Below are 72089 nucleotides of genomic sequence, written 5' to 3' on the forward strand. Positions count from 1 at the left end.
CATAGCTGAAAATCTTGAGAATATGTACATCTGGTTTCTCCAGCTGTCTTGACAAGAAGATATCATTTCTTAAGAGGATAGTAGTAGATTGATTCCCCCCCCCCCATTGCAACTTGAAAGACATTTTTTCCCCACTAAATGTTAGACCTGGTTTTGATTCTGTTAGCTAGAATTTAATGTATTTTTCTATTTTCCTTTAAAAATAACCACAGTTGCTTTTAAATATTTTTAATACTTTTTCTTACAGTAAAATGGAATTATAGGTATTGGATTTACACTTTACTCCCCAAACATTCAAGAATGGGGATATTACAAGAAAAACAGCTGTATTTATGATACTGGGCATTAGGCAATGAAAGAAAGTGATTTGGGGGAAACAGGGAACAAATGAAGTGAGATCCTATGATTGCCCTTTGTAAGAGTTTCCAGGTCTTTTTGGTACTTTCATTTTATTTATTTTTCTTTCATTATTTTCCTCTTTTTAAATTTATGGGGCTTAATTTGCTCCTCTTTTTGTTTCTTCTGGAGATTGAAGTTAAGGTAATGAATTTTCAGGGTTTTTTTTTCGATATATGCATTTAGGGCACAGCTTGTCTGTTTTGAGTATAAATTTTAGTGCATCTCACCAGTTTTATATGTCAGAAATTCAGTATGATTGGAGTGGCTGAGTGGCTCAGTTGGTTAGGCATCCAGCTTTGGCTCAGGTCATGATCTCACAGTTGGTGAGTTCGGGCCCCTCCTTGGGCTTTGTGCTGTCAGTTCAGAGCCTGGAGCCTGCTTAGGATTCTGTGTCTCCCCTCCCCCACTTGCACACTCTCTCTGTCTCTTATAACTAAATAAAAATGTTAAAAAAATTTTAAAAAAAGAAATTCTGTATGATTCAGTTCAAAATATTTCTAATTGTCATTGTGATTTCTTCTTTGTTCCGCTGGTCATTTGAAATGTGATGTTTTGATTGCCAAACATTTAGGTTTCTTGAGTTACTTTTAATGGTGATTTCTTTATTAATTTCACTGTGATCAAAGTATTTCTTTTGCATATTTTTAATCTTTTAAACTATTGAACACTATTTTACGGCCTAATATATGATCCATTTTGGTAACTGTTACTTGAAAATAATGTGCTCAGAAAGAATGGTCATCTGCAGTTGTTGGATAGGCTTTTCTATAAATGACAGGTTTAATTTTCTTGCATGCTTATTCTATTTTTTTTCCTATTTATGTAAGTTACTGAAAGAAATATATTAAAGTCTTCTATTATTTATTTGGATGTGTGAATTTAGCTTTTATTTCAGAAATTTTAATTTTGTTTTGTATTTTGAGGATATGTTTTTGCTGCATAAAAAATATAATGCTATTAGTTGATTCTTTATTGTTAAAAACTTCCCTTTTTGTGTTTTGTAATATTTTGTTCCTATAGTCTGCCCTGTCTGATTATAACTGTTTTAAGATATCTTTTAATATTCTCATGCTTTTATCCTTTCTGTATTTATTCACATATATGTGCAAATAAATATAATTAATATAATATAATATAAAATATAATATACTATAATATATTTATATGTGTTATATCTTTCTAAGCAGAAATAGCTGTATTTTTATTTATCCAGCATAACAATCTTTCTTTGTCTATGACTTAGAGTATTTAATATATATAACACTTACATGTTTGAATTTATATAATCTTATAATTAATCTGTATCCCATCTGTTCTTTGTTCCATATTTCATTATGTAGTTTTTAAAAAATAAATTCTTATTCTTTTAGTTCTTTAAATGCTTACCTATATATTACAATAGGCATCTTTTACTGATTATAATATATCTTTATTACTTTTACAGTTTCTTTTATTTAAAAAATTTGTTGTTAATGTTTATTTATTATTTTTGAGAGAGAGAGAGACAGAGTGCGAGTGGGGGAGGGGCAGAGAGGGAGAGACACAGAATCTGAAGCAGGCTCCAGGCTCTGAGCTGTCAGCACAAAGCCCGATGTGAGGCTGGAAACCAGGAACTGTGAGATTGTGACCTAAGCCGAAGTCAGATGCTTAACCTACTGAGCCACCCAGGCTCCCCTGTTACTTCTACATTTTCTGATTAAAGTGCTTAAAAAATGTCCCTCACAACTTTTGCACTATTCATTCTGCAAATATTAATTCTACATATATTTTGAAGTGCATGTATGTCATTATTATTGTTTTATTTTTTAATATTGTCTAACATTTCCCCTTTCTGGTGCTTTTTATTCTTCCTATATTATTATACTTTAATCAGGGATTCTTTTCTCTTTGTGTAAAGAATTATGTTTGATATTTCATTTAAGACAAGAGCTCTGGCTTTAATGTCTCTGAGTTTTTATTTGTCCAAAAGTCTTTATTTAGCCTTCATTTTTGAGGAATTTTTTTTTCTAAATATCAATTAAGTTGCTTCTTTCAGCATGTGAATGGTCTCTCTCTTCCATTGTTTTGTTTCAGAAGTCAGCTTTCAGGGCGCATGGGCAGCTCACTTGGTTGAGCATCCACTTCAGCTCAGGTCGGCTCAGGTCATGATCTCTCAGTCGTCCAAGTCCTGCTTAGGGCTGTGTGCTGACACCTCAAAGCCTGGAGCCTGTTTCAGATCCTGTGTCTCCCTCTATCTCTGCCCCTCCCCCTGCTTATGCTCTGTCTCTCTCAAAAATAAAATTAAACATAAGAAAAAATTTTAAGTCAGCTTTCAGTGTTATTATTAGTCCTTTGAAACTAATGTGTCTTTTTTTTAATTTAAATGTTTTAAAGTTTTTCCTTTTGTCTTACTTTTTAGTGGTTTTACATATGTATCTAGGTGTTATTTTGGATTTAGCCAGGCTGTGATTCATAGAGCTTTCTGAATATTACAGTGGCTTGATGTTTTTCATCAATTTGGGGAAATTGTTGGCCGGTATTTCTTCTTATGCTTCAATTTCCCTGTCTGTCTTTTCTCCTTGGATTCCAGTAACATATGTAATATATGTGAGGCTTATTTATCAAGGTTCCACATATCTTTTATTTTCTTTTCCATCTCTCTTACTTGATTTGTTCAACTATATACTTTGTATGTGTCTATGTATAGAATGCTGTAGGTATACATTTTCTTTCTTCTACTGTGATTAATCTGTTCAATTCCTCTATATCTAAACTTCAGTTTTTTTGTAAGGTCCATGATTTATACTTGATTTTATTTTTTAAAAAAATTTTTTTTAACGTTTATTTATTTTTGAAACAGAGAGAGACACAGCATGAACAGGGAAGGGGCAGAGAGAGAGAGGGAAACACAGAATCAGAAGCAGGATCCAGGCTCTGAGCCATCAGCCCAGAGCCCGACACGGGGCTCAAACTCGCGGACCGCGAGATCGTGACCTGAGCTGAAGTTGGACGCTTAACCAACTGAGCCACCCAGGCGCCCCTATACTTGATTTTAAAATTAAATTCTAATTCTCTGGTGAAAATAGTCCATCTTTACATTCATATTTGGAACATATTAAACATAGTTGTTTTAAAATCTACTCCTCATAACTTAAATATCTAAAGCTTCTGTTGGTTTACTTTTGCCTTTTTACTCTTAGACTTCTCAGTCATTTGGTCCTGTTTTCTAGCCTGTCTGGTAATTTTTGACTGAATGCCAGACGTTGTCAGTGAAAAAGTACTGGGACCTCCATCTTCTTGTAGGCCAGTAAAGTCTGTGCAGATGGCCTTGTTTCACTTGAGCATGTTCTATTTCTGGTTTGCTTCTAGTCCATAGGTGTCATCTCTTCAGGAGTCTCAAATGAAAGTCTGAAATTTTTATTATATTTTTGTAGTGATCCTCAACTCCAATTTTCATCTCCCCAGCACTACAAGACTGCCCAAATGTGTGCTTACATTTTTAATATCTCAACTTCTGCTTTCTGCTTGTTTTATTTTCATTTTGTTCTTTAAATTTTATCACTCAGCTAATGCCTCCAGGGAAATTTTTACACAATGCCGTGACCAGTCCTCTGAAGTTCTCTTAGTCTAGAAAGCTTGATCTGTCAAATTCTTACTGTTCGTATAGCTCTGAACTCCAGTTATGGTCTCCTTAGCTCACTGAGGCTACTACAAGTTCCAGAGACCTACTTTCCTTTCGTGGTCTATGTCTCATGCTTTTTGTCATCAAAATTCCTAAAGGAAAAGTGGGCTTACATTAGAAACATAAATGTTTGGGTTCTGCTTCTGTTTTCACAATGAGTGTTTCAAAGCAGCTGTTAGAAGCATATATTTAGGGCCAAAGGGTAATATCACTCACATCTGAATGGGGTGAGGGGAGGATAACTGAATGATGAAATGTGCTTTAGGAAACAATGGAAGCAAAAAAACAATGCCAGAATGGTGTCCACAGTGGAGAGGAAAAAGCCAAACTCTGAACAAAGGTTGCTAAACAAATCAGTCCCTATGCAATTAGATGGAAAAGCACTTAGCAACAGTATGAAAATGAGACTAGTTAGAAATCAGGCACAATGAAAGATGACTCAGATTCTCTAAAGTTTGCATACTTTATAGCATTAGTTTCAATTCCACATAGAGTTAGTTCACATGAGATGTGATGATACAAGTAATAGAGGAAGAAGAAATCATTTCTAGATTCCAGATATAAAATCAATACTAATCTGTCATTTAGTGAAGGAACTCAAACTCTCTGAGCTGTTATTAATTAATTCCTACTGGAATTTCCCTCAAAATCTTCAGGACTGATTAAGTTTGGCATTGTTATAGGTGTAAAACTGACATTAAAACTTCTGGTCTCGTTAAACATTTCTGGTCTCTTTGTTCTTTTTAAAACCTTGTATTCCAAATACCAAGCTTTACTGGGATCTGAAACATGATTAAATATGAATATGAATTCAGTCCCTCTCCATAAAAGTCTGTTCTGTATGATGCACACATTCCTCTTGGTGTAACATCATTGTTTCAGTTTTACAGGCTTAAACTTATGAGTATTTAGTCTGCCAAACCCTCCTTGAAAGTGTGTGTGTGTGTGCGCGCACACACATGTGTGTATGCACGTGCACGTGTGTGTGTATGCGCGTGCACGTGTGCGTGTGTGACAGAGACAGAGACAAACAACAGGGAGAGCAAAATGGGCTTCACAATTTGCAGAACCCAGTGCCAAATAAAAATGCAGGACCTCTTTTTCAAGAGTTATTAAGAATTTCAAGAAGATGACAGCAGAGCATTGAATCAAGTATGGGACCCTTCTGAGCACAAGCCTGTGTGACCGCACAAGTACATGCTGAGAGAATGGTCTCAAGGGAGAGAGAAAGAGAGAAGATAGAATAAGTGCATATTTTACATCACTCACTTCATACTCTCAAGAGAATGTGTCCTAACAATTTGAAGGCTTGCTTAATCTGATCACTTTGATGATTTGGTTGTACAAGTTTGAGATTAGATGTTAAAGTGGAGTAAATTACTCTGCATAAAATTGGAAGTTAATGGGATGGGGGGTGGAATTCAGTGACAGAGAATGAGACAAGCCTTTGAGACTGGATAATACACAGAAGAACCTGCAGTGTAGTTCAGAGTCTGGGAGAAATATGAGTTTAAATATATACATATAGATAAATACATTCATATATTTGGGAAACACACACACACACACAACATGATAGCAGAATGGTCAGGAGAGACTTTGGAGAAGGGAGAGATCTAACAGAGATTTTAAAAATATATTCTCTCTGTGGGCTATGTATATAACACCTCTCTTGTATTCTTGCCTTGAAATCTTTAATACAGTTTGCTTTAATATATTAATCACAGGCTAACATTTGAAAAAAAACAAGTAAGTTGTTTAAAAAACTCAACATTTCCTTTCCCATATGAGTGAATTATTTGTCACAAGTCTTCTTTTGATATATATGTGTATAGACCGATCGATCAATAGATCTTTTAGTACTTGTCTATCTATCTGTTTATCTATCTCCATGTATCTATATCTATGTATATCTTCATATTTCTTCCTGGCTTGGCTGGGTTGGAGTGCAAGCTCTCTTAATATTTCACTGACAAGAAATGAACCATCTTCAATGTATTTCCACCAGCAAAGAAGACTTTGTTAAGTTTTACTTTCTCTGGTTTGTTTTCTAAAAGCAGCAGTTTACTTCCATTTTCAGTATGAAAATGTAACCATAAATATTCTGTTAGCATATCTACCTACTCCTATCCAGAAATTTGGATACTATTCCTTTGTTTCCTAAATATTTATCAGTTGGAATTTACTAATTCAAAAAATTTTAGAAAAAATGTTTACTTTCTTGATACATGCTAAATTAAGACCCTTTGAAGGTCTTTATCCTTTTTAAAGGATAAAGAAAAAAATCTTTATCCTTTTTAAACCACAATGATGGAGAAATGTGTGTTAATATTTAGCATGCAGTAGTGTATGCAATAGTCAATTTCCATTCCATTAGTACTATTAACTGACCCCTTTCCATTTGGGAATTAATCTGAGTAGATATTTTGGAACTTTTGATGAATGATGCATAAATCTGTATTCAACTCTTCTCTAGTTATTTACTTAGTATCATATTTACTACTATTTTTTTCTAAAACTTTCTTATTAACAGAGATACCTGAGTAGCTCAGTCGGTTGAGCCTCTAGCCCTTGGTTGTGGCTCAGGTCATGATCTCACAGTTCATGAGTTCAAACCCTGTGTTGGGCTCCGTGCTGACAGTGCAGAGCCTGCTTGGGATTCTCTCTCTCCTTTTCTCTCTGTCCCTACTCTGCTTGGGCACTTTCTCTCTCTCAATATAAGTAAATTTATATATATATATATATATATATATATATATATATATATATATATATATGTAATAAAACATCCTTAGCAATTTTTTAATACTAATTTTTCCAATAAAGTTCAGAATCATTTTGTCCAGTTTGGAGAAAAAAAAAAAGGACTCTAATAGTAATTGCCTCAAGTTCACATACTCATAAAAGAAAGACACTTTGCAATTTTTACGTTGTATTACCTCGGAAAACAGTATCTCTCTCCAACTACTCAGGGTTTCTGTCAAGTCTCTAAATAAAAGTTTAGTTTTTTTCATCTTATAGGTATTGTAAATTTTCTATTAAAACTCATAATAATGTTAAAGCTTTTGTTGCTAATGTAAAAATTATATTACATATATAATTGCATAATATTTTATTATAGTTGATGTTATATATGATAAACCATACCAAATAAATTAATTATATGTGTTATATATATTTATAAATATATGTACATTCCATTTATTTATTTAATCAGCCAAGTAATGCTTGGTATTGAGGATACAGTAATGAAGATGACCTTTATGATTTCTGCTGTTAAGGAGTTTTCTAGTTGGGAAACAAAACATAGGTAAATGCAATAAAAATAATTATAGCTCACAACCAATTCACAAAAGATAGAAACAGAGTAATTTTTTTTAACGTTTATTTATTTTTGAGACAGAGAGAGACAGAGCTTGAATGGGGGAGGATCAGAGAGAGAGGGAGACACAGAATCTGAAAACAGGCTCAAGGCTCTGAGCTGTCAGCACAGAGCCGGATGCGGGCTTGAACTCACGGACCGCGAGATCATGACCTGAGCCTAAGTCAGACACTTAACCGACTCAGCCACCCAGGTGCCTCTAGAGTAGTGGTTTTTAAACATACATTATCAAATACACGTAGTAGCTAATAATTTTGTATACCCCTTGTAGAAACATATTTGTTTAAATGTATATATGTTTGCATATATACATGTGAGAGTATACAATTATTTTGTAGTATAAGTACTATAAAATATATACACCATAGATATTTGAAAGGTTGTAATAAAAATAAATACAAAGCAACAATGTAGTATTTTCTTCCTATATCCCATTGGAGCATCCATTTGTCCTTCCCATGATGTACACACATCCCACATTGGAGGCTAAAACAATACCTCAGTGTGTGGTAGGGAAGTCTTTTCTCACGCGGTGACATTTAAGCTTAGTTCTGAAGTACAAGAAGTGCCCCTGGGAGGCCATGGAAAGAGCATTCCAGGAATAGATAATTACAGGTATAAATTCCTGACGTGAGAGTATGATGTGTCTCAGGAAATGTCACAAGGCAGTGTTGTTGGATCATGGTGGCTGATGGTGTCGGGGAGGAATAGAGGAAGTAAGGATAGAGCGATAGGCAGGCTCAAAAGAATCTGTATTTTACAGATTTTGTGAGGCATTTGGATTTTATAATAAGTGTAATGGAATATTAAGGAAGAATTCTGGGTTTGAGAGTGACATGTCTAATTGTGGTTTCAATTCTGTCTGATGAGTGTGATCTCTGGGAAGGAGTGCTTATAGGGACAATTAGGGGAGTCAGGACTGAGTCCCAAGGTAGTCACCATTAAAAAGTTGAGTGGAGGAGAAACCTATAAAGGAGAATGAGGAGAAATGGTAAGGTATAGGAGAAAAGAAACGCCAGCATGTATCACAAGATCTCAAGGAGAAAAGTGTTCAAGAAAGCAGCAGTGGCTCATTGACAGATAAATCATTTATAGGTAGGGTAAGATAAAGACAGAAAAGGATCCATTGATTTTGGCCACATGAAAACCTTTGGTAACTGATAAGAGCAGTTTCAGTGGAGCTATGGGGCTAGAAGACAGATTGCAAAAGGTGAATAGGATAAATTGTGGATGCAGTTTTGCCTCAGAACATAAAAGACCGTCACTTTTTTAAATAGCTATAAATTATTCCACTCTATGGGTGTATAATAATTTATTTAATCAGTCGTATTATGTTGACATTTATGTTGTTTCCAGTCTTTTGCTAACACAAGCATTGCTTACAAGAATAGCTGTGTATTAAAAGTTCTGTTCACCATATGAACATACATGCAGAATACATTTTTAGAAATGGAAGAACTGAATGGCCAACTTTGAGAAATATCCTCATAAAACTATAGAACTTCAAGATTTATAAAATCCTCAAAGTTTTCAGACAAATTAGATCAAATAATATACAAGGGTAAGAGGATTAAATTGGCACGATTCTGGCAAAAGCAGCAGGCAAAGCCCGGAAAAACTCAAGAGAAGACATTGTGACACAAAAGGCTATAGCTAACTAAACCATCCTTCAAATTCCAAGGCTATGGACAATTATTTTAGTCATTTAAAAACTCAGAAAATGCTTTAACTTTGAACCCTTACTCAGCAATCTACTAGAGAACGAACTTTATCAAAGTATGACATGAGAAGGGAGACTTTGGCAAAATGAATATTGGTGACAGTACTTGTAGATTGAGGACTCACACAAAGCTGAATTTAAGAGAGAAAAACAACACAAAAACTATATTCTTTCCTATACTTTATAGGAAAGAATAAAATGTGTACATTTTATATTCTGAGAAAGTAGATACAATGAAAATAAAATGAGAGAAGACAAAGGGTATGGACAGAGCAATATAGAATAGGCAATAGGTGAAAGTCAAAGATAGAATTAACCACTGACAAAACAGGTAGTAAAAAAAATTAAGAACAGAGAGTTAAGGACATTTTTAAAAAGGTATAAAGGGGAAGGTGACCACTAGAACAAAAATGTGCACCTTCCAAATTTCAAAAGAAATTTACCTGTTAGAAAGCAAGGAAAATCATTCAACTGCAGAAAGCAAATATCATATAATATTCATAGTAATTTAACAAAAATAATAGATCAAACATCACACCCATATCAATAAATTGAATGGGCTTAATTTAACCTTATAAAATAAAACAATTTTCAATTGGGCTCAAAAAGAAAAACACAATGATAAGCTATATAAAGGAGACACCTGCAAATCAAATGATTCTAAAAATTAAAAAATACACAGTATAAAACAAACAAGAGTAAAAAGAACAGATTTTGATTTTGGATCAGCCAAAGTAAAATTCAATGGAAAATAATTAGCCCTAACCCTAATGAGGACTTTTTAAGTGCTAAAGCCATCATTTATAATAAAGATATAGCAGTTATGTCTATATAGAAGCTATGTATTTTGGTCACTTATCTATCTTTCTGTCTCTACCATCTATCTATTTATCATCATCATCATCATCAACATCATCTATCCATAACAACCACCTCTATGAAAGAGAAACCACAGAAGACAAAGTTCACATAAATATGAACAAAGAACTAAAAGGACATGCAATGATCGTTGCAAATCATTATTTCCTGAAATATAGTAGGATCTTTCAGTATGGAATTCAAGTCTTCTTTTATTTCTGTAATTTTTTTGTTCTGCTTAAAAGAAGCTTTTATACATCGCTTTGTGTCCAAGTCAGATCAAGTGGAAAGGAAAAGTTATAATAGAAAAAGAGCATCTCTCCAGCATTCTCTAAACCTCTAACATTCACTGTCTTTCCATGATACAGTAATTATTAACTTACTTCTTGCCTGTCTTCCCCTGCTGACAATGTATACTCTCTACCAAATCCTTATGACTTGGAAAGAGTGTCTGGTATGTGGTATGTGCTGAACAAGTAACTAGTGAAAGATTGAACTATTCAAGGAATGAATCTTGTCTGGTCATGAGTGATTCCTTTCAATATAAATGAAAACATGTTTTTCAATTGATTATTTCTTCAGTTATTGTTTTCCTCCACAAGTTTACTTTTAGCTTTCTGATAACTTCTTTAATCAATTATTTTTTTTAGTGTTTATTTATTTTTGAAGGAGAGAGAGACAGAGTGTGAGTGGGGGAGGGGCAGAGAGAGAGGGAGTCACAGAATCTGAAACAGGCTCCAGGCTCTGAGCTGTCAGCACAGAGCCCGACGTGGGGCTGGAATTCACAACCCTTGAGATCATGACCTGAGCCTAAGTCAGACACTCAACCGACTGAGCCACCCAGGTGCCCCTAATCAATTATTTTTATCTCCTGGGTGTGCTCCCAAATTCTTTTCCTTTTTATTCTTGAGTTAAAATTTGTTCTTACTCAATATTGTGAACTACTGCTTCTGGTTCATCTTCTAAAGTTCTAATTGCGTATTTTATTCTTGCATTTCACTTTAAACTCATAAGGCATAATTTATGTGCTTTAATATTATTTATTCTTGTTAGTTGCCATATGTGTGGTTTTTCTCCTACAGTCTCTGTATCTTTTTTTTTAATGTTTATTTTTTTTGAGAGAGAGAGACAGACCACAAGGGGGGGAGGGGCAGAGACAGACAGGGGGACACAGAATCTGAAACAGGCTCCACGCTCTGAGCTGTCAGCACAGAGCCTGACGTGGGGCTCAACGCAGGAAGCGAGATCATGACCTGAGCTGAAGTCAGATGCTTAACCGACTGAGCCACCCAGGTGCCCCTTTCTATGTCATTTTTATTAAAGGTCTTCTCTTGTTCCATTAGCTATGAATCTGTAGGAACACATATCCTGGTTATTCTGTTTAGTTTATCTTCTTTAAAACATAAAATACTATGCATTATACACTGATGGTTTGCTAAAAGAGAATGATTAAGATCAGTTTGAAAATTTTAGAAAGATTACTTGGGAAGACTAGAATTTTTGTTTATTACGACTTTATTTTTATTTAGTAATAGTTTATTGCAAAGTACTCTGCTACACACAGGGTGTGTAAAATCAAACCAAAAGTTTGACTCGTAGTAGAGGATACATATTATATTTTTCATGTTAATAAGTTCCCATTATGTATGGTCTGGAGGGAGGCTCAGCAAGAATTAGCAATTGCAGAACACTCAGCAATTACCGACTAAGGGGTATTACGTTTGAAAGCCAAACTGAAGCATTCAGCTTTAGTAAAATCTGTTTCCCAAATTAGGACACAGAAAGTCTGATCTTATGAGTTTGGACTGCTGAAGAAAGTTGTCCTACTTCTGAAACACTGATTTGTTCTCTTTATGTAGTGACTTACTGCCTTTACTTTATATTGCTTTCCTCATCACAACTACACAGAGAAAGTGGGATACATTCCATATTTGTCATTATCAGAACTTCTGTGTTTTAGTTGTGATTAATGGGGAAAAAAATGCTCGAAGTTACAACTAAGCATTGGATACTGTTTAGTGTGAAACCCGGGAGATTTTATAAACAGGTAAATGTAAATCATTTCAGCAGTTTTCCTTCTTGTTCATGCCAATTAATTCCCACATGAATATCTACGATCTTTGAAGCTGCTTTAAACTGATTCAGCATTTCCTTTCAAAACTGCAGATATAAAATATCTAGCATTTAAATTTGCTTTAGCCTGATACTGGCAATGAGTGTCAATGTAACTGCAAATACATTTTGAATGACTGGTTTTGATTTTATCTGCCTTTATAGTTTATTAGTCCTATAGCTGGATACAGACACAAAATACTTATTAAAATAGGGTTATTTTTTCTGTTCACCAAAATTTGCACAATTAGGCAAGGTTTTTGTTCTGGATTTACTAGCTGCACTTCGCTTTACTGGTAACTTTAAAAGGGCAGAGTACAAATACTTTTATACCTGTGTTACTGACACAGTCGCGTAAAGAGGAATAGTGGTCATGATGTTCCAAAATCGCTTTCTGGTCATTAGGTTACTGAGATTATATCCTTCAGAAAGAGGCTTTTCTTAACAAGGAGGAAGAACCATCACTAGAGTTTATGTCTTCTAGGCATGCACTAAGACAATTTTCAATGACTAATTATAGCTGGAGGAAGCTGAAAAAGACTACCAGAAAAAAAAAATCCATCAGAGGAGTTAATTTAGAGAAAGAAGGAGTGCAGTTTGAAAGCAATTTTGTAAATTCCAAGCATAACTACTTTGCATTCTTCAAAACAATCTCGATTTTACTGACTTCATGGTAGGGCATTGGTTATTGAGGAGAGCAAATGCTCATTTCATAACTGTAGTACCTATATTTGTACAAGGTGTTCTCCAGAAGAAGTCAACCTGATTCCTTTAGGAAAGTATTGGGGGAATATTTGAAATATTAAAACCTATGGTCTTTACAGCTAAACATCTCACAACTTGCAACTTAGTCCACATTTATAATCCTTTATTGTTAGTTCTGAAATTTTGAAGAAAGTAGATGTATCCACTCTAATGTTGAAGCATACAGTTTTAGTAGCCAAATACATTTTGCAAATTTCTTTAACTTACAATGTTGAAAATATAAGTGGGGTTGATCTTATCAAATGATGACTTACAAATTCTATGAAAACAAGTGTTTGCCTAAATCTGTTGGCTACATTTAAGTTACCTTTAGTAATGAAAATCAAGAAATATTTATAGAGTTCTAAAGCTCAGCAAAAATCTCATTCTAAAATTGGATGATTATCATCAGGAAAGTTAGCACAGTGACATCATCTACTAACTTATCTGATTTCTGTGCAAAGCCTGGCTAGCAGTGAAGAATCAGCCACCTGTCATGTAGAGTACTCCAAGCAGTACTCAAGTACTGCTTCAGTCTTGACAGCCAGAGTGGTGTTTTATGCTGTGTAAAATACTTCAAACATTAAGGAAAAATATAGAGAATAATCTGAATTCCTGTGGAGTTTTTTTTTTTAATTTTTTAAAGTTTTTATTTATTTTTGAGAGAGAGACAGAGAGAGCAGGGGAGGGGCAGAAAAAGAGGGACAGAGAGAGAGCCCCAAGCAGGTTCTATGTTGCCAGCACTAAACCATACATGGGGCTCAAAGTCATAAATGTGAGATCATGGCCTGAGCTGAGAGCAAGAGTCTGACGCTTAACTGACTGAGCCACCCAGGAACCTGCTGTGGAATTTTAATAGAATAATATCACAACAAAATAAATAGAGGCACAGATTTGGGATAGTGGAAAATTAAAATTTTCCCAGGTCAAGGAAGCCTGAGCTGAAGAACTAACATTGCATTAGTAAAATGAAGTTCAAAAACAAAAGGACTCAAAAATATGGTGACAGACTTGAGGAACTATCATCAAGCATTTTTAAGAGTAAAATGATAAAATCAATACGTGAAAAGAATTTATGTGATAATTGGCTGGAAAGGTGAATTAAGCCTGAGCCCTTACATTAACTGAGCATTGGAAAAGCCAAAGTAAGTAGTGATAAGGCTTCTGTCTAGGGTGATGGCATAACTAGTTGAAAATAAAAGAAAAGTCTAAGAATATATAAAAGAAAAAGGTGTGTTAGATGTTTACCAGCACTTTGGCATAAAGAACAGGAAAAAGTTAGAAGTGACTCATATTCATAGGTTTGAAGCTTGGGAGAATTATGTTACCATTGATAACCACAGGAAAATGTAGAAACTGAGGGGGAACGGGCTCAGGTTGCAATCATGTTAAGAAGGCTCAGTAGCAATGAGCAGGTGGAAGTCAGAAACGAGATTCATTTGCAGAGAACAAACAAAAAACAAAGATAAAAGTGGATATTCTAAATATTTTTAATGTTTATTTATTTTTGAGAGAGACAAAGACAGAGCATGAGTGAAGGAGGGGCAGGGAGAGAAGGAGACACAGGATCTGAGGCAGGCTCTAGGCTCTGAGCTGTCAGCATAGAGCCTGATGTGGGGTTTGAACCCTTGAGCAATGAGATCACGACCTGAACCTAAGTCAGACACTTAACCGATTGAGCCACCCAGGTGCCCCAAAAGATGAATATTTTATATTAAATTGTTTCTTGACTTTTGACCTATTAGTCAGGCATAGTCAGAAGTATTTTTTTTTTCCAAAACACATGTTGTGAAGGTTAGATTTCTTGTTCTATGAACAACTGTTGATTATTTTTTCTGGTGAATAATCAAACATTTATGTAGTCAATATAGATAAAAATAAAAGGCAAGCATTTAAATTGTATCAATTTGACTTAGCTATTTTTAATTCATATGTTAGGATTTCATAAATGTCTAAGTTAAAATTTAACAATGACATAATTTGTATACAAATTGAAAAACTGCTTTATGGTTATTGTTCTACCTATAACTCAATCAAAGTGTTAAATAAATTTGGACTATGGTTAAGAATTCGAGTGAATGGTGGGCCGTATGAGAAAGGATGCTAATTTGCTTTTAAGCCACTTAGATTAACATCAATATTGCTTGGCTAGCATAGGCCTAAACATAGGAGAATTCATGTAGGAATTAAGCCATTGCAAAGAGGTGTAATTTGCTCAAAATTTCTATTTACTCTTGAATTCTAATAAGACCCATTATCATAACTGATTATTTCCTAAGGAACAGCAAAGTTAAAAAAAAAACAACAAAACAACAAAAATAAAACTCCAAATCTTTCTGATTAGATAGCGCTTTTACAGAAAAGAAGTATTAGAATGATTATGGGTCAGTGTAGTGGTGGTCCCTTTAAGGGAGTGCTGTAATCATTAATGTTTATATATGACAAGAAGTTCCTCACTTGCAGAACAGAATGATAGTGTTTTGGAATATCCACTTTCAGTAATTACTATTATTATTATTTTATTTTATTTCCATTGCCCTTTATTAAACCAAAAGCATATCTGGAAGTCCAATACTTAAAGCAGACAGCATTCTTGCATCTGTAAAGTGAGGCTGGGAGTACAGAGCCTGGTTCTACTGATGCCTCCACTCATTTGACCCTAGGTTCCCCTGTTAGGGCTCATACACTCATAGCCTTCCTAACATAAGGGCCATTTACAAGTAAAAACATTTTAGGGCTGCCCACATTGCAATAGTAATAATTTTAGTATCTATTGATGAATGGATCAATGGATGTTTATATTGAATAGGTTCCAGGGATTTTTTAGTCCCTGGTTGGAAGCTTGTCACCACCCTAGGGCAATGTACTGCAGGCAAATGCTCCCATAAACAGTAACTAGCTGCATTCACCTGATTCCCTATCCTTGAAGATACTTAGCTACCATGATCATCTTTTAATAATTGGAGTAGGCTGAATAATGGCCCCAAATGCATCCACATCCTATTCCCTAGAACCTGTGAATGTAACCTTAGAGGAAAGGTACTTTTCATATTTGACTAAGTTAAGACTCTTGAGATGAGGAAATTATTCTAGATTATCATGGTGGACACAAAATATAACCAGAAGGGTCCCTAGAAGAGGAAGGCAGAAGAAGATTTAATGAGAGAAAAAGAGATGCAACTTGATGACAGACTAAAGAGGTGGGACTCATGCAAGGAAAGTGTCATTGGCTTAGAACACAGTTGACGTCCAGAAGCAGAAAAGGCAAGGAAAAGGGAACTTCTCCTAAAGCCTCTAGAAGGAACCAACCCAGTGAAGCTAGCTTCAGCGCTTAGAACTAGTAGAGAATCAGTTGGTGGTGTTTTAAGCTTCCAAGTTTGTGGTAGTTTGTTATAGTAGCCATAAGAAGCTAATGTAATAATCATCAATATTTTCATAATCATGTAATAATAAAACTAATAACCATGCATTATTTATAAATAAAAGTCTGCCCTTTAAGAATGATTATATATTTCACTACCATAGCCTTTATAGTTTTTAGTGCTTTTACTTTATTATCGCATTTGATTCTCAAAATGATTCTATAAAGTAAGCAATTAAGATATTATACCTGTTTTATTTATGAGGACACTGGAACTTGGGAAGCTTACACAACTTGCAGTAAAAAGAGGTTCTTTGACTCGTTGCCTATTGTTTCCTGCCTATACAGTCCTGCCTCTTTAGAAAGAACTTAGAAAAGTATGCGTAACAATTTATATAGACCGCATTTATTTAAGGGCAGACAATGGCCTCCCCTAAACTAGGAAAATAGAAAATTCATCACAAAGAGGAAACCTTCTATCTTAAATTTATGTTGAATAGCAGCTTATTGACTGGTAAATGCCAAGTTCTTTCCACACAAGAAAGAATTGGTCAGAATATTCATCTGAATTTGTATTATTTAACATGGAGTGTACAGTTTAACATGGAACACAAATAGAGATTTATGGAATGAGACCATAAATAAATATTTTCAGAAGTAATTAAATATCTTTTTTTAATGTATGGAGAGCTAAATAGAAAGAATGAAAAACTAAATGAAAGTGTATGCCATAAGAATTCATTTTTAGTGATTTTTTATATTTCTAAATATCATTTAAGGAGAGATACGAGTCTAGAAATTAGAATGAAAGTACATTTTTAGAAGGTATTAAAGAGATAACTATGTCCAGCTTTATTTTCATGCTGTGTCTGCAATCTCCTGTAGGGAAGCTGATAATATGCCTATCACCAAGGCTTACTTTCTCATTTTCCATGGTCAACATGATAATTACTCTAAAGGCAAATATCACTGAGTACAGGTATATTCAACAGGTAAAGCATACAGTATAAAGTCTATACTGTAACTATGCAAATGCCCTCATTCTCAAAACCTCAAGCAAATATTGATTAAGAATTTTAAGCTCTTCAAAGGGTTGTTGGAGCAAAGTGAATAAGTTTAGGAGATTTTAGAAGTTGTTTTTGCCTCAGGTGGGCTTCTGGAACTGAGTGATTCCATACTTCTCAAAGAAGGCAGTGCATTAAACAGCTGTAAATGGTACAAGGCAACAACTCAGGGAAAATTTTAAATGAGATAAAAATTATTTCATTTTTTCTGAAAAAAAAACCTCAGCAGAAATCCATTTTAACTCTAACCTTTTCATTATTAACTAGAAGTCATTTTATTTTAGTTCCTTTCATGTAAGTAAGATTGACCTTGAGGTATTGCTTAAGAGAGACTCAGGAAAGATGATTTGATGAGACACTATTGGTAAGTTGATTTTATTGAGTCCTTATTGAATTGGTTAAGTCCATAATGTAATGTTAGACCTGGAGACAACTTAGAAATCAACCCCTTCACTTTACACCAGAAGAAACAGAGGCCTAGAATGATGTGTGGATGACATCACCATCCATGCTGTTAATCAAATTAAAAATGCAAACAACAAACAAAATTAAAGAGTTCTTTATATACTTAAAGGAAGTTTGTTTAGTAATTTGCCACTTAAAAAACAGTTCTAAAGTCTGTCTACTATCTTCTCTCAAAGCTTGATTGCTCCAGCTACCATTTTCTCTCATTTGGAATACTCCAATAGCCTATTACCTTTGCTTCCATCATTCTCTCTCCTTTCCCTCTAATTTATTCTCTTCATAAAGCCAGAGTGACTTCTTTGAAGTTCATATATGACCAGATCACTTCCTACTGAAATGATTTCAGTGGCTTCCCACTGTTCTTGAGATGAAGAATGAGCTCCCTAACTTGAACCCTGGCTTCTTCTCATTTCGACTTTTGCCACCCATTCCACCACATCGGTCACAGCTTTGCAGGCACACATTCCTTCTTCACATGCTCTTCATTCTACAAGGCTTTCCCTGCCCTAGTCCAGTTACTCCCTCAGACCTTCCTTGGGACAAAGCTTCCTTGAAGCTTTCCTTGACTTTCTGACTTATTTTAAAAATCCCTGTCAGACTCTCATACAACATGTGCCTTTCTTTTATAGCACTTATGATAGTTGTAATTTCACACTGATGTGTGGTATTGTCTCCCCTGTGAGACTGTAAGTTCCAGAAATGACAGTGTCCATATTGTAATTTTTTCCCACCACTACTGCTCAAAGCCAATTACAATATCTAAAGAATAAAATTCTAAAAGTGAGCTGACAAACCAAAAAAATGTACAGTGTTTTCAAACTATTTTAGCAATAGAAATATTTCATTAAAATCTCACATAAATCCCTAGAAAATAAAGAAAATAGAAGTAACATATTAATAGTATACATTAAGTACAGTTTTATAGGATTTAGGTAAAATGAAGTTATCAAAAATGTGGCTATTTGAAATAACAAAATATCTTAGGAAATAACCAAAAAATTGAATTAGGAGATGTTGCATTTAAAAAAAAATCAAGCACAAATAAGTCTTAGCATCCATTTTATCTTGCAATATTGTTTTGGTTAATTGAACAAAGAAATCCAAGTATGTCTAGTTAGACAACTGAAGCACTAACAGTTAGCATTCTATTCACAGGATGCTTTTCATTTAAAATGTAGCAGAATCCTGAATAGCAGATTTTTTTTTCACTGTTCAATCCATAGCAACCTCTAATAATTTCTTAGGTCTTCTGATAGGTGAAACATTTAGAATGAGTATAAGTCTGTTTAGCCAGGTTATAACATTATTTTTGCGTAATTTCTCAAATATATCTTAAATATTATAAATTGAGTGATCTTTTAAATTAAATATCAGGTGAGTGACATTTGTCTCAGATATTCTCTTACATCAGGGCACTCAATATTTATTCTGTTTGTCAAGTTGAATCCAGAATCCATTCACTAACACTTTACCTACAACATTGTACTTTAGGAATCCAATCCCCCACTGCCAAAATGAGCTTAGGAAAAAATAAATATATCTAACCTATTCTAAATGTATCGTACAGACATGTTTGGGAGAGATTGTATGTTTGAGATATTAATCAAATGGGTTGTTTTCATCAGCAAAAATAATGAGTTTGTCTTCTATGACATATTTAAACCTCCACCTAGACTGTTAGAACTATTTCTGAAAAAGTCTTCTATTTAATAAGATTGTTAATACATTTGACAATTCTGTGACATTTCCCAAAACTGTTTTTGAAAGATGCTGGCTTCTATAATTTCTTTGCAACATGTGGTGCTGACTTGAACACATTTGGGCAGTAGATTCATACTTGCCATCTCGGCAGTTGTTGACCTCAGTGCTTTCACACTGTCAGTACAGATGTCACTACATTTTTGCCAACATCCTTTATGGTGTGTTAAAACCTGATCCAAACACTAGCAAAAAAATTCCCCTGTTGTCCAAGTGTCAAGTGTTTATATTAATGCAACCTCCTCACATGCACCTGCATGTACAGTAAAAAACAAGCAAATGGAAATCAGAAATATGTGCATTCTCATTCAATTGAACTGTAAATGTGGCAGTTATGAATCTCAGCCCATAAATTCAAGTGCAGAGGAATATAAATATTTAATCTGAATCTTTGTACTCCAAGCCCCCATTTACTGGAGTGGAAGTAGCTTAACCAGTTCTCTGAGTGTGGCTTCTTATGCTCAGAAGTGTCTTAAGGTTTCAGTGAGTTTAGGTCTGCCACATCCTGTACTTGATCCGTGAGCTCCATTAGTGACTGCTGAAACCTTCACTTCCCTTTTCAGATCCTGTGAGTACTTCTGTTACCTCCATGCTTGCTAGGGTATAGAGGCCTAGGGCATAGGAATCTGCACATGGGAATCTATACCCTTCCATACCATGACACAGCTCTCAAGAGTCATTTCCTTTCAGGAATCTTTGTGCCTCTCTGGCACTCTCCATGCGTTTAAGGCCCAGGTCTCCTCTCTCCACTAACTCCCCACTCTCATCATTTCTTCTTTATTTTTCCTTCCTGCCTGGGGTCACCTTTTTTTTTTTTAACTCTAAGAACAGAATGTATTATTCTTTTCTCTCTGCTTCTTATGAAAGAAAAAAAAAATCCCACAAAACTCAAATCTTCCAAGTTTTATAAGGCTACGATTTCTGGAATATTTATTCATTTAGTTAGCAAGCACTTAAATACCTACTAAATGCCAACCACGCTTCTCTGGCTGTTTAGCAGTAAGAAAAATGACAAAGTCTCTGCCTTCATGGAACTAATATTCTTGAAAAAAAATAATAAGCAATGTAACATATATTTTAAGCATGTTCTCTGATAATGTGAATCTCTATGAAGATAATGCGATATATGAGGGTAGATGGAGACAAGTTCTTTGAAAAAGTGATATTTGAGCAGAATGTGTGAATGAAATAAATAATTTAGAAAGCAAAAATCAGTGTGCGAAATGGCCTTGGTGTAGGCTGGACTTGGGTAGTTTTAGGAATAGCAAGAAGGCCAGTGTAGTTGGAGCTGGGAATGGCAGATGAGGAATTGTCATAAGATAAAAACCAATGTGGAAACAATAGCCTTTTAAACTTTTTCTATCATTTTCCATTTCTATAGTCAGCACAGGGGTGAAAATGGGAAAAGAGAAAAATAACTATGAAGTAGAAACAGAAAGGAAAAGGAATATAAACTTAATATCCCAAATGTTATCTAGTTTCACATGATCCATATTTCAGACTTTGGAAAAATGCATCAGTCCTATTGCATGATCATTCTTGGAATCCTTTCTGCTCTGGGTTATCTGACAGTGGCACTAATTCTATTTCCCTCCCAACCAATCCATAGCACATGTTTGTTGCACTGTTAATAACCTAGGATTTAACTATTTTTTTCCCTAGTTTTATCTGTCTCTCTTTCAAATGTGATGAGTGTAACTCACCTTATCTGTTACTTAAACCTTTTTTTAGTAATAGTAAGCTTTTCACAATAAGCATAAAGGAAGCAGAAGCTCTAATTGTTTACATTCTTTATTTTATCTTTCAAAATTATATGTAACTTTGCAGGGACTACAACACTATTGTGTAACAGTGGACAACTTAAAATTCGTTAGAATTTGGACAGTGCCTGCATTTATGAAAACACAAAAGACAGTGTTCTGTCTTTGAGTGAACTCACATGAAAATTTTGAGGCTGTCCCTTTAGTTTATCACTATTGTTGATGTGGTTGATATTAGGATAAGAAATACTCATTGGGAGTTGAATAAAAATTGTCCTTTGATCTCAAGTCTGCTTAATCATGTCAGAGTCATTGGTCACCATGAAATCTTATTTTTAAATGTTTTGCTTTTAAAAGATGATAGAGTCTATTTTTAAGAGTAATTGTGTACCACACTTGAAAACAGATAACATTGTAAACATAAATTTAGTCAGGTTTATCAAAAACAAAAAATTTATATATTCTAAAGGTACAGTAAGGTCCCAAACCATTTTTAATACATAATGCAGCAGTATTAGGACATGGTAAATGATATTTTCATTGTTACTACATAATTCTCAAGAGTATGCATGAAGCTTTGCCTGGCATTTAATTAAGTCCATTTCATGTCTGCCATGAAAGAACACTGGCTTGCAGAAAGGAGTCATGCAGACCCAAGTTCAGAGAATGATATGTGCAAAGTTAGAAACTTCTTACTCAATGATACACAGAAAAAAATAAATATGTGCTAAGGATGGCAATACAATTTTATCTGGGTTATACAAAACTGAATTAAACTGCCAACAAAAGTTAATAATAGTCGATGTGTTACAGATGCTAAAGTCACATATGTGTGTGTAGCTTACTCATAACATTTACAATATTTAAATATGTTTTCAAAATGAAAATGAAATCCTACATTTGTAGAATATTTGAAGCTCAACCAAAAGTTGGAAACTTTTATTATACACACTCATCTGAATATAATAAAAAACAAAATGATACACGGATTGCTGGTCTGTACAGTCTGATCAACCTTGTAAACAGAAAATAACATAATATGAACTGAGTATAAAAAAAACAGCAACTCTACATTTCTCAGAGATCCAACAAGTTTCAACAGGCTCAATGTAGAGTCAGAGCCAAGGGCATCATAGAAAATGCTTAATAGCACAAGCAAGACCATGGGATCCAAATCAGAAAGCTTTAGTCTACCTTTTATGAAACCACAGTAAACCTGACTTGGATATCGTATATAACTGTGACCTGTCTTTAAGAAGGGTATGACAGAGTTGCAGAAGCCTAAGGAAGACTACTTTTAAATAATCCAGCAGCAAATCAGTTTCTACAAAATAAAAGATTGGCTTCTTCAGTCTCCAAAATAGATTAAGATGGACCGATTCGCTTTCATTTGTCTAACTCATTGTCTTTTTTTTTCTAATTCATCTTCTGATCTATCACTGGAATTCTATTTCCAAAACACAAATCTGATATCACTCACCTATTAAAAACTTTTTAGAGACTTACTACTCGCTGTGTGATAAAATCTACTTTCCCTATATGGCATGGAGAGTCCCTCACACTGTAGGTTTCAATTATATTTGCGGTCATTTTCTCTTTCCTCACATGTTGTTTAGTTTGTGTAGGAATACTCATCATTTCCCAAGAACTGCTTGAATCTTTGAATATGCCATTCACTCTAGCAGAAACAACTTTACTCCCAATTAGACTTTACCACCTCATTGAAATTATATTGTAAGGAAAAAGAATAGAAGGAAATTAAAGTTCCCCTCATCTCTATCTCCATTAACAACCTTACCCCCTCCTATAACAATATTTATTTTCTTTTTTTTTTCATTACTCATAGGGCCCCACTTTTTCTATAATAGCCATATGTATTTCTTAAGAAGAAAAAAAGACATTTCCAAGAATCCCTTACAATTAGGGGTGGCCCAAAATAGATAATAAGATACAAGTGGAAATCATTTGAGGATTTCCAGGACTTTGATTTATCCTTTGCCTTTCCCTCTGTGATTGTGAAACATGACCATCTACTAAGAACAATGGGATGAAAAAAACATAAGGAATCTGGGTCCTTGAGATGCTATACTTCCAGATTTCATGTTACATGTGAAAGATTATTCCTCTAAAATTTTAAGACATTGTTCAGTTATGGTCTGTGTACTCCAGCATTATAGTTACCTGTTTGCCTTTAGTCTCCTCCATTGAAGTGTAAATTAAGAAAAAAATATATTCCTCTTTGTTTGCACATAGTATAATATCTAGCACAAAGTAAGTGGTCATTTATTAGCAATGGTAACATAATTGCTACTATTATTAACTTAATTCCATTAAAAAGACAATGTGTCCAATCAGAAGTAGATGGGTAAAATTTTTGATAAATGTATGGATCATTGATTAATAGATGATTGATAGCAGAATTATAGCTACAGGGGAGTATATTTGACTTTTGTAATATCATAGGAAGGCCAACCTTCAAGTACCCTTTGAGCCATTATAAACCCTAGAATAGGGAAGAGGATGTAACTTGTACTTAACCCAACATGATGTGTTCTCCTACTAATGAAAAAGTCCATGAGAAGAAAATCATGATGCTGAAGTACTCTCAAAAGAAAATCTGTCACAGATATAATACAGAAAGTAATTTTGCAACAATGTTTTGTGCCAATAATCTCAAATTACTTTAAAAATCAGGAGTCTTGGGCTTCTGCTTCAGTGAAGATGGAGTAGCGATGCTGAGAAGTTTAACTACAACCCTGGACACGATATATAAAACAAACATAAGAAAATTCTGACATATGCAGAGGAAGGAAGACTGATTAAGAACTTCAGAATCAAAAGATTGGCACAGTGGGTTTCTTTTTACTTTATACATCCTTAGACATAGAGCTGAAAAAGCTAGCAACCTGGAAAAGCCAACTGGCATGGACCTCTGCCACTCCTTCCATCCTGTTTTCTTAAGCCAAAGGATAAGTAAAGTGAAGCCTAACAAAACAGTAAAATTTTAGGCAATAACCTTTCTATGTGAGTTACACCTCACATATAACACTGTGGCCTGACCCCAACCCACACCACCAAGTGTCCAGTGGGATGCCTGGGCTTTCTTTATCACCAGGTTGAAATGAGACATCCTCTCTTCCTCTACCCCTGACCAGAGTGGTGCCAGAGAAAGACAAGTAAGGAGCTGAAACATTCATCCCCCTTGAGTGCCAACACCTAGCCCCCCTGTAGTGTCATTGATGATGGGGGGAAACTGGACATCCACCTCCACCCACAGTGACATGGCAGCCTTCCTCCTCCCTGCTTGTGTGTTGCCAGAAGATGCCTAGGGGAGAGTAAGGACTTTAAACAGTGTCCAGAGATAATGAGCTTGGAACAGGCCTTATGAGAAACAGTGAAAAGGCACCCTTTTACTCGTACCTCACAGCCAGGGAGATATTAGTAGGTTTCTAGTGAGGATCTGAAACGCCTACTCCATCCAGCAGTAACAAGGAGCCACTCCTGGGTATCAATAGAAACTGAGTGGCGAATGTTGACTTCTACCTCCATCTGGCAGCAATGAGATGTAGCTTCCCTTCCCTTACTCTGCTGGAGCAACTACAAAAGAAATCAGCAAAATCAAAAGGTCTAACTAAGGTCTAGAGTTTTATAGCATGATATCCCAAAAGGCCAGTTTTTAAATAAAAAAGTTACTTATCATATCAGGAACCAGGAAAATCTTAAACTGAATGAAAAAGGACAATCGATAGATGCCAACACCAAAATGACAGTGATTTTGGAATCAGCCGACAATGATTTTAAAGCAGCTATCCTAAAAATGATTCAATAAGCAATTGAAAAAAATGAAAAAAAAAAGTGTCAGTAAAGAAATTGAAAGTCTAAGCAAAGAAATAGAAGCTATAATGAACCACATAGTATCTTACCTACCAGGGCAAAACAGTGTCAATGGCAACAGATTTCTCATCATCATCAATGGATGCTGGAGAGTAGTGTTATATTTTTCAAGAGCTAAAATCTAAGAACTGTCAACCCAGAATCCTATGTCCAGAAAAGCACCTTTAGGAACAAAGGAGAATTCAAGACGTTATCAGATGAAGGAATACTAAAGGAACTTTTCAGCAGTAGAACTACTCTAAAAGAACAGCTAAAGAATTCTGTAAACAGAAATGAAATGATAAAGTTATCTTGAAACATCACGAGGGAAGAAAGAACAATGTAAGAAAAAAATATGGGTAAATAGACTTTTCTTCTTTTAAGTTTTATAAATGATGTTTCATGGTGAAAGCCAAAATTATAACACTGATGTGATAAATATATGTAAAGGAAATATTTAACACAACAACCTGTTATGTTCATACAACCTTTATGTAAATGTTTATACCATCTGTATTCATAATAGCCCCAAACTAGACACAATACAGGCGTCTTTCAGCAGGTTAGTAGTGAAACAAACTGTGGTACATTCACATTATGGAATACTTACTTTCAATACAAAGGAGCAAACTATTGATACAAGCAACAACCTGGATACATCTTCAGGAAATTAAGCCAAATGAAAAAGGCCAATCTTCAAAATGTGACATACCAGTGTGATTCCATTTATGTAATATTCTTGAAATGACAAAACTCTAGAAATTGAGGACAGATTAATTGTTGCCTATAATTAAAGAAGGGGTGTGGGTTAAAAGGAAATGTGTATGTCTTTAAGAGAGCACCACGATAAGTGATTGATCACTAAATCCTATAACTGAATTGAATATTATTTTACTGTATGTTAACTAACTGGAATTGAAGTAAAAATTTGAAAAGATAATAAATAAATCAATGAATAAATAAATAAACAAAAGGCCACCAGGAGGGATCTTTGTTTTGATAGAAACATTCTGTACTGACTCCATTAATGTCAACATCCTTGACATGATATTGGATTATAGTTTTGTAAGATATTACCACGAGGGCAAATTAAGTAAAGAGTACAATGTATTATTATAATACTCTGTATTATTTCTTACAGCTGCAATATGAATTATAATAATCTCAAATAGAACATTTACTTCAAAAATTAAGGTGAAATAAAGGTGTTTATAAAATGACTGGTCTCACATAGTTTTAAACTTAAATTTCATTAAAATGACTTTGATGTCACCTGAGAGCCACACACAAAGAATAAAATATCATCAAGAGGTGATTTTTTCATTGTTCAGGAAAATTACAATGAGATAGATTATAATTTTTATTTCTCTAAGTTTTAGTTGCCAGAATTCAATTGCTGAGGTTCTAAAATTTTAGCAAATTATTTTTGCAAAAATTTGTCTATCAGTAAAAACTATTTGTTTATTTAGTATTTGATTGGCTAAAATAAGATTTTAACCTTAGAAATTTAAATGTCAGCACTTGGTTTGTGCAGAACTTAAAAAAGGCAATAGCTTTGTTTCCTAATGAAAGCTATCATCCATATTTAGTTTTATCTTAAATATTTTCTATGAATAAATAAAGCCAAATTATATGTGAACTAATCACAGGTCTGTGGGGTCAGAGGAGACTTACAAAGTCATTTAACTATATCCTTGTTCCTCACTTTCCAAATTACAGGAAAAAAAAATCAGTGGTTCCAATAATGAACAACGCAGGCTATTGTCACCTCTCAGTCACCAAAATGTTCTTTCTATGCAAAATGCATAAATCTGGAGAAATACAGCAATGGAGCTGACTTACAGAGAAAATAATGTCTGTAGGTATTTGTACACACATCTTATATCTTCTCTGTGTAGGTGTTCGTGTACATCTTGTATCTTCTCTCTCTGTCTCTTCATATATATTTAATTTTCACTTGTAGAAATTTCTCTGTGCTTTTCCAAACCTCAGTTGAGCTGCTGTGGCTATAAAGGTGAAGTAGAAGGCCTAGGGGCACTTTGTTTCATAGGTATGCTGTTTGCCTCATAACACAATAGGCTTTACTATAAAATAAGAAAATCCTTGAACAATAAAGCTATAATCTTCAAATCCTACGTAGCTTTGCAGGCTTTCTTTATAGCCAAATCCATCAGAGCACTAAAAGTGGGATCTGACTTCCAATGAAAATATGTGAAAACAGTAATCATAACATCTTAGTGAAAGCTCTCTTGCTTCTCTTAGGCATGTTGTTCTTTGCCTACCTTTAAAAAACATTTTTTTTTTCTTATTTACAACAACAAACAGAAAAGTGAAAAAGAAGTGCTTTTGTTTGCTTGGTTAAAGAGAGACAAGATTTTTTTTTCCTTAAATGCTCCCCTCATCTCAAAGTTTTATCTACATAGTGGCACTATAATCTATTTTTCTGCTGGTGTAGTTTCTAAAAATTGTTCTATGGGAAACCATAGTCATACACATAGTAATAGTGTACTTATGATTTCTTAATGTTGTTTTAATTTGTAATAGTATATAAAGTCTCCTCTTTGTGTGGGTGAATTTTTACTGGCAATAAGCAAAAATTATTGGAAAATTATATCATCTTTCTCATATCTAAATAATTTTGTATTTATAAAATGCTTTCTTTTCTGAAGTTGTTTTAAAGATAATTCATTACCTTTTTCATCACTATTTTGAAGAAAAAAATAACATTTCCTTTTGATTATCTAACCACTTATTGTTTTCCTATATTTCTTATTTACTAAAAGGTAGTATATTAAAAGCATTGTACTTTTCAGTTGGAGTTGGAAAAAAGTAAAAATCAGATAAATTAACTTTGCCCAAAAATATATGTTTAAGAAATAAGATTGTTAATAGAAACATTCCATGCATCCTAGCAACCAAGGCAAAAACAAAAATGCTATGAGTTTCATAAAGAATTATACTAGTTCATCAGGGTAAAAATAAAGCTGTAATACAGAAATATGTGTGATGCGAATGTGCTAGAAATTATTACTTTCAATAAATCTTTCATGAAATCTACAGAAACATGTTTTCCATGGATTAGAGATTTTTTTATTATATATTTCAGGGGATGTATGCAAAAGCTTTATTCAGAACTATCCTATTTTAGAAGCAGAGCTAAAATTGTGAACCTGATCTTTCAGTTCTGCTGTGTTACAGTCTAGACTACAACTTTCCATTTTGGAGAACCAATTCAACTCCATGAAGTTATAAACATAGGTATTATTTAGGATCATTGTATCGGCTGGGCCTCTGGACCCCAGGGTTGGACTTGTTTAACAAATTAGAAAATTGGCTGTAATGAGATGGTTTAAACAGTCATATTTGCCTACGTCTAAAATTCTTTTATAGGAAATTAGAAACATTTGTTTCACTATTAAAGTAATGCACATAAAAGTAATTTTTTTCTACAGAAATTAACAATTGCCTCGATATATCACTAAGTTTTGATAGAAGAGAAAACTGATAGCTTTATTATGCTGGACTGGGTTTTAAAAGTCTGTGTATTTAAAAAGCAAATTCTTGGGCTGTCAATGGACTTCATGCAAAGAGGCCATCAATGGAAGGGAGAATCAGCAGCAAAGGCCATTTTGACAGCAGGATCCACAGGTAAAAATGGGCTCCAAATACTCTATAGTGGCCAATCACAAAAAGAGTCTATCTTCCCAAAGAAACATTAATTAGAGACTTTCAAATAAAGCTTGTACACCATAAATCATTCTTTTGAAGCTGAAAATGTGTTCAAACTACTCTTTAATTGCTAACCTTTATGTATGCTTACTATGTGACAGACAGTTTTCTCAGTGTTTTTCATCCATTGACTCTTTTATCCTTGAATTAACAGCCATGAATTTGCCTCTCAAATATCATTTAATGAGAGAAATTTGATTTAATTTTAATATAAGAAAATATGCATACCTCATAACATATGACTTGAAATCTGAGGAACCTAAAAAACCTACCAGATATTAATTTTAGGATGTATTTTATTATTAACTAAATGCTGGAGCAGCCTTAAGAAAGTCCAAGTTTGAGGGTTTCATGTTGTCCTTATATACTCCTATAGTCGCAGCAATAAGCTATTCTACAATAAACTCATCATCATTCTATTACTGAGAAGAGAAAAACCAGAAAGAAAAATAAAATAAATAAAGAGGAAATGAAGGGACTTAAAATATTCAGAAAAAAAAAAAACCTCAAAGGCACCGAAACTAATGAGGTAAAATGACCTAGTTATAAAATCAGTAAAGCAAAGATTGATGGACTCTTTTTTTGTTTTTTGCCACAAGCACTAAGTGAGTAGGTAGATTAGAAATAAGACCAAAAGACATCAGCTAACTGATAGAATTGTTTCAAAATTATACAGTGAAATAAAAAGCTCCATAATTTTTATAGTTGCTCAAATACTTTTGAGTTAGATTTGTTATATCAAGGGCTTTAGATATGTTGACATTTATTTTTCACATATATTTTGTCAATTTATATTATTTGGAAACACTTCACAATCTGTGTTATAGGTTAATCTTACTACTTAAAAGTTACTTGTTTTAATTTAAATTTTAATTAACATACAGTGCAATATTGGTTCAGGAATAAGAGTTCTTTGTAAGGGAATTTTCTTATCCTAATAAAATATTTTCCAAGCCTTAGATAATGCACGAAGATTTAGTACAATTGCAAATACAGAGCATTTTAAATTTCATTTCAAATTTTAAATACTTAATCCAAGATTAATTTTAATGTATCAAAGAGGTTAAAATATCTACTTCTTAATATAGATTTGTTTTCTCACTCATAGCTATGATGGACAAAAAAACCAAAACAAAATAAAAAAGAAAATGATGCATTGAGGAAAAAAATGCCAGTCCTTAAATATGTTATATATTCACATCATAGCTCCACATACAGTAATCTTTTGGATATAAACCTTATTTTTTTAATTCAATTTAAAGTTATTGCGTAATGAAATATTTTGTTGGGTGGGTAAGGAAAAATTTAATTATGAAAATGTTAAAGTATAATTTTTTTCAAATACAGATAAATCTCTTTCAAAGTAACATATATTTAAATACTTGTCTGTTCCTTTTAAGATCATCTTTATAGTCACTAAAAATACCTTGTATCATCTCTGTCACTATATAAAATCTACTCAAATTTATCTCTGTGAAACAAAGTGAAATATCATATTGTTGTGTTTTGGGTTTTTTTGAAAGTTACTGGACAGTCCATACTTTTCATTCTGTCAGTCAAAGCCACTCCTGTATTTTGAAGAGAATAGTGGAGTTTGTTCAACAGATGGTAGATCCCAGGTATTCTATCATTTCATATTTTGCATCATATTTCGACTACATGTTTATAAAGCTTGAGACAAATTTATGTTGAAAAGTAAATATCATTCTAGTAATATAATTGATAAATATTTTAAAAAGAATAAAAAAAACCCCAAACATTAAGAATTAAACTAACTTTAATGCATCTGGGAGTCTTTTAGAATATTTCTTTGGGAACTGAAAGAAGTTCTTTTGAAAAAGTCATTTTAAACTATTCAATAAAAATCATGCAAAATAATATTAAATTAGAAAAATGATTCAAGATGGTCATTTAAAAAATTTCAAGTTTCCTCTAAAGTTGACAGTGATAATATACTTTCCTATAAGACAGGGACCATAACATTTTCAAATGTGCACATTTTACTTACCTTTTTTTTTTTTTTAATTTCCAAAGTGTCCCTGAAAAAAGGTTTTCATCCAATTACTGAAGACAAAAATGGCAGGACTAAGGGAGTTGTTGCCTAGAGAAGGGTTGGCTTTGAACCATTCGGCACTTCATTATTCTCTAATCAAGTAGTCAAGTTTCCTCACCTCTAGAATTCACATTCTGCTGATTATCATTTAACTACATTAATTGGTTACACTGTAATTTCTGGCCAGGCTGGGATGAACAAAGAACTATTACTGATGGCTCATTCACGGTTTTACTCCCTTTTGTGTAGTTGGCTAAGAGATTCCCTCCAGATTTCTCTATCATCACCTACACAGCTCTCCCACTGGCTATAAAATACTGCAGCAGCTTGTAGGTAATTGATCAGACAAGTGAACTGTAAAATATTCATTTTCTACTTCAACAGCCAGATAAATCTCTTGGGAAGAGGATGAAAATATTGCTTATGCACATCAGGGTCGGGAGAGTAATAGCAAGGTTGCTGATAAGCAGGGGTCCACTACACAGCTAATACTTAATTCGGTGCTATGCCAGAGACTGAAAGCATGCAACATCCCTTTGCCTGAAGCTACAAGTCTCATTATACACTCAACCTGAGGCATCAACATCAGTGCCCTAGTCATGTTGCTCAAAGGATAGTGCTTCCTCTTTTAATTAATCAGGTTCATCTTGGCATAACATGCCAAATAGCCAATTAACACTTAGGTACTGTAACCAACATGCTAAACACGAAATTGCTAATGAAATGAGAGTTTGTAGAAAGGTAACAGTGCAAAGGATGGGAAAGCAGGTTGTGTGTGTGTGTGTGTGTGTGTGTGTGTGTGTGTGCGCGCGCGTGTGTGTTTAATAGCACCTGTGTTTTGGGTTTTTTTTTTTTCTCCACTTAGTTTCTTCCCTCTCTGCCAACTTTTCAAATAACTGTCAAAGCTTCTTTAATTGGAAGTTGTTAGAAGTAGACTGTATTCAGACTAGTTAAGCTAGAGCAAAAAGTAGTACATTATTTTAATCCTTTGCTCTAGGGGTTTTAATAGTAAAAAAAAATGTGCTAAGAGACATTTTCGTTGGTCTTGTCCCTATTTCTTATCTGCAACAGCTTTTTAAGGAGTCTCAAATCAGTGAAATATGAACCTGAAATCGTTACTTTTTTCTACAATCATCACCTTCACCATAGCTTTGATATATTTTCCTTTCCTGTCCTGTAATGGAATCTAGGCAGATTTTACAAGGAGTCCAGAAACTTTGATCATTAAAATACTGGATACTTTATAATTTAAATTATAATCTAAGTTTCAAAATCATCTACTTCTCTCTGTAGCAAAGGCATGGGTCCTTCGCCCTTCCCACTAAAGCCTTGGTTCTCCAGTATAGATGAACTGGGAAGGAGAAGGAGGACTTGTTACACTCACACTGCTCCCTCCTGTTTCTTAGACTTACTCTGATGAAACATTGATGCCCTCTTTCTGGAAGGTGTCCACAGGATGGTTTTCAGATCACTGCATTGGAGATCCTGTGGAATCTGTCCACAAAACACTTCTCTGCTGTAGAAGGTCTGGCTCTGGCTGAACTCCTGCCAAGAGTCTACTCATCTCCTTCCCTTAGCACATATGCTCTTGCTGAGATCCTCCCACTTTGAGATGGAATACCGGAAAGATAGTCCATGGTTTGTGATGTCCATTTGACTTTTGAAAGGAAACATGCATTCCTTTCCATACCACATTGCAGGGCATGTGCAGCTCTTTCACCATCCTTTCTCTCTCCCTACTACCTCTCTTCACTTACCTCTGCTGCTCAGACAGGTGAAGAGTTTGGATACTTAAACAGACATCCAGGTAAGGCGTGGAAAATATATCCCTCTAATTTCAGGCACTTCTAAGACCTTTGTTGTACAAGTTATTTTCTTCCCTCTATACTCTGTTTTCTTGAGATTGAAAAGAAGCACTCTCCTCTCCCTCTCTGTCATCAACAAAGTCGTGAGTTTACCAATATGTTGTTTAGGGAGAACCCTGCATGGTTCTTTCTGTAAACCTGCTGACTCTCCCTTTCAATCTCCTCTCTTATAAAGTCAAGAAAGTTGTAGTGGAGGTAAGGGGTTCTCTTAACTCTTAATAAACTATGATAAAATGTTCCCGGTCTCAACACTTAGCAGTAATCAGTAGTTTGTGAAGAACATTGTTTTTAGCTCTGAGCCACACTAATAATTCTGGGGCAACAAGAAAAAAAAATTACTCCATATCCTTTATGTATCTAATCTGTGCTAAGAAGCTTAATGGAAAACCAAAAAGCAATCAGAAAATGCCTGCACTGCCTTCCATCTGGCTTTATTCCTTACATAACAAAGGAAAATTGGAAAGATAGTTAAAAACAAGAGCTTCTTGTTTAAAATTGCATGTGGCTAGTGGAAGGGTCAGAGAATATAAATTTTTCTCCCTGGAAATGGAGTTCTCCTCTATCAGCCTTCTCTTTCTATGTGTTTGAAAGTTTAGCTTCAGCACAATAAACACATTCCTATATATTTCTTTCTGGTTTATGTCATTTTTACATTTGTGGATTCAGTGTATTGGAGAAATGAAATACTTGGTAAACATTCTGATACTGACAGGTTTACTCTATTTTTACGGAGGAAATCATTAATAGCCAACCAATTATGTGTTTACTTCCGTTTAATTGTAATAACAATTAATAGAAGTCACTTCAGCATTTTGGCAACAAATAAAAATGGATGGATGGTTGAATGGTTGTAGGTTTCACATCCTCCCCAATTAAGAATATCAAAGGCAGGTAGTTGGGAGAAAGAGCCACACTACTTCAGCAGAATCGTAGTAAAGAAGGGGAGAATGGATACTGAGGTGGCAGCCAGCAGTATCTGCTCAAAGGTGATTTACATTTTATTCTTCACAGATTTTATATTTTGCTGCTGTTCTATAATATGTATGCCATTTTTATCATTACTAAAAGAATTAAGTTGATAAATACATTTAAAATTTTTAATATTTATTTATTTTTGAGAGAGAGACAGAGACAGAGACAGAGGCAGAGCATGAGTGGGAGAAGGGCAGAGAGAGAGAGAGCGAGTCACAGAATCCAAAGCAGTCTCCAGGCTCAGAGCTGTCAGCACAGAGCCATATGCGGGACTCGAACTCATAGACCGTGAGATCATGACCTGAGCTGAAGTCGGACACTCAACCAACTGAGCTACCCAGATGTCCCATAAATATATTTTTAAAGGCCAAAAGATCATAATTATATAGAAGCTTATTTACTGGGGAAAAAAGCGGGGTGTGGGGGTGACACTGAAATGTTAGCACTGGCTAGTTCTAAGTAGAAGCAATTTCAGTGCTTCTTTTCTTTTTTCTATTTTAATTTATTTTCCAATTATTGTATAATGAACATGTAGATCTTTTCTAATGAGGAAATTTAATTATTATTAAATTAATTTTATTTTTCTACTAGTTCTTAAACTGATTAAAATTGTAGTCACATTTTGCAACTCTGTTGAAGGGGCATTAGACTACAGCTTAAGAGGTATATTGGATATGTCAGTATCTTGTAGTCAACAGTCATGGATTCCTGGGGAAGACAAATTGAACACCACAGGTTTTTAATACTAAAGCAAGTACATTTGAAAGAAATGCAACAGTGATGCTACAAATACAACAAATCAAAGTTTTGTAGAGCAGAACAGTTGCTCAGTTGTTAACCTAAGTTATAGGTGTTCTCATATATGTTACCTTTTGATAATTTCAAATAATTTCTAGAAATAAAAATTATAGCCACTCAATATACTTAGTTACAGGGCTTTTAAATGCCCGTTAGAATGTTTTCAGAAGCTGAAGAACGTATGTGCCCCTTGAGATTGATTTCCTTTCCACAGAAACAATTTTTGATAAAATAACCTTAAAACAAGATAATATTTTAATTTCTTCTATAATTCTCAAGTTCATATTGTTATTGCAGGCATGCTTCTTTTTTAATATTTTATATGGAATATTTGAGGCATACAAAAGAAAAATATAATACACTAATCCACATATTCATGTGTACCTCAAGAGAAATTAAAAGTTTTCAACAGATTTCCTATTTCCAGTACCTCATCCAAGCTCAGAAGTCACTACGTCATCTTAACAAGTAAAAAGTTTAATAGACTGAAGACCGGCAACTCTTCCCGGTTCCACTGCCCCCAATATCAGATTAACAGTGAGGCATATACAGGGAGTTACAGTACCTGGAACAGAGACTTGGGAGTGGAGGCTGCAGGGGAAGCTGGTAATTGATGGGAAAACCTGAACTGTAATTTGTGAATTGCTGGTGGCTGAGTGTGAACAACTCTAAGAGTTAGAAACTCCAGAGGGACTCAGTCATAGAGGAGCTCCTACAGTTTTATGAGATTTACCTTGAATAGCTTAACCGGGTTTTCACAGTAAATATCAGAGAAAAATCCCCTCATGCTTCCAGCAGAGAGAGAGAGAGAGAGAGGGAAAAGAACCATTTTGAAATCTGCCAGAGCACTCTCTTCTTCCTAACAGGACCTCAGAAGAAAGAAGTTCACAAAAGCATAATCTGCTGGGGAATGATAGGAACCTAACTGACCTGGAGAAAGGAAAATCTCCAACTCCAGTCAGCTCTAACCTTCAGTGAGAGAACGGAAATGCCAAACTACAGCCCACTCTAGGCTTCCTGTCTACTGAAGGGGGAGAAAAAACTGACAATGTTTGTAAGGTTCACATTCCAGAGGCATAGCCTCCCTAAAAGACTGAGATCTAATTTTCGAATTATAAAATACTTCCCCTCCCCTGACAACTTAGTACCACATTAGTAAGGGGCTATTTACAACAGTTACTTGTGCTCATTGCATCATGTCTGAGTATAAAGAAAAAATTACAAGGCATACCAAAAGGCAAAAAATACAACTTAAAGAGACAGTAAGCATTAGAAAGTGAAATAGCAGGGATGCTGGAATTGTCAGGTTTCTATTATTTATACAGCACTTGATTATTCTTTAAACTTTTACTTGAGAGATTATAATATACATTCTTAGTGCTTACAGTAAATCACAAATAAATAAACATATTTTGACAATGCTAGTACCTTGATTTTAATTTTATTAAACTACTTTAATTTTATTTACTCCCTCCAATGTTTTGTGTTATTATTGTAATTTACTTTATTTAAACATATATTATATTCTTCATATAACATATGTTCCTAATAACATACATTCTATTCCTCCTCCTAATAATAATGATATATTTATCATTATTAGTTTACACTAAAAATATTACTTAGATTGTCCGTATATTTATCTTTTCTTTTACTTTTTATTCACTCTTGCATTGTTATGCCTAATAATCATTTTAAGAACTTTCCTTAATGTTTTTATTCAGATTATTTATTTTGAGAAATAGAGTGTGAGTGGAGGGGGGGTGGCAGAGGGCGAGAGAAAGAGAGAAAAGGAGAGAGAGAATCCCAAGCAGGCTCCACACTCAGCACAGAGCCCAATGTGGGCTCGATCTCAAAACCCTGCAAGTGACTGTACCACTCAGGTGCCCCTCCCCTTAGCATTTTTAAATGCCTTGTTAGTGAATGTCTGCTGGAGAAGATTTCTGTTTTTGTTATTCCAAATGTTTCTTTTCACCTTACTCTTTAAAGAAATTCTTCAATGGGAATGAAATTCCCGGTTGGCTGTTTTTATCTTTTAGCAATTTGAAGATACCATTCCATTGCCTTTTACTTTCCATCATTTCTGTTGAAAAATCAGGTTAAATCCTATTTTTGCTTCTTTGAAGGTAGTGTGTCTTTATTGTCTGACAGAATTTAAAACTTCGTTTGTTTTTAATTTTCACAAATTTTGCTACCATATGCCTGGCATAGTTTGTTTTGAAATTGCTTTTGGTTAATAGTGGCTCCTCAAACTATAGCTAGATATCTAATTTAGAAATTCTTAACTATTATCTCTTTAAAAATTATTTCTGCCACTGCCACCTAATCTGCTTTTTAGAAGTATAATAAAATGTACACACTGTAATATACATATAACTATAATATATATAACTGTAATAATATATATATATATATATAATTTACTATCTTATCTGTGTTACCATACTTTTTTGTATTTCCAATTCTGTTTATTTCTTTTTGCTTCAGCCCTCATATGAAAATATGATTTCTACTGTTCTTTATCTATTTATTTTCTCTTTTGCTTTGTCTAATTTTATGTTAAATCTATTACTGTTCTTAATTTTAGTTGCTATGTAATTTAGGTCTTGATTTTCATTTGATTCTATTTTTCTAAAGTTCAGTTTTCTGATATTTGTTTCCATTTCCTCATCTCTTTTTTAAAATTAGCAGTAGCAATTATTTTTAAACTGATTTCTGATATCTCCAATATTTGGAGAAACTATAGATCTGTTTTATCATATTGTTGTTTTGATCCTATCTACTCTACCCTTATGACTAGCAGTTTTTGATTGAACATAGTTATGATTTAGGAAAAAACAGTAATCTCTAGATAAGGTGTTCATTGAAAGTTAACACGTATTTCAGACAGGTAGAGAAAGCATGTATTTTCTTAATTTATTTAAACAGTGAGCATTATACAAGCTGAGTTTCAAAACTTTTAAAGCCTTATCTATTTAAACTAAGTTGTAGAGTTTTAGAGAATCTCAATTTTGGTGTGCCCTGAGCTCTAATTTTTATCTCTCCTGAATTGTGGAAGGGCTGTATGCTTGGTTTATCTTTTCTTCTACTTACCTGTAAATTTCCATTCAAGTGTTCAGCCTCTTTTCCCCTTTGAATCTTCAAATGCCATAAGGCAAAAACTGAGAGGTTAACTTGAATGCATTTCCAATTCCAAGAGATCCTGATATGTCAAAATTTTGGTGTCTTAGTAACTCTTCAATGACTTCAAAGCAATTCATTTTTCATATTATCAAGTTTTACTAAATTTTCTCAGCAAGATATTTGTCTGATACCGGTTAATCCATCATAGTCAAAATAGAGTTTCTCTTATATTTTTTCCTTCAGCATTTCAAAAGTCACTCTTGACATTGTCACCACTGGACGATCCACTGGGGAAAATAAAATGAGTAGATCACCAACCTTAAACTAAGAAAAGATTCTTGACAATAGGGATTGCATCTTATTTATCACTGAGATATAGCATTTTTGAATAGAAAATGGTGTATAATAGACAGCTTTTTATTGAATTAAATTTCAGTGTTTAAGTGAAAATCTTCATATTGTTTTCAAAGAAGGTCAAGATCATTTTAGCTTTTTCACTGCAGCCTCTCAGAGCTGCTATACTTATAACTGTCAATCAGTATTTTTAATGGTTTACTGGGACTTCCCGTCCTAACGACTTTTGTACTGTACTCTTTCCTCACTCAGTCTAACAAAAGCTCCTAACTGTATTTATTTATTTAAAGTCTTTTTTCACTACGAAATTAATTTCTGCTAATAAGACAATAAGAATCAAGTTTAACTTAGATAATCTTAAGACCATGCTTCATCACATTTTTAATATTTTTCATAATATTTGAAATATATAGAAGATAACCTTCTCTGAATGAAACAGGGGTAGAGGGCCTAAACCCTTGATCTTTTAGCCTCTCCATCATACCTAGGACAGTCTCTACCCTCCTCCTAAATGTAGTCCTTCATGCTTTGGGGAACACAAATGTACAATTGCTTTAAAGAAAAAGAAAAATATATAAAGGAATGTAAAAAGGGAGAAAGGAGGGAAAGAAGGAAGAGAGAAGAAGGAATAAAGTGGGCAGCAATTTGTTGTCTCTAGCAGAGTAAGAAGCTTTCAGTTAAGCAGAGTAATTGGTAAATACTTAAATGTTTAGTTCAGGTATGGGCTGATGATCCATATATATTATTATAAGAGAGAAAATCTAATAATCATTTCTATTCACTTTCTATTTTGAGCTTGTGCTCTGATTTAGAGGTTGAAATAATCATTCCTTTCTAATCAAAGTGCCTACAACCTTTGTGAAAATAGTCAGCCCTGATTGATACATGATGGTCACACCATATGGTTTTTCCAGCTCTGGTTTGCTTAGAGTTCTCATTGTTCTGTCTGCAAGTATTGGGGTAGAAATTAGGATAGGTAAGCACATGAGAGATTCATTTCCAAAGAAGTCACATCTTTTTTTTGAAAAACGCAGGCAAAAAATAAAACCCATGAATTATTTTTTGTTCAATTAATTAAGTATATAGGTAAGAATCATGTAAAATAAGGTACTTGTTAAAATTGAATTGGAATTATATTTTAAACTTCATTAGTGTTATTTCCTATGGGCTTAGTGGCATGAAAAAAGTCTCTTTTAACCAAAACATTAGAACTATAAGTTTCACTTATCATATCATACATGAAGCAAGAGATATAAAAGCAGAAAATTTTAGCTTAATTTTCCTGTCTTTAAGTATAGAATAAAGTAAAATATGATGCATTTAATATGCATTAATCATTATATCTTTTCTGCCATCCTTTTCATTGATGATACTAATGAAATGCAGAAAAGACTCTTTTCTAAAATGTGCAAATGTATTATAGGAACTGAGTGTTGTGTTTTTTTAATGTCTCTATAACAGATACAAGACTGCCTGAGGGTTCTCTTTGAGAAATGAGAAGCATTAAAATAGCATGAAGAAAAAAGTCACTTCTTTCTCAGCCTGTTCATATTTCTACTTTTAAAAAAATGTTTGAAAACAACTTCATTATTTTCAGTTATAATCAATGTACTTTTTAAAATTCAGTGTGAATGAAGAAAATGTAGTTAGACTCAAATGTTCATATTAATGTGAGAAGTCTACACTTTTAAAGGAAAATATAAAATATAGTCCTAAAAGAGACCTGAGACAACCCTCTCCCCAATTTCATTAATTTTAGCCTTCTAACCCTATCTTATTTTACCTTACAATTTAAAATATAGGTTTGTCAGGTTAAAATCAGCTTATTAATTCTCATCTTTATATGCCCCTTGATTTTTTTTTTTCTTTTTTTTTTTTTTTGAGAAATAGCCTGAGTGGGGAAAGGGGCAAAGGGATAGAGAGAATCTTAAGCAAGCCTCACGCTCAGCACGGAGCTCCACACCAGACTTAATCCCACGACCATGGAATTATGACCTGAGCCAAAATCCAAAGTCAGGCACTCAACGACTGAGCTACACAGGTTCCCCTGTGCCCTTGAATTTTGAGTCTGACTTTGCCTATGGTTCTTCCCTCTCATTGTTCTTTCTGGAACTCTTATTTCATGGCAGACAAACACCCACATAGCTTTATCCTATTGATAAAACTCTACAATCTCATGATTTTGATCAAAACGTAGATTTCCCTGAAGCTACCACTTTCAAGATCCTTTCCTTGAGTAAAGATCTCTGCTTATTTGAGATTCATGCCATATGATTGATTTATGCTTTGCCATCCTCATCTCCTCCCATTCTTCCCAGTTTTTTTCACTCACTAAGGCTTTGACATCTGGCCTGTAATCTCACAATAGTTCCAGATGACAAAAGTGTCCATGTTATGACCTGTCCAAAATCCAGCCTTCTAGTGCTTTAAATTCTTTATTTCTCATGGAATTTTGAAATTTTCTCTTTTTCACCCTTAACCATACGGTGCTCATCTCTGAAATTTGTGGTAGAGAATATTCCTTCCACACCTGTTCTTCACTTCATCCAAACCTCTAAATTGTTGTCCCTTTCACTTTTAACTCAACATTTTTAAATGTTTTTCACTGTGTTGTAATTATGGTAAATCAGCAAAATAGCAAATGTTGGCTGGTAATAAATATTAATTTTATTTGCTTCTTTTCATAAGGTAGGGGAAATAGGTTTGACTCTCTGTCAAAAATTGTCTATTTTTTATTTTTCTGGACTTTTTATTTTCTTGAGAATTTTTGGCCACGAACTCTTTGGCTATATTATCTTTGAAAACAAATTTCTCTCATCCATTCTAAATTGAAAGTTTGTTCTACATGATATACAATGATTAATTGCATCTGCTTCTGAAGATAAAGAAAAATAATATTTGAATTTGCTTTGAGTCTCTTTGGAAGAATTTCTTTAACCCTAATTATTCAGTAAATAGATTTTAAATTAAAAAGTAAGTCAATACAATCAATTCAGTTGTCAGTTGCTTATCTGGATAATCTTTGACCCAACTTCCATTGTTTCAGTGATCTCCAACAATTTTGAAACACAAATAATGGCAAATGATGTGATAGAATCCAACATATTTTTAACAAACCCCATAGGTTTCTGCATGCTACTGTAGGAATCTAATCCTATTTAAATAAGTTGACAATATGGAGGAAAACTAGAAGCAGGAGACTGCCCACTAAAATAACCATATGAGTTAATAAGTTATGAGTTGATATTGTTTCATGCATGCTGACATAAGACATGTTTCCTGGGTCATAGATAAAAGGCAAATTATTATTCATAGTAATAGCAGTAGACAGAGTAACATCATTGCGCTGGTTTGCCAAATCTTACAGAGTAGCATGAAGTGGATCCTGCTAACACAGTGGGCAAAACAACAGGAGAGGATTCCTGAATTTAGGAAATCTGCCATTTTTCTGATAAACAATAAGCAAGACTGTTCTTTTCCATAGGGTAACAGGCACAGTTCATGATTACTTAATGCATTTGTGTGGTACATCATTTCACTTTTCAGAAAAAACTAATTAAACTGATTAAACAATTCTGAGAAATTCATCAGGTAGCACTGGTGAAAGAAAAATCATGGCCTTTTGATTCTGGACACTTAATCAGGCTATATTGGTACAGGTACCACGGAAGACTGCTTCCCAAAGTAATAACTTCACTTACTTTATAAATAACTTACAAATATATTTAAAAACATTATTCAAAGAATCGACTATTTTAAAATTTTAAATCTCTTTCTGTTTTCCAAATTTCATCATTATTAAACACTAAGTATGCCTATAAAACATGCATATAAGTGTCTTTGTTTTTCTCATTATACTTACGTGTACAGTTTTCATTTAATGTTATAAGTATTATCAAAAACCTGTCCACATATTTCATTCAAGTAATGCACAATTTTCTGCTTGTTAAGTTTTTTTACAACTTTATATAAGTTGAACTCAGTGGTATGATACAATTCAGTGAAGTACAGTGAAATACAGGAAACTTTAAATAGCCTATGACATTTTCCATGCATTTATCACTATTTCCACACCATCGATATATAAAATTTGTTTCTAAAGTCAAACACCTCAAGTAAGCTATTATTTCCATTTCTCTGTTTAGAGATCCCTTCCTGAAGTCATTCCTCCCAGTATGGACTGTTTACTAGAGAATTTGTTCTGTGAGTATGATTCTGGGACATTTCATTTATCTTCATCCTCCAAATTCACTTTCTTCTGTTTGGATCTTCTAGGTTCTGAGTTACATATTTTTCTTCACTTATTCCTTATTCAATATTTTTTATGTGTGTATGTGTAGATCCAAGTTTCTGACTTCTATTTCCCTTTCCTCTATAGAACTTCTTTTAATATTTCTTGAAAAGTATGTCTGTTTGCAACAAATTCCTTCTTTTATTTCTTTGGTCTGAGAAAGTTTTTATTTCTTCTTCATTTTTGAAGGATAATTTCTTAAGGTAAAGAATTCTAGGTTGGTGGATTCCCCATCCTTCACTCAGCAGTTTGAAATTATATGTGTAGGTGTAGATTTTTGGGAGTTTTTGCCTATTTGTTTAGATTTTATCCCGCTTGGTGTTCTCTGAATTTCTTGGATCTGTGATGTGGTTTCTGATGTTAATTTGGGGGAAATTCTCAGCCATTACTGTTTCAATTTTTTTTTTCTGTTTCTTTTTTCTATTTCTGGAATCCCATTACATATATGTTTTACCTTTTGTAATTTTTCCACAATCCTTGGATATTATCTTCCTGTTATCTTCCATACTTGTTCTCTTTGCTTTCTGTTCTTAAGGATTCTCTTGTTATTGCTTTTATCTCAGTGACTTTTTCCTCAGCCATATCCAGTCTACCAATAAGCCCATAAAAGGCATTCTTCATTTATGTTACAACATTTTTTTATCTTTAGCATTTCTTTTTGATTCTTTCTTAGGATGTCCTTCACTGTGCCTACACTGCCCATCTGTTCTCGCAGCCCTTAGCATATTAATCATAGTTTATTAAATTCCCAGTCTGATAGTTCCAACATCCCTTCCATGTCTATTTCCAGTGGTTTCTCTGTCTCTTCAAATTGAGTTTTTTGCTTTTTGGTATGCCTTGTAATTTTTCCGGACATAATGTACTGGGTGAATGAAATGTCTATAAATAAGCCTTTAGGAATGTGGTGGTGAGGTATGGAGGGAGGGAATAATTTTATAGTCTTATAATTAAGTCTCATATAGGATACTTCTGAAAAGGAAAGCAGAATATACCAGCCTGTCCAGCTGAATCACTTAGGTGATGTGCAGTTTTTGGAAAATATTTTATCTCTGTAAAGATGCATCCAATTGGCATAAGAAAATCTCTATAACCATCACTGTGGCAGATTAGATTAGTGACTTTCTAACATTTTGCTCACACTTCCACAAAATAATTCTGGACAACTGTACATTCACACATTGTTGTTATCTAAATTTTAGCATACTGTGCTGAAATTTAAATTTCTGCAAAGAATGTAATTTATATTTTGCTTTGAGTACAGGTATTGCCAGATGAAATTATATTATTTTAAAAATGTATTCCATGGAATATAAATATTATGTCAATTTAATATCCACCATAATCCTTTTTTAAAAAGACTGTCAAGGCATTAATTTTCCTTTTTATAATTAGAAATTTTAAGTGATTACTTTTTCACTTAAAACTTATGTATATTTTTTTCACTTCCCCATAGAAAGTTATCCTAACTTATTTTATGTTTGAAAGTGTTTTGTAATTTCTATACTAAACTGCACTGCAACAAGTGTGTGTACACACACACACACACACACACATACATGAATTTACATTTTCTTTTATAAAATTACAAAACAGGTGTATAATTTATTTTAATTTTCTGGGAACTGTAATACTCAAATCATTAAGGTTTTTCTTTTGGATTAAATTATTATTGCAATTGCAATTATTATTAGTATATAACTTATCAAAAAAGTTAAATATGTTACAATTTTGAAAATAATCCTAAAAAGTAAAATTTTATAGTAAAATACATTTTTTATTGGCATGATTAAGTGCACTTTTCACAATTAGTTCATACATATTTTGATGGACATTTAAGAATGAAATTAGTTTTAGCAGTAATTCTTTCCCTGCTTTTTTGTTTGTTTGTGTAGGTGGTTGTTTGTAAAAGGAATCATTGAAGAATCATAGTCACAAAAATTAGTGTACAAAAAGAAATCGAATTTTTATAGCACTTTTGCTTCATTCTTTGAACGCTGTGTATTTCATGCCAAAAGTCACATTGTGACTTGCCATCAAACATTATTTTTCATGAACTAACCAGTCAATCAGGTTCCACTCCAATTTTGTTAACTAAGCAAAAATAGGAAAGCATTTAACTTACTGAACTATTTGTTACCCTGTCTTTGGAGTCATTGATTTTTCTCAGCAAAGACCCGAATTGGCCCTTTATTGGGCAGGCCAGGGTTTTCTGTAGCCATGGAAATGGACCTTACAAAATAAGGGACGAATGGGACTTAGACCTTTGAATATTAAAGTAGGAGAAGGGTAATTTCAAAACATGGTGGTGTAAACTGAGAACAGTAAAGGTGCTATCAGGTAGATGAGTTTTAGGAGAGTGATAAAGAATAAGGATCTGGAGGGGAGCCTGTGTGGCTCAGTTGGTTAAGCGTCTGACTTTGGCTCAGGTCATGAACTCAAGGCTGGTGGGTTAAAGCCCCACATCAGGCTCTGTGCTGACAGCTCAGAACCTGGAGCCTGCTTTGGATTCTGTATCTTCCTCTGTCCCTCTGCCCCTTCCCCTCTTACACTCTGTCTCTTCATTTCTTAAAAAATAAACATTAAAAAAATTAAAAAAAAAGAATAAGGATCTGGAATTGGAAAAGCTGTTTTTGGAAAGTCTTTGTTTATCCCCAGTTGTGCAAGTGCCATAGACTCTTGTTTCTGTCAACCTGCAAATTTTGTTGTTTAAAAAATACTTAAACAATGTAGCCAAAATCCTTAGAAATGTAAAGCTGAGCTCACAAGGCTGGAAAGAAAATTCCTACAGGTCACAAATAAAGAATTATTTAAAAAAGAATCAAAGGCAGGCCCTGAAGCAATGGTTGGGACTTAGTGTCATCAGAAGGGAAGAAAATAAGGCCAAGATCATGAGTGAGGAAGGAGTTCGTAGTGGTATCTCCTCATAAATCTGAGTTTATAAGTGAATAAGCGCAAGTAATCAACAAGGAAGTGTTTTTGTCTTTGGACCCAGCACAAGTTGAAAAAACAATTTTCTCAGAATTTATGAAAAGGTTTGTCTTTCAACAGGATGTGTGTGGGGGTGGGGAGTGGTGCAGGGTTGAATTTGTAGTAGCTATATGATCTAGGGACCGCCAAGTCAAAAGTTAATCATTAAGGTTGTTCTAAACTTTTGATAAATCTGAACAAACACTAACTTGCCCTAGAGAGACTAATTTGCAGGGCTTACCAGTAGTTCTACAGTTTGTAGACGTTAGTATCTGAGCACACAGACGAAAATGAATAAAACCACAAGGAAAATTCCACAATTAAAAGGAGTCAGCAGATGCTACTAATACAACAATTAGATAACAGGAATAGGGATATGTCATTTAGTGAAACTTATTTAGAGACTATAAATAAATATATTTAAAGTGATTTATGAAATAAAAAGGGGAATGAAAATATATAGGAAAGGATTCTAGAAAGATGAAGACAATAGAATAGTTTTTTGCTTTTATAGCTGTTAAACTTCTATGAATCTCCTCATAAAAATGGAGTTCTTAAGATATCAAAACCAGAGATTCATGGATGATCTATACAACAAATGTGAGTCACAGGTTATTCTCATGAATCTACAAATATTAGCAGATAGGATAAAACCAAGGCAGCCTCAGAATCTACATAACATCAGCATCTGTTCCAGAGGAAATGGAGGGAAAGCAAAGATGTCCCCCTCTCCCGAGTTTCCAACAGACTAAGTTGTCTCCATTGCCCCAGTATCCATTCCTGCAGTTCTGACTCCTGCCAGATGGCCCTGGGTTCTGGTAGCACTGATTCCTTCCCAAGGTTCTTCAGTCTAGTAATGGTAGAGACTTTCTGATTTTGTTTTATCACCTGAATGATGGCTTTTAGTTCTCTTTTCAGCAGTGTAACCAATTCTCTGTATCAAAATCTTTCTGTTTGTTTAAACAGAATATTTCTTCTTTCCTGGCCTGACCTTAGTTGATATACTCTGACTTCATGTCCACTAGCTTTTCAGTCAATAGGAAGCAGAATATTCAAGATAATGAAGAAAGAGGAAACATATATGGTCTCTGGCAACAAGCGCATCATCTCAGTGGCACTAGCTCCAGACGTCCACAGTCATTCTAGTTGGGCATTCATGGCGCGTGGGCTCTGCTAACACCACCTCTGTTCTTTGTCCATCCAGCCTAGGGTTCTTAGCAGCTTACTATTATGGAAAATCTTTCTCTTATCTCACCATTTTCTATTTGGCTTCTTATCACATCCATCAATCCTATAAGTAATTCCTTGTATTATATTCTACTTTGAATACCTAGAGTAGTTTTTATATTCTTGGCATGGATCCAACTGATTCAGTTTCTTTATAATAAATAAAGTTGTTACCCAACATCAAACAGAAAACAAGATTGGAGGAAAATGAGGAGGTAATTACTTACATAATCCCTTTAGAAAAAGCATGGAAGACATCCCCAAAGAATTTCTGGCACTTTAAATAAGGGATCATATTTTCATGGAGTTAATAGAGGGACAGCCTACTTGTTTTGTAGCTGCTATTTTGAATACTTTTATCTAGACTGAAATATTTGAGGAAATTCTGTGCCAATTGATTTGAGTCTTTCTTTTATATAAATATATTGGCAAATATACTTCACTATATTCACCAACTTTATTTTTACATTTTCTATTTTTATTTAGCCATTCTAATTAATCATAATAAAGATAGCATTTTTTTGAAATTTTAATATTAGATATCTATCTAAAGAGTATAAAAACTGTTTATTGATTCAGATTTTCAGCATATATGTGGATATGTGTGAAGATTTTCCTCTTTTAGGCTTATGAATGTTATGTTTGCAAATTATGTTACCTTTAAATAAACAGAATTTAATTAACTTTTAACAGATGAATACACAATATAAATTCAGTATGAAACCTACGATGCTGTATTATGGCCAAGACCAAGGCTTGGTGAATATCTGATCTGCTTTGATTAAGTGTGACCTTTTTTACATCAAGTTCATCGATATCTCAATTAGTGTGACATCTGTTGCGAATCTATGTGACTTTAATGACAAAGTAGAAAGGATAAAAAGGAAAATATATATCACAGCTCTGCAAAGTGAAAATATGATTCATTTTTTTATGTTTTAAATCATGTGTTTCCATTTAGAATTCTATCTTGAAGCATATAATCTGTTATCACATTAATAAATATAAACTATAAATATCTTAATAGAGTTTTAATAGTTACTTGTGTATATCTGTGAGATACTCAAATTAGTCTCTGGCAGATTTGTTCCATAAAATTATGTATTAATTTAATTAATATTTTTATATCATGGTGTTGGTTGAATTGTGTCCTCCCACCTCTGCAAACATACTAATATTCTAACCTCTAGTACCTGTGAGTATGACCTTAATTGGAAATAGGGTCTTTTCAGGTGATCAAGTTGAGACTAGATCATTAGGGTGAGCCCTAAACCTATATGACTGTGTCTTTTTAAAGAGGGGAAATTTGAACACAGAGAGGCACTGGAAATCTCATTTCATGAGAATTGACTTGTTTTGTAGCAGGGAGACTTTTCAGAATATCTTGCCAAAAACACTGCTTGAAAGTAGTATTCTGTTGACTGTGTATTTTTTAAGCTACTGTATTTTAGAACCATTATTGCAAAGACTACTTCCAAACTAGTACCTTTGCTACAATAGTTAAATTTAAATGCCCTCTAAGAATAAATTTAAACCATTTTAAATAGAAAACCATCAGCTAAAAAATGCAAACAAGGAATTTCAGCTGGACAGCTTTTTAAGAACACTCAGAAGGTAATAGAAGGGAATTTAAAATTTTACATATGTATATAAAATTATGTTAATATTTTGAAAACATATAAACTTTCTTTTTTTTAAAAGTGTCCCGTTTTGGGGCACCTGGGTGGCTCAGTACATTAAGTGTTGGACTTCAGCTCAGGTCATGATCTCGCAGTCCGTGAGTTCAAGCCCCACATCAGGCTCTGTGCTGACAGCTCAGAGCATGGAACTTGCTTTGGATTCTGTGTCTCCCTCTCTCTCTCTCTCCCCTCCACTACTTGTGCTCTGTCTGTCTGTCTCTCTCTCTCTCTCAGAAATCAATAAATGTTAAAAAAATTAAAAAAAATATTTTAAAAAGTGTCCCCTTTTAACTAATTGAATCTCTCTAGCAATGAAAACTTTTTTTTTCATTTTCTTCCTCTTGTTCCATACATTATTTAAAATGATTCTAAGGATTTAATAGCAATTCTGTGGTTTGTTTATTTTTATAGCAAATACAATTGGCATTAGAAAACCTGCTTAAATATATAGATATTTACACCATATTTTAAAAGCATTTTTGTAAAGGATCTTATATTCTGTGTAAATACATATTTATGTATTTGTAAAATAACTTTTGTGGAATGTGGGGACTTTTGAGTGACCTAAAAATAAAACAACCCCTTTAGCAGTCATAGCTTGCTTTCTCAAATGTATATTTAAAGTGGCAAAATTTAAAGTGAGTTTTTAACATCCTGGCTCTATAGCAAATCTTTTGTCTGTAGTTAAGGACTTTTAAGTTGTCTCTTTGGAAAGAAAGACAAGTATCTCTTAGTAATAGGATGACTGACTCTTCACAGAATTTCATTAGAATTCACTCTGAACCATTCTAAATCCCATAAGTATTGCACAATTTTCACTAAATTTACTAAGGGACAGAGTAGTGTGGGACTAATTCAAAAGACAATTACATTCAACAGTATTGAGAGCAGAAGCTATTCTGGTATCAGATTTAGATTAGTTTTTAATGCCCATATCTGTATAGCATTGTATATAATATTTAAGCAATTTTACAAACATTAATTCAGCAACCTAAGTCTTTAGGCTGTTTTGAAAATTTGTTTATAAAGTGACTTGGAAGTTAGTGATTGATGAGGACCACTTAACTTGTTCCATGTTTCATAATTTTTTCCTTCTGCTTTTTCTTCTTTCTTTTTCTCCCTTCTTTCTTTTCTTTTATTCAGTTCTTATTTATTAAATATTCATTGAACCTTTTGTGTTAGTAGCTGTATTCAATGTGGAGAGGTAAAGCTGGTCCCTAGGTAATAGCCTAGTTGGGGGGACATTGAAAACCATGAAAGGTTAAATAACAGTAAAGACAGCATATACTGTTATGGGATAGTCAAAATGACAGTAATTGCAATGGCCATACCCTCCAAATATAAACACTTGGAAAACATGTATGCTTAGGTTTAGCACGTTTTATATATTATCTTACTTAAAACATAATTCTATTTTATGCAAGGAAGTCTAAGAAGAAATAGATCACAATGGGCTGCGTGCTAAACACTTTTAAAAAGGATATACATAGTCAAGGTTTTGAGGTATAAGTAGTATTTAAGGAGGTAAAGAAGAGTAAGATAGGCCTTCCAAGAAAGATCACGGTACAATAAATAAAATTACAGATTTGGAAATGAGAATACAGGTTTAGGTGATAAAGAATGTATTTGCCTGATTGGAAAGCAAGGCTGTTTTTGTTTGTTTGCTTCTTCAGTAAGTCTTATGAGAGAAAAAAGCCAGGGATAAAAGTTGGGGTAACTCCTTTGGAGAGACTTGGTATCTACCTGTAAAATTTTTAAACTATCACAGATGCAGTTAATTGACATGAGCAAATATTTATTATGACAGTAGACATGTTATGGAAAGATTAACCGTTCTCTAATAAATTCTGCAACTACATGTTAATATGATTATTTTTTCAAGAAACTCTTCTTTGTTTTAAAATTAAATCAATTTGCTTCTTAATGCATCAATATTAAATCTATGAAGATTTCACTTCAAAAAGATGCCTTATTGATATAATTGTTAGAGGAAAATTTCATCTAAATTAAAAAAATAGAGGAAAATTACTATCTTAAAAAATAATTGAAACTTATGTGAGAAAACTCTGTAACCTCAGTTTGTGTCCTGAGAGTAGTAGGAGAGGCTTCGACAGGCAATGAGAATAATTCTTTACAGGATAGAGCTGAAAAAGGGTAAATGTACAATATCTCCTTTAAAACCAGAGCTAATTCAATGTGGTCAACTAATCTTTGACAAAGCAGGAAAGAATATCCAATGGGAAAAGGACAGTTTCTTCAACATGTTATATTGGGAAAACTGGACAGCAAAATGCAAAGGGAAGAAAATGGAACACTTTATTACACCATACACAAAAAATTCAACATGAATTAAAGGCCTAAATGTGAGATGTGTAACCATAAAAATCCTAGCAGAGGATACAAGCAGTAGCTTCTTTGACATCAGTAGCAACTGTAGCAACTTTTTTCTAGAAACGTCTCCTGAAGCAAGGGAAACAAAAGCAAAAGTAAACTTTTGGGACTACATCAAAATAAAAAGCTTCTGCAAAGTAAACAATCAACAAAACTAAAAGGCAACCTACAGAATAAGAGAAGATATTGTAAATGGCATATCTGATAAAGGGTTAGTATCCAAAATATATAAAGAACTTCTGAAACTCAATACCCCCCCAAAACCCCCAAAGAATCCAACTAAAAAATGGGCAGAAGACTTGAACAGACATTTCTCCAAAGAAGACGTACAATGGCCAACAGACACATGAAGAGATGTTCATCATCACTGATCATTAGGGAAATGCAAATCAAAACTACATTGAAATATCACTTCACATCTGTGAGAATGACTAAAATCAAATACAGAAAATAACAGGTGTTGGTGAAGATTTGGAGGAAAAAGAACACCTGTGCATTCTTGATGGGAATGCAAACTGGTGCAGCCACTGTGAAAAAGAGTTTGGAACTTGCTCCAAGAGTTAAAAATATAATTACTCTATGACCCAGCAATCACACTATTGGGTATTTATCTAAAGAATACAAAAACAGTAATTCAAAGGGTTACACGAACCCCTGTGTTTATTACAACATTATTTACAATAGCCAAGATATGGAATCAGCCCAAGTGCCCATCAACTGTTGAGTGTAAAAAGAAGATGTGGTATACATATACAATAGAATATTATTCAGCCATAAAAAAAAGAATGAAATCTTGCTATTTGCAATAACTTGGATGGAGCTAGAGAGTATAATGGTAAGTGAAATAAGTCAGTCCAAGAAAGACAAATACCATACGATTTCACTCTTATGTGGAATTTAAGAAAACAAACAAGCAAAGGTGGAAAAAAAAAGAGAAAGAAAGATAAACCAAGACATTGACCCTTAATTACGGACAACAAACTGATGGTTACCAGAGGGGAGGGGAGTGGAGAGGATGGGTAAAATAGGTAATGAGAATTAAGGAGTGCACTTGTCATGATGAGCCCTGGAAAATGTATGGAATTGTTGAATCACCGTATTGTACACCTGAAACGAATATAACACCCTATGTTAACTAACTGCAATTAAAATAAAAAGTTAAAAAATAATAAAATAAAATAAATGAATAATAAAAACAGAACTAATTCTTTTGATGGGAATTATAGTGGAGAATGAGTGAGGTTTGCTTTCACATTTATTTCTCTTAATGACAACTGTGTGAAACTACTTTTCTTTATATTAGATATTTGTACTTATTCAATTCTGTGTTCTGTCAATATGTGCTACATTTCACCTAGTATTGTAAGAAAAATCCAAATTTGAAAGGTTTTATTTCCCACCTTCTTTTCAAGTAGATGTCTCCTTCTGCAAATAGTGCTATTAGTTTCCATGGGTTCTTCCATATGTCCACAAACTGTTACCTGATAGTGAATGAAGACATCTTTTATACCTGTTGAGCCTAGATTTCAAAACCACTATCCTTTCCTCTTCATTCCTCCTACCAGCAACAGCTCTGTTGAGGTAAATCTCTTGTTGTTCTTAAGTTTTGTCACTCTTACCAATGGTGGAACTAAGTGTCTTGTGAAATTGTTATTGATGAAGAAGATGAAAATCTGTTGCTCTCATGAGTCTACTACTATGATGTGACTTTTACTCAAAACCTCCAAAATATTGAGAATCACTGAGTGAGTGAAAGAAAAGAAAGATATAGAAAATCATCCCTTAAACTCAATATTTAAGAGCTGGAAAGAAAAACCAAGAGATGTTTTTGAGAATGCCAAGGGCATTGGATATCATGCAAGCCAAAGAAAGAGTATTTCAAAGTGGGACTACTAAATAGTGCAAATATTAAAGACGACTGAGTAGCATTAATATGTGTGGACTATCTGTTGAATTCAGCCACTTGTAACTCAACAATCACATTGGTCAGCTTTTGGGTGTTGAGAAGGGAAAACCATATTTATACATTAAGAAGAGGTAAGTTAGGATGTAAAGACAATAAACTGGATATCCTAAAGGATAATCCACTGAAGAAGCTTGCACTTGTAAAATGGGGGATGGGTTGATATCTGAGGCAGGGACACTTGGATATGAGCTTTAGGGAGATATGTTAAGGTTGGAGAATATTTTTTTGTTTAAAATGTTGATAAGAAAGAGCCATAATAAATGACAGGTTAAAAACATGGAAGGGATAATTTATAGTTTATCTGAGATTGTCTATCAAGAGTGAGGAGAGAGGTGACGTTGTTAAAGTTTTGTAAAGAAGGAAGAAATTCTGTGGAAGATATGGTTCTAGGAAGAATTAAAAAAATAAACTAAGGAAATATAGAAGAATTGATCCTCTGATTGAAGAGGAAGGCCACACATTTCTAGATCTCAATGTAGTATATGCATATACTACTATACACACACACACACACACACACACTGTTGGTTACACACACACACACATCACACACACACATCACACACACACACACACACACTGTTACACACACACACGCGCATATCCATGTGTGTAACCAACTGTGTGTGTGTGTGTGTGTGTGTATAACCAACAGTAGCCAGTATACAGACATTAGAAAAGGTTCGAATTTGGCAAAATATTATGTTAATGGCAAGACTCAACACATTTGAAAAGGGAGAGTATAAAATCAAAACTGGATTAAGAAAAAGAGAGACAAAATAGGACTGAGGGATCAAAAATATGGGAGATCACAAGGCTGAGGGTCTTAATACCGAGGAATAATTGTAATGAGAGTAACTAAGTAAGATAGTCATAAAGAATTGAGGTTGTGTAGAACACGTGGGCAATTGGATTTCTTGTTTTAGAGAAGGAGCAATTCTGAATGAAGTGAAAGGCTGTGGTGAGGCCCTTGGAGTGGGTAGCTGAGGTGGATTAAGTGTAAAGGTCATGGAGGGACTTCTGGGTGGCTCAATCAAGTATCCATCAGACTCTTGATAATGGCTCAGGTCGTGATCTCATGGATCTTGAGTTCAAGCCCCATTTCAGGTTCTGTGCTGATGGTGCAGATCCTGCTTCAGATTCTCTCTCTCTTTGCCCCTCCCTGATTTACACTTTGAGCCCAATGCAGGGCTCGAACTCACAAACTGCAAGATCATGACCTGAGCCAAAGTAGGACACTTAACTGACTGAGCCTCCCAGGTGCCCCTTCTCATTCTTTTTTTATACTCCACAGACTGGAAAGTATCAATTGCCTTATCCTCGTATTTCCTGATTCTGTTTTCTGCCTGCTCAAATCTGCTGTTGATTTTCTATAGTGAAATCTTCATTTTAATTGTATTTTTCAGCTCCAGAACTTGTTTGCTTCCTTTTATGATTTCTGTCTCTCTGTTCATATTATCATTTCAGTTATACATTGTTTTCCTGCTTTCCTTTAATTCTTTGTCCATGTTTTTCTTTAGCTCATATTTAAGACTGTTGTTATCTTGTTAATGTAATGTGTAGACTCCTGCAGACACAGTTTCTGTCATGTGGATGGGCCATACACTCTTGTTTCTTTGTGTTTGTTTCTTTGTTTATACCAGGACTTAGATGGTCTGTTTTATGAGTAAATCCTAATCTTTTGCCCCAATCATCTGCTGCTTTTCTGGCCAGGGAAAGTTCAAAATTAGGCAAAACAGAGACAGCTCCTTCAGGGAGCCCCAGACAGATTACAATAGATCTACACGATTATTTGCAGATAAGATCTCTTCTGAATTCAGAGTTAAGGATCAGGGATGATTATGGGAATACTGGCTGTCCTCATCAAGACTGCCACTGAGTCAGGGAGTGGGTAGAACAAGGACAGATAAAAATTCCATGAAATTTTCTGACTATTTAAAGTTGCCTTTTTCTTGATTCAGCATTCAATTGGTTGCTGTAAACCTTTTCCAGGACTCTGACAAAATTAGTTCTGACAATTTCTGCTTACTTTTGAATGTTTTGCTAGGTGATGGGAGCTTGGAGATGCTCACTCTGCCGTTTCGCTTACATTATTCAGTACTATGTTTTAACAGTATGTTAAAGAAATATTTATTTTCAATTGGCATACCATACAATTCATTCATCTAAAATGTGAAATCCAATGGTTTTTAATATTTGCATTGGGTTGTGCAACTATTTCCAGGACCAATTTTAGAACATTTTCATGTCCCTAAAAGAAACTTCATACTGATTTACTGTTATTCTCCATTCTCCCCACTCATCTTTCCAGTCCCACAAAAACATTAATCTAGTTTCTGTTTCTGTAGGTTTTCCTAATCTGAACATGTCATATGAATAGGATTAACGGTATGTGGTCTTTTTAACTGGCCTCCTTCGCATAGCGTAATGTTTTCAAAGTTCATTATGGATACTGTGGATAGTAGTATGTATCACTGAGTACACAGATACATGCTATATGGATTCATACAATATGGATACAAACTCCTATTGTGGATAGTAGTATGCATCAATACTCCATTTTTTTTGAAAGATGAGTGATATTTCATTGTATGGATATTTTATACTTTGTTTACCTGTTTATCAGTTGATGGACATTTGGGTTGTTTCTACTGTTGGCTGTTGTAAGTAATGCTTCTGTAAATATTTGGATTTTGTATAGACATACATTTTCAATTGTGTTGGGTATATATGTGAGAGTAGAATTTCTGGATCACATGACAACTTTGTTTAACATTTTAAGGAAATGCCAAACCATTTTCCAAAATTGCTGCACCATTGTACAATACCACCAACAATATTTGAGTTTCAATTTCTTCACATCCTTACTAATACTTTTTTTTGTGTCTTTTTTATTATACACATTCTAGTGGGTGTGTAGTGATATTTCATTATGGTTTTGAGTTGCATTTCCTGAATGAATAATGATATTGAGCATCTTTTCATGTACTCATTGACATTTGTATCTCCTCTTTGGAGAAATATCTATTCATAACCTTAGCTCATTTTTAACTAGCTAATTTGTCTTACTGTTATTGGTTTGTAAGTTTTCTTGTATATTCTGGATACAAGTTCCTTATCAGACATAAGATTTATAAATACTTTATCCCATCCTATATAATGTTTTTAGATCTATCCGTGCTGACACATGTGCACACATACCTTTGCTTCTAACTGCTGCATGACAGCCCATTTTGGTCTTCTACTACAATTTATGTTTTTGACACTTTTGTGGTGGACACCTGTAACTCCCTTCTATCACAAACAATGATGTAATGAACATCCTTATAGAATTTTATGATATGTATCTTGGGATATATATCTGAAATTAAAATTGGTAATTTATTGGGTAATTTGATTACCTTCCAGAATGATTGCCAGGAGAAGCACCCCAGTCTATACTCGCAAGCACTGTATGAGGCCCTGTATCGTGTGTTTCCTATCCACATCAACGCTTGAAATTATACATCTTTCTACTGTTACCAGTCAGATGCTTATAAAATAACGTTGTTGAAATTTGTGTTTTTATGATTTCCTTGCTTAATTTTGTACTTTCAAAAATGTAGCTAATCCTCTAAGTTTCAGTGAATTCAGCTTTAACATAAGTCAAAAAATATTTCTTTTACAAGACTGCAAAGGATAAGTGAAGTAATGTACATAATGCCCTTTTTCACTATCAGGCACATAGTAAGTTTTAAAAAATTAGGCTTTATTTGTAGTACTAGGGTGTTATCGAAAACTATAAGGGCCCTTGCAGATGATGCTACAGGTGGCCTGGTGAGAGAAGAGTAAAACTAGAATATTAGTATCTTAGAAAATGGTAAATGTTCTTGCAGAGATTTCTGAGATCTTAGCCTCTAAGTGTGTTTTCTCTGGTCATTTTGCCCTTTTCTTTTCCTTTTTTTTTTTTTTTTTTTTTTTTTGGTCCAGTGTTTCCAGCTTTTGTTCTGACAAAATAGATATTTGCTGAATTTTGCCTATATAACTAACTCCATTACCTGTCATCAGTGATTTCCTAAGGTACTGTCGATAGCCTTGACACCAGCCTCAGTGAAATTAGAATGTGTTTCCTTGAGCGAAAAGAAAAATTGTCTTAGATAGAGCTTGGACACTAGAACCATGTCGTCTGAGTTCAGATCCCAACTTTATCATCTAGTAGCAATGTAATTTTTTGTAATTGCCTACCTTGTTTGAGATTTGGATGACTCATATAAAATGGGAATCCCTATTGTAAAATGAGGATTCTAATAGTGCCTACCTCAAATAGTGGTCACAAGAATGAAAAGTAAAAAACTTAGTACCTGCCACATAATGTGGCCCAGTCATACTTTTATTTATTATTATTATTATTGTTGTTGTTGTTATTGTTGTTATTCTAGAGGGCATCTTAAGTAACCAATAATTAGTTGAGGGCAGCTTGTACTCACATTGTACTTCAGATCCTGTATAGCTAGTGATCCTGCTCATGGCCAGTTAACTATTACTTTGCTTTACATCATGGCAGTTAGTGCTGATATCAGAACTATTCTCACTTTCCCTGTCAATCCAACATAATTTTACCTTGCAGTTTTACCCTGGAGCTCTACCTTGGGGGAAGGAAGTAGGAAACTTTTGTTTTATTTTGTTACTATTCATTCTTAGTCCTACCAGATTTATCAGCTTTACATATTGACCATACGAGTGACTCAAAGTTGGACAAGATTATGAAACATGCAACATATATGTGGCAACTTAAATAAGTTCCTTTAGAGGGTAAGAGATGATTAGAAAGGTAAGCTGCAAGCCAATTTTCAGTTTAAATGAAAGAGGAGAAGAAAGTAGGAAAGCAAAGAAGGAATTGCAGCTTGCCCAGTTGCACACAGATTCGGTAAATGTAAAAAGCCAGTTTAAACACTTAATAATATTGATCTTCCCCCAAGAGTTTTCTTTGTAGCTGACTTAATTAGTGCTTATTACCCATTTTCCACCAAATAGTTGTCTAATACCTTAAAAGTCTTTCTCAGCAGCTATAATCGCTACCAGTACTAGAAAATGCTTCACTATCATGCCTGCTTCAGTGGCATAATTTAATTTGTATCTACCTACCTAATGTTAAAACAATGAACTGAAAAGTGAAATATTCATCAATCAATTGGTTGTTTTGTTTACACAAAATTAAACAAATTAGCTAATACTAAATTTTTTACTAAGGTGAATAGCAAACTGCAGATTTGTAGAGTACATTAAAGTACATTAAGTACATTTTTGATGGGAGAAGAATACAAATATTTTAATCAGCTTCTGATGAGTTTTAAGCACTTTACTATGAATATGGAAAATAATTTATATAGAAGTAAAGTTTAGAGATGGTTGACTACTTTAGATGGAGTGAGAGAAGATACTCTAATATTTTCATAAAGATGAACTTTTAATTTTAAAATGTCTTTACATTTCTTAGATTTGCATAGATTCATAGAAAAAAGGAAAATGAGCAGGAAAAGGAGGAGGAAGGAGAGGATAAAGAGAGAAAGAAAAGTGGAAAAAAGGGAGATAGAGGGAGGAAAGAAAATACAGTTTACCTTTTAACAACATGAGTTTGAACTACAAGGGTCGGATTTCTGCTGACAAACACAATCTAATCCTGTAAATTTTTTTCTCTTCCTTATGATTTCTAATAACTTATTCTTTTTTCTGGCCCTAAAAATATAGTATGTAATGTATATGACATATTAAACATGTGTTAATCAATTGTTTATGTTATCAGAAGGCTTCTGGTCAACAGTAGGCTATTAGTATTTATGTTTTGGGGGAGTCAAAACTTATATGTGGATTTTCAACTTCATGGGAGGAGGGATCCATTGCTTTTAAACTCCATGTCATTCAAGGGTCAACTGCAATTGTTCTTCTCAGTGCACTTAGACCAGTTCAACTTCTGCTACATTCAAAGTACAAAGGAAGTCTGGGTGACATCTGTGAATCTCCACCAAAGAGCTCCAGCATTCAGTTGGTTTCCAAAGGCAAACAGAGATCAGTAAGAAGTGTTAGTAGAGAAAAGGTGGTGGTATAAAGATAAAACTAGTATTTATTAATTGCTCTGTGTCTGACATGGAACTAGGCATTTTTCATGTTACCTCATCTGTCTCATGCCCTTTCTCCACCCCCACTTATGATGGGTATTCATATTCAACTTTTTTTCAAATACAAATAAATGAATAAACAGAACATTAAAAAAGGTCTTATTCAAGGTCCCACATTTAGAAGGTAAAGTTTTTAGGAACTGAAGCCATATCTATCTGGCTCTGAAACTTACATCTTTATACCACATCTTACTGCTGAGAAGACATAACTGCTGTGCCAACTTTCTAGTGATTTTTTAAAATCATTTGGTTAATCTCTGCCTTATCCAGTGGTAATTTCAGCTTTCAAGAGGAAAGTCTAAATTTCCTGGCCAGTTTTGACTCCTGAATAGGGGATGGAATACATAGTAACTTAGTGATTAAATTGATTTGGCCATTAGAATAACTGAAATGATTGGTCTGTAATGTAATGGCAATACTGATAACTAACTGATTTGATTGACTTGATTTCTTGCTTAGAGATTTCCTCTTTGGTTTCCCATGTGTGTATTTTTTGGTGGCGATACTGATAACTAATTGAGTTGATTGACTTGATTTCTTGCTTAGAGATTTCCTGTTTGGTTTCTCATGTGTGTGTGTTTTTGGTGTTTGGCTAAATCATACGACAATGCATACAGAATCACCGAAGTTTGTGGCTCTATTTCTTAATTTGTTCTTTCACTCATTTACTCAGTTCTATAACCTCTATTCCAGATCTGTGATTGTCAATATTAGATGAACCACGTAGGATCTGTTTGCGAAAGGAGCTCACATCTACTAGAAGATACAAATAATAAAATCCATGATCTCAACACAGTGCAGTAAATACTCTTAGAGCTATACAAAAAGCAACCTGAAGACATTTATGATTTCAGGGAGTCACAAAAAATATGTCCATGAGAAATTCTCAATTTTGGTCCTGAAGATGATTTATACAGAAGAATTCTGGTGAAAAATTGTTGCATTTAGAAGCAAAAGCATATACAAAGACATCCAGGAACAAAATAGTACAGCATTTTAAGAAACAGCAAGCAGTTTCATTAGTCTCAAGGTTGACTATGGAAAGGAAAGGCAAAGAAGATAGAGAACTAGAAAATAATGAGCAACCATAAATAATTTAGATAATTTATGCAAATTAGAAGAAAATAAATATTAACACATATGCTTATACTTTTGTTTCTCTATTTTATTTTATTTATTTTATTTTAAAAATTGCCCTCTGTCTATAAACACCCAAAATAAGCCCCATTTTTCAGTTTTTGAATGGTTCTGCGTGACCAAGAGTATGATTTGGGGACTCTTATTTTTGCTCAGATCTTTGAAGTTGCAAAACAACATCTCAGAATGGATCAGTAGAGTTTCAAATTGAGAAAATAACTTGATTCAGCAATATTTAGAAGATTTCTGTCATGTTTGTAGTTTTTAGAAGATTTCTCTCATGTTTGTTCAGGAATCTAGGCCCCATAGACCTTTGAAACTGTCCTGAGGCAAAAAGAAATCTTAAGTGGGCATTATTCTATTATAAGGAAAAGGAAATGCTAAATGTGTTTAATTTTGCATGATCAAGTATTATTAAATAAAGATGATTTATCAAAATGTGCTCAAAACTTAGGCAAGCATGAGAGATGCAATTGTTTGAAGATATTAATATGCAGAGTCTTAAAAATTAATGTAGCACATTGCTTGCTTATCTCTGTTCACCTTGCCTCTTTATGAATTCCCATTATCTACATAAAAGATGTCAATTTTTTAACTACTCAATTTGAAAATACGTAAAAAGATTCTTGCTACCACCAAAATGGGTCCTTGGTTATAAAATGTCCTAGAATGAACTTGAATGCTTATTCCCTGGGTTTGGAAAGACCACATGTAAATTTATAAAATTTGTGACCCATTAGCTCAGTTGCCTGGAAGACAATGCCTAAAAGCTATGCTTAAAAGGTTAAAATTTTAGTCATCTGTGTTCTGTTAATGAGTTGACTCATTTTCTAAGTCAGTCATTCTGTGAATGGGTGTTTTTAGTAACCATGGATTCTGGGTAACCATCTGGATGTGTCAACATAAAGGCATTGCTTTTACCTGAAAACCATCCAAAATATACTTTCTACTGAGAACCTACAAAAAGGAAACTCTCCATAAGAGAGACTAAACATTTATAGCAGTAAAGCATATCACCAATTTCATTGTATTTAAGGCTGAAATCAGCTGATCTGGCCATTAACCATAGATTCAGCCTTAGACCTTGAGAAATTAAAACTGTCTGAGACAGAGGTTTATAATCTAGCAGAGAAAGGGGACTGGGGAACATTTAGGTCATCGTTCCCATCTTTAGTAATCTCTTTACATTCTCCCTTACTCTGGTTGATGTTCAAGGTGCATTAGCTACCAGCTGGTATCATTGGTTCTGTACTTAAACTAATAGTCTTCTCCTGTCTTCAAATATTTATTTCCCTTAAAGGCGCAAAAGTGGCATTGTCCTTGGGAGGGTGAAGGGAACAGAGGAGACAGAATCCAAGCGTAATTCTTGACAGTCTGCAGCACTCATGATTATTTCTGGGGGGGAAAGTACTTTGTTTATGACTTAAGGCCAAAACCTTCCTGCCCACATGAGCTGTGCTACAAGAAGGATGCTAGGAGAGTCTGCATATCTATGTATAGGCTTACTTATTCCTTTCCTACAAGGAGTATTGCTCTTTCATCTTTCATGTGCACCAGAATAAAACTGTATGGCATGTGTGGAATTATTTTGGAAAATATCAGTGCTTTTAACTATACTAATTTAGTAGATTTAAGTACTGCTCAAGTTTCTGATGAAACATACTTCTCCCAGTGGCTTAAAATACTTATTCCAGTGTTTTTCTAAGTAAGTTTGATTAGATTTAGTTTCCTAGCTCCAGAGGAAAATGGTGTGAGCAGTTGAACAGCAAGCAGGCCATGCTGTTCATTTTGTCTATATCCGAGTACATGCATTTTCAAAAGAATGCAAAGATCTTGAGATTTTCAAGTGTTAACAACCCTAATAAAGTTATAAGCCACCTCTTTATCCTATCAAAATGAACTTGAAACAAATCCTAATGTACCATGATAGTACCTACTCCACATTTTCTCTTAAAACTTTAGTCAATTATTTAATGATATTTCCCTAAGTTAGAATCTAGCTTGGACAGGGTAGAGTTAAAAATACTATTATTTTTAAAAGGAGATGTATAGGGGCGCTTGGATGGCTCAGTCAGTTAAGCATCTGACTTCAGCTCAAGTCGTGATCTCACTGCTCAGGTCATGATCACACAGCTTGTTAGTTCCAGCCCTGCATCGGGCTCTGTGCTGATATCTTGGAGCCTGCTTTGGATTCTGCGTCTCCCTCTCTCTCTGCCCTCCTCCCCCCATCTCACAATCTATCACTCTTTCTCTCAAAAATAAATTAACATTAAAAAATTTTGGGGGGCGCCTGGGTGGCTCAGTCGGTTGAGTGTCTGACTTCAGCTCGGGTCATGATCTCACAGTCTGTGAGTTCGAGCCCCGCGTCGGGCTCTGTGCTGACAGCTCAGAGCCCGGAGCCTGTTTCAGATTCTGTGTCTCCCTCTCTCTCCGACCCTCCACCGTTCATGCTCTGTCTCTCTCTGTCTCAAAAATAAATAAACGTTAAAATTAAAAAAAAAATTTTAAGAGATGTATACATAATCAGACAAAGGATATTGTTTTTCCAGATATTTGTTTCCAGTTAATTCGGTAGCCTTGCTTGTCTCTGCAAAGAAAAAGATTAGTAAAGTTATATTAATGATTTGGTCCATGGTATAATTTAAATATTGGTTTAAATTATATTCGTAGTATAATACTGTCTGAATTTTCTGTTTGTCTCATCTGTCTGTTCGAATAAGTGAATAGATAGAGACCTTTTACTAGCCTGGAACCTACCAATTCATAGGATCTAGGAGAAAATGCTAACATAATTGAAAACAGGTAAAGGTAGAGGGGTTTTAAAGTTGGATATGTTAGGAGCAGAGGGACTTCAGGATCAGACTCACTGTATGATTCTGTTGAGTGAAAGACAGCCTCTTTTCAGCAAGCATGTTATGAAATTATTTTATAACAATTTTTCCCACAAAAATGGGTAAATAGGGTCATGTTCATCTTAATTGTATATGATTTTTATAATAAGCTCATATAAATGCATCCTTGGCAAAATTGTAAAACTTGACAAATGTTATCAATTGTTTCCTGGGGGAGGGGGGAAGATCATGTTTTACAAGAGTACTAGAAGGTATAATTCCAGTTTAGAGGCTTAGGTACAACCACGCATGCATAGACATGAATTTTTTGTCAAAAGTGCAATGTATTTATCTCTGACAATTGTGAAATAGATAAACTTAACAATCAAAAGCAAAGATGAAACCTCCACAGATTTAAGATGAAAATGAATAAACTTTACAAGACAGAGAGGAGACATGAATATAATAGACCTGGAAAAATATTAGACATGTGGTGAAGTTAAATACAAAATATTACCTAGACTGGTGTGAAAAAAAATAATATGCACATACATACATATCTCGAGTCTAACTTTGGAGCACAGGCATATAGATCATAATTGAGCACACCCTTGATTTTCTTCTTTAATATGTCTAGCCCTCAAGAGACTCAGAACTCCCAACTTAATCTCTTCTCTTCCAGATCATGGATTCCTTCTTCTGTGCTCTGTGATCATGCAGTCACTATTCTGGGGGTTGAACTTCTATGTTGTCCAGCAGCTGTAATTATTGTGTTTGGTACACTAAGCTGAAATCAGACTATACTTCCTCACATTGGTTTTGGTTCACTGGTGCAGCACAAAATAGTTTTCCTTTGTCTCCCAATAGACAGTCTTCAAATAAAGATTTCATTAGTAAGCTTTTGTAGTTTGACTTTGTTTTAACAATACAAAGCACTTTCAAACCATTCTCAGTGTATTTCCTTTACCACCTTGATGTCTCTGGTCTTCAATTCTTCCTCTAAAAATATGCCACTGAGAAATGAATATGTGGTTCCAGTTAGGATCTAAGTAGGGCAGGCATTGTATTTTTTTAGTCAAATCATTGTGTAGCTTACTTGAACTTGTGGCTAACTAAAACTACTCTAATATATTTCATATAAACTGATGCTAAACTAAGTCTAAAATGATGTTGTATTTGCAAAATTACATTTTTTTCTAAACCTGAAATTAAGGAGTTTGCCTTTACTTTTACTAAATTATATCTTCTTAATTGTAGTCCTTTTCACATTGTAGATAAACTGAGTCTTAATTCACATATACTAGCTATCCCTCTCAATATTGTTTCCTAACACTTTATATATCAAACATTCCGTATAATTTTTTATGTCTCTGAATAGCATGGGGAACTGGAAAGTTCCCTAGAGACATTTCTCCATGTTAAGATCAATCTATTGATTGACATTTTAGGGACATAGATACTGAATCAGCAATTGAATCCAATCCACATTTTTTGACCTTGTGTTTATGGATATAATTAGAAACTTACATGTGTTTTATTGAACTCAACACAGTGTATATTCTCTAATATAATAGATCGTAATTAAGGAAATTAGGTCTTTTAAGAGAAACTCTTAAGAATGTCATGTTAGCACTAAATAAATATTCCATTTATCTCATTCATGCTTACAAATAATTTTTTTTAAAAACCCTCAGGTACTCTCAAAACTGTCCCTGTGTGTTCCAGATCAGACTCTGACTGCCTTTGCACCCCAGAAACCTAATGTGTATAGCCCTGTCACTCCTTGACTAGTCCAAGTCAGAAAGCTGTGCCAAGAACTGGGCTCAAAAGTATAAGCAGAATAACTGTATCCCATAGCAATTTGCCTGAATAGAAAAACAGAGGAACAATTTGGACTTATGTCATTTGAGCTTTTTCATACCTCCAGGGAGCTGTAGTGGGACTCTGTCATCGGGTACTGTACCAGTCAGCAATGCAGCCAGAAGTACACAGACCTTTGAAAACGGATAATTCAAGGAAGATTTATTCACTCAGACTATTTACAGAGGTATGTGTAAGGGAGGACTACAACAGATAGTATAGCCTGTTTCCAGCCTTAGCTTGAGATGATAAAGGGATGGAGTCCTTACCAGAAAACAGCAGGCTGCTAGAAGATACGGAAAGATGTTGGCGTGGTCCGTGGTGGCTAGCCAGCACTCTAGGACATAGGCTGGAAGGAAGAGGAATAAACTGGAGTGTCAAACAAAAACATCCAGCACCATTGGCATGGTCTGTCAAAGGTCAGGCTGACAGACCGGAAATAGATATTAAACATATTTTGTGTTATGTACCCCCACCTCCTGCTGTGAGGCCTATAACCATCCTCTCATATCTTCTCAGTGGTCTGCCACTGCTATTACTCAGCTCCTTTCAACCGGATTTCCTTTCTTAGTTTATCCATAACTGATCATTTAAGTTATTTTATTTAATCTTTAGCAGATCATGAAACTGAGGCTTAGCACTCCCACAACTTAAGTGACAGTCAGGGATCAGCCAAGACATATCCAACTCCAAACTGTATTAATTTAGTAATGTCATAAGCTCTCTGAAATGTAGTGTTTTCATTTATGAAATGAGGATGCAATGACATAGATGTCATCTAAAAACCCTTCAACATCTAACATTTAACTCTGTTTTATGCTAAATATTAATAGTGATATAAGCCATATGTATCTGTAGAAAGAAATACTTGTAAATTTGCCCTTTGGGGGAGCAATTTTATTTTTCCTTTGTGCTTTATCCAATGTCAAGAACACGTAGGTTTTTTTTCGACAGATATCAGGCATTTTAAACATCAAGCCAAGATTGCAAAAGACTCCACACTGGGATACACTTTCAAAACAATTTAGCCACTTTGAAATGTAAATTGGATAAGCAGAAGCACTACTGACACAGTTACTATATTCCGTGCAGAACCGTAAGCAGGTGCAAATGAGTTCACTTTGTGATAAGAACCTGCACCTGTTGGAGAGCAGCATTTGGAAATAGCCTGTTAGCAAATTCTAAGATAGCTGGAATAGGAAGAACATATTAAATTGCAAAGGGAGATCCGAAGTGATATCTACCCATTGATACATATCTGTAATCATGGGTTAAAGTCTGTACAACCTGAGTTCCTACTATTTTAGTTTAATAATGTCACTTCTCCATTTTTGCCATGCCAGTTCAAATCTGCACTGTCAGAATTCTTTGTTATGGATATTCCATGTCTGCCTGGTCACACCCTGGTTCTGAAAAGGAAACTCTCAATATGGCCTGAGACTATATTCCAAGAATTTCTACAGATAAACAATTAGTTTTATCTTTTTGTTGGTAATGGTTTTGAGTTGCTTACAATTCAACAGGTGTTTAAGGCTTAGGTTGAAACAAAATATTAAGTCACTTTTAATTTAATTTATTATGCATATGTAAAGAGCCTTTACTTGTGTGCTAATTGTTTTTAACACCTTTCTTTAGTGTCTCCTAATTTTCCTCTGGAAAGGGAAAATGCATCCATACTTCAGGAAGTTTTATCAGAGTAAGAAACAATGAATAATATTTTAAGCCAAATCCTGAATTAGGATTCCTATAATAAACCCCACTCCTTCAGCAATGATCAAAAAAGTCTTGAATCTATTTTAAATAATATGTTAAGTCATTTTCTAAAATTGTTATTTGCCATACTTTAATAATCATCCAATGTAAAGGTTACTAGAATTATATTCAGAATTGAAGATGTTGAAGAAAGCACAGAAATAATACTTTACTGACTCCTTCTGACATATAAAATAGTGAAGAAATCAGTATGTCCATATTGCCACTACTCCTACAGGTTATTAGGAAGAAATATTTATCAAGAAATGCCAAGATTATTCTAAGAACTAATATTCAGAATACTTAACAAGAGGCATAGTATAGGTACTAACCAACTAGAAATAATATGTCCATTAACAACTCAGAGGGTTGAAAAGGTGGGTGCCCCCTGAATATCAGCCCTGGCAGTAGGTACCATCATTTTCCTAATTTTGTAGGTGAGGAACTGAAACTTAAAATGATTAAATAATTTCTCCAAAGTTCATAACCAATATAAGATTGGAACCCTGTCTGTTGAACCTAATTGAGCTAATTCTCAAATTTTCACTCTAACCAGTATGTAGATATTGGGTATCTCTGTCTAGGGCTTTGGTAAGTATTAAACAATGTGAATTGGACAAGTGGACTTGACAAAATATACAGTACCTTAGTAGATCCAGACGTGACTTTAGGGTTTGTAATCCAACACTATAATTTTACAAAATAGGAAACCAAAGTCTAAAGAAATTAAGTAATGCTTTTTCCTATGTTATGTTTCATTCCTATTATTTGAAATACTTTTAAGTGTTAGATATTAAAAACACTTGTACTTATTAATGCTGAACTTACTGCTAGAAACACTGGGTGATGAACGTATATCTGGAGATGACTGATCGCAGGTATTCACCATTTCAAACATAATTAAAAGTAAACCAATTTATAAGCATAATTGAAATATCTCATCCTTGGTAGACTTATACCTATTAGTAAAAGAGAAGATATCAGAGAGCTGTGAGGTGGCTGAGCTTACATTTTTCAGTTTTCCAGCAAAAAATGGAAAGATTGCTAATAAGTCTAGAAGTCTGACCAATAGGCAGCCAGAGAGTGGCCTCTTACACATCTTTCCCCACTCTCTGAGTTTTTCAAGAGCTAAAAGAAGAGAAGATGCAAGTTCCAGGGAAATGTTGCATACTTAGGTTAATTTTTTGTCACTAAGTATCTTAACTTTTATATTAGACTTTCTAGATGTCTTATATAGTATAGGGTTAGCTCATTCCTTGTTTGCCAACTACATTTACATTGTTAAAAAACAAGGTAACAGGCCAAAACAGAGTTGATTATACTAAGCCCCATGTCACCAAACCAAAACTTAACTTAATTACAGTTTTGGCTTTCCCAGAAATTTTTCCCAAAATGGAATCTTAAAATAGGCAATCAAGGATCACCTGACCAGTACTACTGAGGTAATCTACCTGACAGATCCCTTTCATCTCCTAAAGGAAAGAAAACTTGCAGTATCCAACCTGCTTTTTTGCCTATTATAACTTCTTTGTTTCTGCTGTCTTCTATCTATAAAACTCAGATTTTAGGGGTGCTTGGGTGGATCAGTCAAATGAGCATATGATTGATTTCAGCTCAAGTCGTAATCCCCGGGTTGCTTAGCCTAGAGCCCACTTGAGATTCTCTCCCTCTGCCCCTCTCTCCCACTCACTCTGTGTCTTTCAAATAAATAAAATTTAAAGTAAATTAAAACATAACTCTAATGTTGTACAGCTTCTTGAAGTTTCCTTCTGTCTGCTACATTGGAGGCTGCCCTATTCATGCATCAGTGAATAGTGCTAATTAGAGCTTTAAGATTTACAGAGTTGAATTTTATTATTATTTTTTTTAAGTAGACTTCATGTCCAGCATGGAACCGAATGCCAGGCCTGAACTCACAATGCCAAGATCAAGATCCAAGCAGAGATCAAGAGCAGGACACCTAACTGACTGAGCCACCCAGGCACCCCAAATTTTGTTTCGTAACAACATGAATAGCCTACATGTTTTGGATTTAAAAAGTCGGTCCATTCCTTTTCTAAATCTAAATTATGTTATTCTTTGATAAATTTTCACTTGATTACTTTCCTTCTGCGTTTCCTAAGGCTGAGTCAAAATAATGTGAAGATTCTGACGAATAGGTGAATATTATTCCTTTATGATTCATTTTTTTAAGGCACGTCTAAGGATATGTTAGGAAAACACGTTCTTTTAAACTAACTTGCCTGATTTGAGGAGTCAGAGTGTTCATGGAGTTGTGATAAGCTTCAAACATAAGCTAGCTGAACTGTTAAGGACAGAGTTACTGAGTCAACTGAGAGAACTTTTAAATTAAAAACAACAACAAAACTTCAATGCACTTAACCAGTTTTTCTTTTATGCCTTTGATTTCCCTTTTCTACTTCACTCCCTTTTCCCCCATAAATACAAGATTCTCTATGATTCACCCCTTAAATACATCTACAGGCAAATATTCTAAGAGGAACAAAAAAAGCGATTTTTCCATAAATATACATTAAAATGGAGTAAAGGATTCCTTTCTACACATTTGACTGCCAGCATTCATTGTCTAATAGAATATTGGATTATTTTCTTCAAGGCTCCCTGTTCAAAAATCAATGTTCTGCTAGACTGAGCGCACTGACAGTAGTATGGAGCTTGCTAGACCGACAACTGGATGCCCTCAGAATTGGAATCCAAAGTTGTCCCTGCTAATGATGAGAGGTAAATAAGGAAGAAAAACTACAATTATATATGTTTCATTTGCAGTCATGAGGACCTTTATAATTTTGGGGGGGAAAGGGGAACTATAACTCAAGCTCAAGAAGATATTAATTCAAAGGGATTAAAACTATCTCTTAATTACTTTTAGGGATGGATGAACTTGGCCATATTTTGGGTTTATTGAGTATCTCAAATGTTTTCGCAGATGTCTGCAGTTTAAAAAAAAAAGCTTCCTCAGCTACCTTTGTTTTACAGATCTTGTGTAATTTATGGTAAATCCAAATGAAAATATTTTAATTTGGTTTGCAACTAAGAAAACATTTGGCTTTATGCTTTTTCCTATTAATGTTTGAAGTTTAGCTTTCAACTGAGGTCTAAATCTTCTAGAAGCTCTATGTGTAACAAAAAAAAAACACATTTATTTGTAGGAAATAGATACAGCCTTTGTATATGAATATTACATTTAGTATCAAAGGTGGAGAAGGAAATTTTGAAAGAGCACACATTGTGTGTAGCTGTATTGATATTGTTTTAGATATATTCTATTGGTTTGAGTAAGAATGCAGTACAGCCTTTTGTAAATATCTTGAGTGTACCAGGATTTATGAAATAAGCCTTTTAAATAAAAGTCTAACTAAATTAATTTCACTTTTAGTCAATATGTTGGGAAGCATCATTTTTATTGCTTTTATGTACTTTTTAAAGTATAAACAAGAATAATTTTTAAGTATTTTATATCAATTTATGTCTAGTTCAAATGTAATACAGTGGCAGTTTTGTTAAGTAAATTATAAGCATATATAAATTATGCTTATAATTTACTTAACAAAATTGCCACTGTATTACATTATATTTTCCATATATTTTATGGAAATATATGGAATATATTTCCATATATTCCATACAATATATTTTCCATATATTACTATAGTGAGCATATATATGTATATCTAGTACTACACACACACACACACACACACATTTGCATTTATACATGCATACATATTCTAAAAACATCAGCGAGAATAGCTTACAGTATGATTGAAGAGGCTGCTTGTTATCCTATACTTAGGCCTATTACAAGAATTATTTCTGTTCAGCCGACCCACTTTTGTCATTCTTTTTTTTTTTTACATTTGGGGTTTATTTGCAATCCTATTACAGTACCGACCATACAGTCAGTGATCAAAATAGTCTTATTCTGTTGGTATCAATAATGATTTTATCTAAAAAGAGCTATCCCACCTGTGAATATAGTAACCCCAATCATATTTCCTATTTTTGTGGCTTTCCTCTGCAAACACCATTTTGTGAATTTCTATAGGAGATATTTGTAACAGGCCATCAAAAACAACAGCGTCAAGGGTTCATTTTCATTTGTAGAGCAGAAATATCGTATTTACTAATTTTCCCACCAGTGTACCCAGAAGTACTTTATCTAGTCTGACATTTTTATGGAAGGGAGATATTATGTTTTGTCTAAAAGTACATTTTCATATTTGGGAAAACTAGATACAGAGAATCAACTAAACTGTGGTTGGTTAATTTATTTCTGAGGCAAAAAAATTCTTTGTTTACCATTATACACTCAACCCTGCCAGGGGCCATCCCTAGTGTTGAGGTAAAGGTATTTCATATAAATACTTAGCTAAGTTTTTCCTCAAACTGGTTATTCCATTTGACCATAACAAACCCTCAGTTCTGTTATGAATGGGCATGGTATTTTCCACAGGGTTCTGACAATTCTTTTAGAGAAAATATGTGTGCCGTTACCACAGAGTTTCTTTAACAGATTTGAAGTCAAGATGTGCTAAGGACTGAGGAAGTTAAGAGAAGTTGACAGACTGCTTTTGACTTTTCTTTAAAATGTATATTTCCCATTAGATTTGGGGTACATAATCTTATTACTTTATTCAAAGAGCTTCTTTTTGCCTTATTCCATATGATTTCTGTATCTGTTTTAAGAAATTACATGTTAAAACCCTTTGGTTCTTTAGTAACTTCATTGTTCTGTTTTGCTCTGCTTTTAATTACATAAAAGGAATGACCGCTAAAGCAAAAACAGAAGCTTTGAAGTTATGAATGATTTGCTCAAAACTGATATAGGAACATTGGAAAAATAGTTGCTGTGTCCTTGTTAATGTGTGTCATTACTAAGATAACTGTTAAAATGAGTTTGTGATATTTGACTTGTATTGCATTAACTTTTCTGTTTTTATGAAAGCTACTCTTGCCTCACATCTTTGTGCTAGGTAGAGTCTTATGTTCTTATTTTTGGAAATTCCTTTGTACCTCCATTATACTGCAATTTTGAGATCTTTTCTGAGTTAATTTTCACTTCCTAAACTTAAGACACCATGATGTTTCTTACTGCTTTTCCAGAAATGCGTATTTTATTTGGCCCCATACCATTCAAGACAGGTTCAATGAAACTTGGAACTGCTGAAAACATTACTAATCTTCTATTGCTATTTGCAGTTGGAGGTAACTGTCTCCTTACATCCCTTTTCCACTCAATTCAATGAAAATTAAAATTGACAGAAACAATTTCTAGAAGGAAAGTGGAAAAAATCAACAAAGGAGTTGAGAATATATATCCTCTTATGTTACATTAGGGCTCCTGTACATTGTTATAAGTTCATTTCTATTGTAATGATATTTCAAATATACAAAGTGTACATATTCAAATTATAAAAAGGAAACCATATAAAGTAACTTTTTTGAGTGATAAGACAAAACCGTTTGGCATAGTTTATTATGTACAGACTATATGCAAGTGAATGGATTCTCAAAAACTATGGTGATAAGATGTAAAATTAATGGACATGAATTGAAAAGAATATTAAAATCACACTATATTAGAATCTACACAACACCTTGTTTAGCATGGTTTTTCAATGGTGTAAGTCTAATAATCTGTAATGCATTATAAGGTAAGAGATACTGCAGCATTATTCTTATCTTTTGATAACTGTGCAATGAACATTTTGCTTTAACTGAGTGAAAAACCTGGTTGACCAAAAAGAAATTTAGTGCGCAA

This window comes from Acinonyx jubatus, chromosome A2 (genome assembly GCF_027475565.1).
Source record: "Acinonyx jubatus isolate Ajub_Pintada_27869175 chromosome A2, VMU_Ajub_asm_v1.0, whole genome shotgun sequence".
Classification (NCBI taxonomy): domain Eukaryota; kingdom Metazoa; phylum Chordata; class Mammalia; order Carnivora; family Felidae; genus Acinonyx; species Acinonyx jubatus.